General features: G+C 43.0%; 2 protein-coding genes and 2 long non-coding RNA genes across 9 annotated transcripts; 2 read left to right on the top strand and 2 right to left on the bottom strand.

Annotated features, from left to right (window-relative positions):
- Positions 1–650: 650 nt before the first annotated feature.
- On the bottom strand, positions 651–48,311 carry TMC2 (transmembrane channel like 2). 6 transcript variants are annotated; one of them, XM_083406951.1, is made up of 18 exons: positions 48,068–48,110; positions 46,116–46,208; positions 45,937–46,027; positions 44,188–44,269; positions 42,046–42,152; positions 38,947–39,045; positions 35,156–35,301; positions 29,778–29,925; positions 28,262–28,450; positions 21,557–21,736; positions 20,149–20,301; positions 15,734–15,862; positions 12,657–12,724; positions 8,871–9,110; positions 6,652–6,777; positions 5,857–5,935; positions 3,988–4,108; positions 651–2,818 (listed from the first exon to the last, which is right to left on the bottom strand). In XM_083406951.1, exons 3-18 carry the CDS (start codon positions 45,949–45,951, stop codon positions 2,583–2,585), a joined length of 2,118 nt encoding a protein of 705 aa, XP_083263077.1. In that variant the 5' UTR covers positions 45,952–46,027; positions 46,116–46,208; positions 48,068–48,110; the 3' UTR covers positions 651–2,582. The 6 variants fall into 6 exon arrangements, with proteins under 6 accessions (XP_083263077.1, XP_083263074.1, XP_083263076.1 ...); XM_083406948.1 differs by lacking the exons at positions 46,116–46,208; positions 48,068–48,110 and adding an exon at positions 48,116–48,311; XM_083406953.1 differs by lacking the exons at positions 651–2,818; positions 46,116–46,208; positions 48,068–48,110 and adding exons at positions 8,288–8,321; positions 48,116–48,311.
- Positions 2,964–12,384, top strand: LOC310661216. Its single transcript, XR_014503837.1, has 6 exons — positions 2,964–3,073; positions 5,878–5,919; positions 6,626–6,793; positions 11,243–11,291; positions 11,831–11,951; positions 12,268–12,384. It is a non-coding gene; the product is annotated as an uncharacterized lncRNA (long non-coding RNA).
- LOC310661214 lies at positions 22,288–30,616 on the top strand. Its single transcript, XR_014503835.1, has 3 exons — positions 22,288–22,688; positions 27,830–27,894; positions 30,521–30,616. It is a non-coding gene; the product is annotated as an uncharacterized lncRNA (long non-coding RNA).
- A 4,511-nt stretch (positions 48,312–52,822) lies between the features above and the next one.
- Positions 52,823–57,208, bottom strand: LOC310661212 (uncharacterized protein). The gene is made up of 3 exons (XM_083406972.1): positions 56,713–57,208; positions 56,207–56,254; positions 52,823–53,622 (listed from the first exon to the last, which is right to left on the bottom strand). Exons 1-3 carry the CDS (start codon positions 56,765–56,767, stop codon positions 53,303–53,305), a joined length of 423 nt encoding a protein of 140 aa, XP_083263098.1. The 5' UTR covers positions 56,768–57,208; the 3' UTR covers positions 52,823–53,302.
- Positions 57,209–59,026: the final 1,818 nt, after the last annotated feature.

The following is a 59,026-nucleotide window of genomic DNA, read 5'->3' as shown; positions in this document are numbered from 1 at the left end:
GGGAGCGAAAAAAAATCTCAAGACTAGCAAGACATTTTCGTCTTGCAAAGCAAGCCCATAGGGAAATTCGTCCTGCAAAGCGCATCGAAAAACGGAAACCCTTTCGTCTAGCGCGTTTTCCGTCTTGCGAGGCATTCGTCTTGCGGGGCACCACTGCATATATAAAATAGGCATTGTGCACATACACAATCAAGTCACCCACAATGTTACAGAATCTTACGATCTGACATTTGATAAATTTTAGAGGTTTATGCATCAAGGATGTTTTATAGTGATTGTGTATTTTACAGGGCATGTTTGAATAATTTTGGTCACATCCATGCTATGATGCCTTACAGTGTTTTGTACAGGGCAGGGCCCACTGTGGCAGCTGATAAACTTTATCAGCTAGTGGTCATGTTTTTGAATTAAGTAGACTATTGGGCCAGCACATTAACTTTGAGCAGTATGTAATTTCCGAAGAGACACAGCAAAGTGCTTTTTAACCCTTTTCTCCTCTGTGTGAATAGCATTGGGGGCTTTTTTAGAGCTGAAGCTGATTTGTAGCACAAAACGAAATTTAAAAATTCCTTTTGTTACGAGTACGGCAAACCAACACGGCTACCTACCTGTAACATGTTTCACAAAAGTTTAACGTCATAGCCACTCAGGAAAAAAGGGCAATACCTTTATTAGGTCAACCAAAATGTTACAAACAGTGTGTAAGCTTTCCTCTACTTGAGAAATCTTCACCCGCCTGTATGTTAAAGATGGGGAGAAAGAGGCAGCTGGTGTGCCTTTGATGAAAGTCTTTAAGAATTTGTGTAGGAGCAGTTAGCAGATAAGCAAAGGAAACCTTTTCAGATTCTGTAGGTTTCAAATAGCACCCTGGTCTTATGGGAAGGAGCACTCTAGAGACCAATAAAGACAATGCTGCTCAGAGATCAGTTGGACCTTAAGCAGGGTCAGTCTGGAAAGTGAGATGGCTCCTGCCGTTGGAGAGGAGGCAAGAAGCTGGGACCCTGCCTGATCCATACTAGATAAGACCTTTATTAGGCTTTCTGTTGACTTTTTGACAAGTAATGGTATCTAGAGGTTCAGGCAGGGTTGGTCTGGCTCGACGAATGATTCTTCCCCATGGTATGGAGGCAAAAGACCCAACCCAAGCTCTCCAGTAAGAAGCATCCCTTTACTAGGAATGTCTTTCATCAATATTTGGCAAAACTTCAGGGTTTTTTCTAAAGTTAATTACAGCTCTATGCCAGTTCTTTCACACAAACATGCATATAATTCACACATACTTTCACTAATGGGATAATCTGAGTCCAAGCAATAGCTAAATGTCAGCCGTGGTTTGGAAAATGAAACGCAAGGACATACTATAATACACAAATTCCAAGGACCTGTTACTACAACATATTTGTTTAATTGTATGCCACCTTTTCATAGTTAAGCCATGCTGAAGGCTGCTTACGACGTGAAAAGATTTACAAAATATAACAAAAGTCATAAGCAATAAAAGTCACAATAAAAGGCCACAAAACACATCTGTTCTTAATCAAACCTGCCACAGTGAGGTTTGGGGGAAAAAATCCCATGGTAGCTAGAAGGATGCTTTTTTCAAGCCAAAATATGGGGGGGCATTTTTGCTGGAGAGGGCTTCAAGGGCACAGGGAGGGGAGAGTTGCATCAATTCACATATTTTGCCAGCATTTGAACCCACCATGAAAGGTAGGTTAGAAGTAATGTTCTCATATTGCAGATAGATCATGGTGAGAATGCAGGGAGTGGGATCCTTGGAGCAAGAAGTTTTGAAGCAGTGGCTTTTACGTCACTTCTTTTGCTCTTAACGGTTCTTAAAATGTAGCTGCTTTTGCATTGGAAAACTTTTATAACTTTTAAAGAGACATTCAGGGTTTCTCCTGTAAATGCATCTAAAGATAACCTCTTAAAAGCCAGGAAGTGAATGAAAACGTTATCATTTGCAACCTTATTTTTCATGCTGCTTGCCTTCATTCCTAGGTCTATATTTTCAAATAATAATAACAAAATTTTATTTATACCCCTCCCTTCCCAGCTCAGGGCGGCTAACAACAAATTTAAAACAATTGATGCAACAAAAAACAGCATAAAATACAATATAAAACGTGAATAACAATAAATTCAGAATTCAAAAATCAATTTAGGGGGGAAATCCATCCAATAAACATTAGATAATCACCAGGGCTAGCTGGCTAAATTAGTCCTATTTGGGCCAGCGAGGAGACCAGGGGAGAATTAGCTGTGGGATCCCAGAGCGGGTAATCTTCATAAAAAGGGGGAAGGAAGGGAGGGGAATAAAAGAATGGGGACCTGTTGTCTTAGCATTGCTCATTCTGAACCCACCTCAAAAAAGACATGCTCCTGATGGTTTAAGCACTGCATATGCTCAAAAGGAAAAGGGCATTTGGAGAAGTGACCACAGAAGGCTGTTTTTATATGATGGACTTTTGACAGTGATGTACTTTAGACCTCAAATGTGGATGTGTAAAATTTCTACTTGCAGGAATTGATGTGCAGCATACATTTCCAGTGCACGTAGATGAATTGTATTTTAATGGCAGTTAATGAGTCTTACCCCTTCCCATTCCAGGGGGTGGTCCCCTAGGCTGTGGCATCTTTGGATTTGGTCTTGGTTGGTTAGGCAGCCCGCCTCTTGGGCTTGGTGGCCGAGTCACTACAACAGCAGGCTGGAGTGTGGCTCCTCTTGCAGGGTTCTCAGGATTACTGTTTCTGGTGGTGCTTGCTTCTTCCTTCGTTGCAGGAGTGTTTTTAATGTTGGCAGACTCAGGCTTGTTATCTTGTAAAAGGAAAGGAACATTGAGTGCTTTTTCGCATATTAACTAACCCATCCATGCATCCTTCAGATCTCATTTAGCTGTTATTTTTGTGCACAGCAAAGCCACTGAGGCAAGCAGTTAAATTCCCCTTGATATCTCTGTTAGTTGTTGCATTAGCTAAACTTTTATAATAGTTCAACATCAACCTCCAGAGGGACTGCAGTCCACCTTACCAGATGCATGGAGGGACATCCTCATGAATACACAGGATTTGGGTACCGTATTTTTCGCTCTATAAGACGCACCAGACCACAAGACGCACCTAGTTTTTGGAGGAGGAAAACAAGGGAAAAAAAATATTCTGAATCTCAGAAACCAGAACAGCAAGAGGGATCGCTGCGCAGTGAAAGCAGCAATCCCTCTTGCTGTTCTGGCTTCTGGGATAGCTACGCAGCCTGCATTCACTCCATAAGACGCACCGACATTTCCTCTTACTTTTTAGGAGGGAAAAAGTGTGTCTTATAGAGCAAAAAATACGGTAAGTATCAGTGAGGTCAGAGGGCAATGAAATGCTAACAAGTGAAACCTGAGAATTACACAATTAACAGTGGTATTTTACATAATCAGTAGGTGAAACAGACAACCTGGCACTGGTCAGCTAATTAATACAATGCTAAAAATCCTTTGTCTCTGTTTAGGCCAGAAATGATAGCACTGAAGTTGTCACCTGATGGCATAGTAATGTTTGAGATAGTCTATCTAAAGTGAGCCAGACTATAATCCAGTCGTTGGGCAAAAAAAGGTTTTCACTTTTGAGAGAGAGAGAAATAGTGTCACCAAAAATGCTGATTATATTTCAAAGGCTGGGTTAACCTAGTTTTCACCTAGTGCCTAAATGAGGCCAACATGGGACAACCTGATGCCATTTAGGGAGGGGGTTCCATAATGTGGGGGGCACTGAGAACACCCTGTCTCATGCAGTCACCTGTCCAACAGAAACTAAAACTGGAATAACAACCAGGGCATCCTCAGTAAATCTTAGTCATTTTTTCAGGTTTTTGATTCCCAAGTTGTTTAAACTTTTGTATACCAATACCAAAACATTGAACTGAGCCCGGGGATTTACCAAAAGAATTACTGGTACATTGACTAGCATTGATGGAAGGCAAGTGTGTTGGGCTGTTTTTACCTTCTGTTGGTTTGGGTTCATCCATGGCCTTTGCACGTGGAACAAGCAAGTCTTCCAAATCTTGCATTGCGGGATTGGTGGAAGCTTTGTTATTCTTCTTGTTTTTCTCATCTTCACGTTGCTACAGAGCATGGCACATAAAAACGTTAGGGTCATATCCTTTGCAATTAATGGACCTCAGCTCGTCCTGATGATTAATTTCAGTTGGCCTACGCCGAGTAGGACTAGCGTTGGACACAGCTCTCAGGCATCATCATCATCATTTTAAAAAAATAATTATGGTAAAAGCTACAAATTAAGGGAGAACTAAAACAGAGGCTGAGACTTGAGTGTACTCAATATAAACCTGATGTTTTGAAACTGGAAAATTACCTGAAATGCAGCAATATTATTTATTTATAAATACACATACATATGAGAATGGAGAAACAGGGCAGAAAAAATGGTTTAAAACAACAGCCCAGGTTTGAGTAAAGCAGGGATGGAGAAACACTGAGGGGAGGGAAGTGACAATTTAAAACAATACCAGGATAAATACAATGAGCAGGGTGGGACATTGGCAGTTTAAAACAAGGTTTGGGAATAGAGAGAAGGGTGTTTGAAAAAGCTCTGTTGTGTTAGCTTTTTGGTGTCAGCTTCTGTGTTGTGCTCCTCTCTGATATTTCTCCTTTTAAAAACCGATTTGTTCTTTTTAAAAAACGACCTCTCAGTGTCCTGCCGGTGTTTTAAAACTGTCATTTTCCTCTCAGAGTTTCTTTCTCCCTGCTTTACTTAAACTTCTGCTGTGGTAAAAGAGCTACTGAGAGGGAAATTGTGGTTTAAACAGCAGCAGAGGTTTGAATTAAGCAGGAATAGAGGATCGTGGAGAGAGAGAAAGGTGGCAATTTTAAACAGTGTCAGAGTTTTGAGGAGAGAGAGCAGGGATGACACCGGGGGAGGACTGGCAGTTTAAAACAAGATCTGAGAACCGAGCGAAGGGAATTTGAAAAGGCTTTGTGTTGTGTTAGTGTCTGTGTTGTACCCAACATTTTTCCTTGTTAAAACTGGTTTGTTTGTTTTCTGAAAAACCACAAAGCCTCTGTGTACTCTCAGAATGGAGTTCTTCAGGTGGGGTGAGACATTCATTTGGAGAGTGTATTTATGCCAGTGGAGTGGGGCTGCGGGGCTGGATACATCATATATTTTCAAATGCTTGCCCCTAGATAGGGCTGCACACGGGTATATTTCATATTATAAAAATGTTGTAGCATTTTTTATATCAGTGTTAAGTGCATCTTAAAAAGTTGGGAATATGAGAATTTATTATGTGGTTTTAATATATAAAGAAGGGATGCGGGTGGCGCTGTGGGTAAAACCTCAGCGCCTAGGACTTGCCGATCGCATGGTCGGCGGTTTGAATCCCCGGGGCGGGGTGCGCTCCCGTCGTTCGGTCCCAGCGCCTGCCAACCTAGCAGTTCAAAAGCACCCCCGGGTGCAAGTAGATAAATAGGGACCGCTTACTAGCGGGAAGGTAAACGGCGTTCCGTGTGCTGTGCTGGCTCGCCAGATGCAGCTTGTCACTCTGGCCACGTGACCCGGAAGTGTCTGCAGACAGCGCTGGCTCCCGGCCTTTAAAGTGAGATGAGCGCACAACCCTAGAGTATGTCAAGACTGGCCCGTACGGGCAGGGGTACCTTTACCTTTTACCTTTAATATATAAAGAAGGAGCAGGTAATTCAGGATGAGCTAATATGTACTTAAGGAATGCTAGGAATGTAGCAATCAGCACATGAACTGGCACATGGATTTTTGAACCATGTAGTTCAACAATGGACCAAAACACCTGTGGTGTTTTCATTTGTAAGTTAATTTGATAAAATACAAACATACCATTTGCATTTTCTTCTTCAGCTCCGCATTGGCATGTTGATAAGCTTCAGCCACAGCATTCAGGTAATATATAGCAAGGCTACAAAATCAAATATCAGTTAAACTTCTGTGACACCTTACAATGGCTTAAAAGTAGACAAAAGAGGCAGGTTTAATTATTTGGGAGACCAAAACACATTGCCTAATTCATGCATTCTCTCAATACTGATCTAAGAAATACAATATCAGTTAAACACTTTCATGAGTGTTTTTGTTAATATCCACATTTCCTATCAGTTGTTAACAAAAAACAAACAAAAAAACCTCTTTCTTTTACAACTCTAGCAAAAAATATCAAAGCAGTTTACGAGAATCTATATATAATAAAAACCACAGAAAAATTTAAAATCAGAGGCCATCAACTGTTAAAGAAAGACATTGTCTTAATTGCTTGGATAGGTTTGGCAGCATAGAAACGTTTACAGCAGGCGTTTAAAGGTTAAAACAGAATATTTATAAACTATATATAAGCATATCATTAAAAATATCAAAGTGGCTTACAAAAAAGTATTGTTGCTTTTGCTGCGGTGGAAAAATAATCTGTATTATGGATATAAGGAGTGGAGATGAATTAGGGTAAGAAGACATTTTTGACAGATTCTGCATAATCCATTAATGGTTGGTTTGATTTCAGGCTACACGCACAGCACGACATTTTAAATCCTAGCAAATTTTAAACCAATAACCTAAGGATACCTCTTGCTAAAATAAAACTCTTCTTCGCTCTCAGGTCCCCAGGCTATTGGAACAACTTACATCATAAGTAGAATGGCGGGTATAATTAGTCCTGGATTTGCCACATAACCAAAGATCTTGGCCACAAAGGGTGGGAAATCCTGTTGGATGGTCTCTTGAATTACATCGTACATTTTCTTTTTCCCACTGGAATGGTAAACAGGTACATATAAATGACAGTTTGCAGTACTCATTAGAGGCCATTCTCAACTTCTTTCAGAAATGCACCATTCAGAGGAATTCCAAGATTGTGTAGTTCTTTTTGAGTATGTCAAGACGCAGGTGCATGCATCCATTTTGTCTTTTTCCCAAACATAATATTTAATTGAAATTTGTTTTCAGTTACATAAAAGGCAGTGAAAAGTCCACTTACATAGACTTAGGGAGGGCAGCATTCAATTTTCTTTTCTAAAGGGAACATGGCAAGCAATCCTCATCTTTGGAAACTTTTGTACACTGTGTTATGTTCCGCAGGAGCTGGATCAAGAGTGTCTTTTTATCAACCTAAACCATTTCACAACTATCAAGAGTGTGGTAGGTTATTTACCAGCTGGGATTTAACGAGGGCATCTAGTTATTTCAGGATAGCAGACATTATACAGTACCATATTCTTCATATGTGCAAGGTCAGGTGGCCCACAGACCAGTGTGCTGTGATGCAGTCTTAAAGGGTAGAACAGCTACATGCAAAGAGACTTGTCTAAAATAATCTAAAGAAACTGTGTACGTTCCTTCTTCCCTCAAAAGTCTGAGAAGAGATTGCTACTGACACCGCTTATTAACAAAAGAATGGTCCGGACAGTGGAGCAAAAGGAACAATTTGTTCTGAACTGGCTCCACGCTGAGTCAGAGCCAGCAGTGCAGCGAGAAACAGTTACTAAATCAAATTAGGGCTCATTGACATGTTAATCCAGTCTGAGGAGCAATTTGTGTAAAGCTGATGCAGAATGGCAGTAAGAAATGCTTATTAATACAGTGATAGTGGAGCATATTCTGAAGAAGTCAGTTTCTGTTTTACTTTTACCATCTACGGTCATATTACATTGCAGATTTTGGATGGGGAGGCGATGGAAAAAGTTGTTTTGGAAAGCAGGGCTTTATTTCTGAAGCTTGTCTGACGTCTCTGGTACTTTGAGTTTTAGTCTATGTATTGATCCATTACATTTCCACCTTCCAGGTTAAGTGCACAGTCTTATATACAGACCCTCCAAGTGTCCCTATTTTCCAGGGACATCCCTGATTTAGAGAAGCTGGTCCCAGTTTCTGATTTCATCCCGGAATATTCCACTTTCCCATAGGATGTCCCTATTTTCACTGGAGAAAAGTTGGAGGGTTTGGAGATACCTGACTGCTGAGCCATCTGAAGGCAATCCTGTATAGGGAAGTTTTCCTAATGTTTAATGTTTTATTATGTTTTCATATATGTTGGAAGCTGCCCAGAGTGGCTGGGCCAGCCCAGTCAGATCTGTGGGGTATAAATAGTAAAATTATCATTATGGAATGGGATGTCCCTATTTTCATTGGAGAAATGCTGGAGCGTATGTTATATAGTTCCCCATAGGGCTGTTCCCTCTGCGACAAGGGAATATCAAGACTCCTAGGGCACACCAGACTGCTCACTGTCCATGGCTTCGTCTTTAATATGTCAATTGCTCACCCTGGATGCTGTCCTACTCTTCAACAGCTCATCTCTTTTCATAGAGGTAAAGCAGGGAAAGGAAAGAAAGAAAACACTGGTCAGGAAAGTCAAGAGAGACAGCAAGTGTCCAATGACCTAGCAGTAGTTGGAGTAACAGAGTGCACTTTCTTTAAGACTCTTTAAAGTTACACAACAATTGATGTTCCTCTACCTATTACATATGCAGTTATGGGGCTGATAAGAAAATCTAGGGCAATAGCTAACATTGCACCAGCACATTTGATAGGACTCCCCTCTGTAGTCCACTGCACACACGCAAGGTCTGCTCCAGAGGGTCTGCAAAGGTCTGGAGAAGATTTAGGAAGCAGGCATGCCGCAGGGGAGAGGAGGACAAGGAAAGCCCCATTGTGGAAGCAGCACGGCATTGTTGGCCGTCACCCTGAAGATTAAGAGAAATTCTTTATTATGTATGTTCTTCCATGGAAATAAGGCCCGTTAAACACAGCAGTAAATGTGCATAGGATCGGGTCTAGTGTGCATGGTAGGACAAATGAGCAGGTCTCATGCTAAGGAGGTGTTCTCCACCGGGATCCCCCAATACCTGAATGGTCCACAGTCGAAGGAGGGAGGCAGGGACATTATGGTGTAGGCAACCGGCAATAGGCTTAGGAACAGGATCAACAGCAAGAGCCCCATATAAAAATTATTGGATTTGGAGGCCTTGAACACGCGCTCATGGGGAACATTGCTACTCATAACAGCCCAGCTCTGGTAATACATGGAGGTTAATAGACGTAGCACATTTATGCCAACTAGTCCTGGTGCATAAAAGGATCCCATCCTGCAAGGAAGGAAGAAAAGAGAGAAATATAGAAAGCTTTTCAGGAAGGCCTTAGCTGCATCCACTTCAGAAACAGCAAACTATAGAAGAGAATAGGGGCCTGGTATTAAGGATGGACTCAGAGCAAGTTCTGCCAGGAAGGAAGTAGTTAGCGACAACAATGTGATCGTACTATAAAGCAAACTCTTTAAAAATAGAGCTTTCCCCTGCCTGGCTTGCAAAATGGAACCATAGCTACTTATTATGACAGTCCCTTCGGTTTCAGCATTAGGGATACATCCAGATGAGCTGTCTCCACCCATTACCCAGATCAGACAGGATAATAATGTGAGATAGCTTGGGTGACTTGAGCAGGCAGAAGAGGCTCCAGCTCAGTTCCTTTGTAGTGCATAAGACAGTAGAAAGGTTGGATGCTGAAGCGAAAATAAGGTCAGCATACAGATAGCCTCCTCTGAGATAGCATGGCAGAACCAGACATCTTGAGCTCTATCACATCAGCAGCCACCTACTGCAGTGGGACTGGGTGTCTCCTTCATGCTGGACCAGAACTGACTTTCACAGTAAGTAGCCAATGTCCCATTCAATGTCCCAGGATGAGAGAAACATCTAGGTGGAATGTGCACCAATAAAATTGCCTTGGTGGGTGAGATGAAGGAAGGTAGCCTTGTGTTTTGGATGGATGGAGGACATGCTGGAACACCAACAGGAGCTTATAGAAGGTGTGGGCATGGAACCAAGCCTGATAAGGTTTCCACACCCCTGTCTGTTTCTAAATGAACTCCCTGGTGTTGGAATGACAAAGTGGGCTGAAAGTGGCCTTTGGATCGTACCTATGGGACCGCCTCTCCTGGTATGTCCCACGGAGGACCTTACTGTCTTCAAATAAAAACATCTTGGAGATCCTGGGCCACACGGAGGTTAGGCTGGCCTCAACCAGAGCCAGGGCTTTTTTGGCCGTGGCCCCGATCTGGTGGAGCTCTCTGTCACAAGAGACTAGGGCCCTGCAGGACTTCTTCTGCAGCGCCTGCAGGACAGAGCTGCTCCACCAGGCCTTTGGCCAAGGCACAGTCTGACCCCCTTCTTCTGTACTCCTCATAGAACTCTAGCCCAATGTTGCCATTAATTTGACTCTGAATTGATTTTAGAATGTATTTCAATTAATTGATTGTGATTTTATGTAAACTGTGTTATTTTTACTGTTGTTAGCCACTCTGAGCCCGGCTTTGGCCGGGGAGGGCAGGATATAAATAAATTGCTATTATCATCATTATTATTATTGCATAACTGTGAGCTGGAAGGACCTCTGGCCTAATAATAACCATAATTTATTATTTGTACCCTCCCCATCTGACTGAGTTGCCCTGCACCTGCCCTTGCCTTGAGAATAAACAGAGACTGGTTCAGGAGGTCCTCCAGCTGTGGAATTTGTCTGGGCTATAAGGAGAACTCAGTGGCGTAGCGTGGGTTGTCAGCACCCGGGGCAAGGCAAGTAATTTGCGCCCCCTAACCCGTGGATTTGCGCCCCCTAACCCTAACCCCCAGATGTTGCGCCTGGTGCGGCCCCCCCCTGCACCCCCCACGCTACGCCACTGGGGGAACTTGATGGAGTAGCTGCCCCAGATAGTCTCTTATAAGAAGAAGAAGAGGAGTTTGGATTTGATATCCCGCTTTATCACTACCCGAAGGAGTTGCAAAGTGGCTAACATTCTCCTTTCCCTTCCTCCCTCACAACAAACACTCTGTGAGGTGAGCGGGGCTGAGAGACTTCAAGGAAGTGTGACTGGCCCAAGGTCACCCAGCAGCTGCATGTGGAGGAGCGAGGAAGCGAACCTGGTTCACCAGATTACAAGACTACCGCTCTCAACCACTGCACCACACTACACCACAATGTGGTTGTTTAGTGGGCTTACTGGACTTGTAGGATTCCACTTTCACTGGTATATCTGGGGCAGGCACATGGGGGTTTGTGAAACTAAAGTCCTGGGGTCTTTAAAAAAGGGCCTATATGAAGAAAAATAAGGGGCTCTTTATGAGGCTGGCTCCTCTCTTCCTTATTTGAGAAGAAAACATTGCCTTCTTGTCCTTTGCGCCAAGCCTGACTTTTGACTTCTTTTTTCTTTTGTAATTCCCAGTCCCATGACTGAGCAGGGGAGAGAGGGAGATTGAACAGCTAAATTCAAGGTATGAGAACTCCTTTTTCATTTTTGAAATAACAGAAAGTAGGACAGAGAGTGGAGCTATCACTTGGGTGAGGCACGAGGAAAAACAGCCCAGAGCCTGCTCAAGTCACCCAAGCCGTGTCGCATGATCCATCTCTCCCTCCCACTGGACTGAGAAAGAAGAATCTATATCACTTGCTCAATTTCAGGTGCACAGGCTAAAAAATTTAAGGAGCATACGTGAATGGGGAAAAGAGGGAAGGAGTATTCAGTGAGTATCAAGGAACATAGGATGATGGAAAGCTGCCTTGTAGACCAGTGATCAGTTTAGCTCTCTAGTCACTGGCAGCAGCTCTCGTGGGCTTTAGATGGGGGGTCTCTTCCAGCCCTGCCTGTAGATAATGGAGATTGAATCTGGGGTGTTCTGCATGCAAAGCAGATGCTCCATCAATGAGCTATGGACCTTCCCTGGACTGCAGAATATGGAAAAATGTAGGATCTTGCTCATCGTTCATATATAAAATGAACCCCATGATAATGGGCTCCACATTTCTGTTTTAGTGACAAACTGAACAGGCTGTCCTTCCTCGCCCCTGTTCTTTGACGGATTCTCAGCTTGCGTAAGTTGACACGGCATCCTATGGACCTGTGGGATTATCCTAGAACCTTTTAAAATAGGTAGGTGTTCTAAAACCACCGTTCTGAGTAAAAGTTACCAAAATGTGATGTGTCTAGCATGCACTTCTGAGTGATTAGAAGAGCCATAATAATAATAATAATAATAAACCTTTATTGTCACTACACCACCCGTGTGCAGTGAAATTAAACGAGCCCCCCCCCCCATATACTCAGTCTTGTTCACGCTCTGTGTGCTTGTCGGAAGTCAATTACACCACTATTTTTTCCCCATTCAGCAGCCCAACAGCCCACAGATAAAAACTGTTCTTTAACCTGCTGGTATGGTTGACTATACTTCTGTATCTCCTGCCCAAAGGTAGAAGTTTAAAGAAGTTTTAGCCAGGATGTGAGTCGTCCCTAAGAATATTCCTCGCTCTCCTGAGGTAGCGGTCTCCCGCGATGTCATCTAGCGAACTCCGAGGACAACCCATTATGTCTGTATTTGCCACCCTCTGTAGGGACTTCCTGTCCGTAGCTGTCAAACCAGCTTACCACACTGTTATACAGTATGAAAGGACACTTTCTATTGTGGCCCGGTAGAAGGAGATCATCAGTTTTTGTTTGACACTGCTCTTACGCAAGACCCTAAGGAAATGGAGTCTCTGCTGGGCCTTCAAAAACGCACAGCAGACCTCAGTCTGGTGCATTTCTTAGGTTTTAATTTAGCATTTTCTCTAGCAAAGGGCTACAGTAGACAAGAATATCTCACCAGATCATTCCTTGGTTGAAGATCAAACCGAGCACATTGCCACTAATATCGAACTCAGCATATGAAGGCTGTAATGAAAAAGAGGAAATATGACTGAATGCTAAATTTTGGTATTGGAGGACTACAGAAATATCAAGGGGAAAATAAAGGATTCTCACCTGAAATAAAACATTGGGTTTCCATTCACTTTTACCCTTTGGATTATTTGAATAAACATAAAAGGGGCCTAAAGATCGCTGATATCTCATTTCAAAAAGGAGTACCCTAATTCAACTATTGTTGCATTAGATATAAAATTATCACTGAATGGCTGTAAAAAGCTTCCTGTACATTTATCCTCTTTGAAACTAATACCTGTAGGGTGGCAACGAACACACAGTAGTCATTTTCTATCACCAACATTATGGTCTGTATAGATATGCACCAGACCATTCCCTTGTCTCCCAGATTCTGCATTTTCAATCATTTGTTTTTAAAGTGGATTAAAAATAATAATTCCTTCAAATAGTGACCCAGTGAAATGCTGGTTGGATGCAGCATATGCTACGTTTGTCGGATCCCTTATTTCTGCATCTCAGGTAAAGTGAATTCTACGTGTATTTCTGCAAATAAGTACATAAAGACACACAACCCTCCATTCCTATCTGTTGGTAGGGTTTTATGCATCCTCCTGCTGAACCAAGCCTCCACCTTGTTAGAGAAACTGATGGCAGCGCCAAAACTGGGGAGTGGGTGGAAAGCAGCAAATTGGGAGTACAATAATAGGATTGCTGAAACAATATGCGTGACTCAAGACTGCCTGTCTTCCGCTGGAATGACAAGCGGGAACAATGTGACCCCATAGATGGAGAATTACATAATGTTGGGGTTGTCAGGAAAGAAGAATTACAGATGCTGTGTAAAAATTGGGAGATATAATGAGCTGTCTAATAATGACTCAGTTTTCTCTCTCTAGCCTAATGTGACTAGCATCAGCGCTCATATATTCCATCTGTGTACTTATTTACAGGGGACAACTTTCATTCTTTGGAAGCTGTTGCTGGTAAATATGTGCTGCTTCTGGTAAATATGTGCTGCTTTGTTGTTGTCTCAGTTTTTGCCTTGGGGGTGGGAATGCCATGTCCAAACGTTGTTAGTGGGATGCGAAAGATGTAATTAGAAGCCACATCAGTGTTTTGTTTTTTAAACAGCAGACGTTGGAAGGCTGAATTTTATTATTTAATATTATTATTATTCTCACATTTACATCCCACTTTTTCATCAGGGAGCTTGGTGGCACCCACACTTATCTTCATAATAACCCAGGGAGGGTAGTGTTAAGTTGTGGGCGAACATATCAGACGACACAGCGATTCTTCCAAAGCAGCTCTTTATTTGTAAGCTGGAGCAGAACTGAACTGAGGAGCTCAGTTAGTGTGCTGGTCCAGGGGGGAGGTTACCGTGGGGCAGGTCCAGGACCTGAGTTGAGGGTCGGCAGACAGTCCTCCTCGGGCGAAGTGGGGTCCACAGCGAGAAGCCGGGCAAGGACAGGAACTCTGTCTGGATGCTGGCCGAAACAGCTCTTCAACGACATTGCTCCCGCAACCTGGGACCGGGCTGACTGGCCTTTATCTTCTCTGAGGCCAGGGGTGGCCCCGGCCCCCAGGAGACCTGCCTCTCCTGGCCTTAAGGCGAGCACTCCTCCTGGGAGAAACCAGTTCCCTTCGCCTCTCTGCCCTCAGCCTCAGGAGAGGCTGAAGGGTTCCTGGACCCAGGGGGAGACTCACCTGTAGGCACTGAGTCCTCAAACACCTCCGGAGCCAGAGTGGATTCACCTGGTGCCTGCTCCTGAGGATCTGGCACAGGTGCAGGCGCTTCAGAATCAAGGCCCTGCCCCAGTTCAGCCGGCCCTGGAGGCGGGGACTCCTGTGGAGGCTGGGATTCCTCCGGTTCAGCCTCTGAATCGGATTCCCAGGCCACCACAGTCAGCCTGCTTATATAGAGCTCCACTAGAATGCAACAGTAACTATTTTCTGTAACTAGCCAATCACTGAACATCACTTTCGATCCTTCATTTGCATACAAACTATCCAATCACTGAGCGTCACTTTCGATCCTTCATTTGCATAACTATCTACAGTATCCCCCTGCTGGCTCAGGGTGAGAACTTCAGTACATAACAGGTAGGTCAGCCTTCATGACTGGCCCAAGATCACTGTGATCCCAATGAAAATCCCCCGGCCCTGCTGTGGTTATGAGCCTTGGGGGGAAATGTTCCCATTGACAGCACTGGGAGTCGTCCCCCATAAGACTTATAGCAGGAAAAGGGTCCCCCCCCTCTTTAGATCATGATTGTGGGGGGAACGGTTAAACTTCTCCACGGGCTGGGCTCCCAGTTAAAATTGCCTCCCCACACTTCTGCCATTAAATTTTAAAAACTGTTGGCATGGTTTATCGTGATGCATTTGACATCAGATCAACTCGGGCAGTTGGTAGAGTTCAGCTTCCTCCGTATCCCTGCAAGTTCCATCTCTGAACGGGGTGGGGTAGGGCGCTGAGAATAATCTTGTCTTTCTTATATATGCGCATTAATGGTTCCACATGACGGTACCATGCACTGCACAGCCTGATGTTCTGGTGAGTCCTGGACTATTGATAATCTGAGATTTTGGGACTTTTAAGTTTTTCTAGCATATCTTTACCTTCCTGGATTTTAAATCCCTGCAGGATAGATTGCCGCAGACTAGACAAAGCCTTTTGCCAACTTCAACTGCTGCTGGACAGACAAGAGCCTGGCTATAGCGATCAATGCATTGGCAATCTCAAGGCTAGGTTACCGTCATTTGTTCTGCATGCCACAGCCCTTAAGGCTAGTTCAGATGCTGCAGTTGTTGCAAAATGAAGTGTCACGACACATTTATAAGTCATAACATGCCCCAGCCTGCCTGAGCAGTTACACTATAGCCTTATCTGCAGAGCGGGGATTCTAAATCTACATTTCAGTGGGGGGGAAACCAGAATTAAAATGTGTCTCAAAGCATTGGTTAAACTCTATTATAAGACAATAACTTTGCTTCGTCTACAGTTCATTTACTTACGAATCCAGCCTCCAAGTCCCAGCACCAGCAATAGTTGACAAATCTGACAAAGCAAGCACGGAGGAAATCTCCCACAAGTATGGTTACAAATGTCACAAGTATATCAGACACAGTGAGCCTCACAAATTCCTGGGGGGGAGGGGACAAAAAGTGATAAGCATTTAGCTAGCATGTTCTCCAGTTTGTATTCTAAGACTCCCCCAACTGCCATATATATTATTTTAAGAGGAAATAAACATTAAAACACAAAATTGTCTCTCAGAAGTCACTAATTCAGTAGCCACCAAATTTCCCCTATAATCTTCCTTAGAAAGACTGTGCTGGGACTTGTAGGCCAATCTAAGTGTCCGGTTATACCTGGTGCTGAACCAAGCTCACTTTTTACCTCAGAACTCCTTTGCCTCGATTGAATTTGTCGAAGTTGCAGCCCGGCCAACTGGTTATTCAAGTCCCCAAAGGCCTAGCAACACTCCTCGGGCAGAGTTGAAAAGATATTTTAGGACTATGGCACTGGAGGGTTTTACAGCAGAAGCAAAATTTGAAATTGCCTTGAGATCTTATGACGAAGGGCACTATATAAATCTAATAAATAAATATAAATACATAAAGAAATAGAGCTGGACCAAGACTGTGCTGGCTTTCCAATGTTCCTCCTGGTTTCCTGGCCAAGGGAGCTGGCCAGCTTTTGTGCTGTTCAAAACATCTGCCTAGTTCTAACTGAGGCAGTAACCCCGTGTGCATGCTGTAGCACAGGGGTCAGCAAACTTTTTCAGCAGGGGGCCGGTCCACTGCCCCTCAGACCTTGTGGGGGGCCGGACTATATTTTTGGGGAAAAATGAACGAATGCCTATGCCCCACAAATAACCCAGAGATGCATTTTAAATAAAAGGGCACATTCTACTCATGTAAAAACATGCTGATTCCTGGACCGTCCTCAGGCCTGATTTAGAAGGTGATTGGGCTGGATCCGGCCCCCGGGCCTTAGTTTGCCTACCCATGCTGTAGCACTTCAGTCTGTAGATGAGGATTCATTTGATTGACTGCTGCAAGTACAGAGTTTTTCTTGCGATGCCATGAGAGACTTCTCCATGACAAGCTCCCTCTTGCTGCCTGAACTGGTGCAGCCCAGATGCAGGCTTGTCGCCTCAGAAAGAGCCTTGAGTCTACTGCTTCCACCTTTTCCTCTTCTCTCGTAGACTTCCATGTCTTTCCTTTAGCTTAGGACACGTTTGGTTTTTCTCAAGCAAAGCATCTGTCTGCTGGTGACAGGACTATAAAGTAGCAGGACAGTGGTTTGTGTGTCTTTTTGGTGTCTTCCTGAAATACGAGCATCATGAAAGGGGGGGACCCACTTGAATAAAATATTGGGGGGTCGGCAAGCCCCACCCCTCATAATCAATCACATGATGCCACCATTTGAATGTCTGTCAATGGTTTTTGGGGGAAGGCCCTCAAATATTTTACTGGGCGGAGCCAAAGGGACCCTAGGAGTTGGCTCCTCTGACCACCATGAGGCAAACAGGAGACTAAAAACCCATGTTTGTTTCATAATCCCTTAGCCCTCTTCCTCCTGCTCCTTCTCCCTTCCCCAACTGTCTTTTCAAGTGTTCTTTTCTTTTTCAAATCCCCAAAGTTCTTAACTTCTTCTGCTTCAAACCTGCTCTCTTATTGGTCAGGCAAAGAAAGATTCCATTGCAGGAACCTACTTCTCATTTCTGTTGTGACCACTAGATGTCTCCTGTACTTTAGATTCAGAAAGCTGCATTGTATCTCCTGCCACTCCTTTCTTCTTATGGAGAAAAAATATATATAATTGAAGGGAAGTAATTTTATAAACATCTTCCTCCCTCCGACCCCCAAATGAGGAACGAAAACTGACCCAATCAGGGGCACTTTGGCACTAATCTTCCACCTGCATTGTTCCAAGGAAGCAATAAAATGGGTTGAAGCTGCAGGGGGGAAGCTTTTAATTTAAAGGAGGAATTCCTAATGGAGCCTGCAGACTTTGCCTATTGGTGGTTGAAATACAGTGGGAGATGGTGCAAGCTGAAAACAAAAGACACACACACAAAGGTAATAGCTGGGGTGCTATGTTATTTTCTTACACATACCCAAACCGCTACATCTCTGTGGTGTTAATTTCTGTGGAAAAGCACATCTGTATCCAATGTCTTTAGTTATGTGACCAGGAGAATGCAAAGGTATCAGCCTTATAAGTTTTTCTGTTTGTCCTCTTTGCTGGCTTCCCCTAGGTCATAGCTGTCAACTTTCCCCCCTTTTTAAGGGAAATTCCCTTATTCCGAATAGGATTCCTTACAAGAAAAGGGAAAAGTTGACAGCTATGCTCTAGGTATTTGGTTGGCCACTGAAAGAAGCGCTCCACCATTGGAGATGGGATTCCAGAACATTCCAGATCTGCTGTTGATATAAAGGTCCGAAGTGGTCAGTTGGTTCAAGAAGAGAATCTCCATTTTTTGTGCTTCCTAGTGTTCTTTGCATCGGATAAAAGCCATGGTTGGGATGAAAATGCTTTTTTCAAAAACGTTTTAAAAAATACATTGAATTTGGCATAGCTCACTGTTGCCGTCTAGTGCCACATTTGTATATTGCATTTAAAATGTTTTATTTGCAGCTGTATAGCTGAGTCCCAGGTCTACAAAGTGAGGCTGCTACTTTAGGCTGTCTTGAGGGGTTATTTCTTATTATTGTGTTTTATTCCTATGGAGAGGCCTTGTCTGTGGTATTTTCCAAAATAAATTGGCCAGCCTTAGTATATGCACTTTGAGAAGGGTGAGAAGGTTTTATTACTTCTCCTCAGGCACCAAAACAACTTGTGCCAGTCCTGTGGGAGGAGAGTTCTTACTTTAGAGTAGTCATAGGGTTGCTATCTAGAAAGCCATGGGCCCTAAATGCCCTATTAAAGAAGGGCTGGATGTTAGGTACCCTGAAGCATAAGAAGAAAGCGTACCCACAAGGAAGCTACTGTTTTGCTCCTGCAGAAGACCGTGATATAGATTTCATCTGTTGTGAAAGGTGAGTCATGAAGTTTGATTTTTGATTCTTGGACTATTTGAATTATTGATTGTGTTGGGCTTAGGTTAGGATAACCTTTGCGCACTGAACACTTGACCCGGTAAATAAAGAAGCTTCGTGCAACTGCTGAGACTACGAGGTCCTTGAAAGAGATAGCTCTGAACAGGAGAAGGAACAGTTTAGCTCGGACAGTATTCTAACTTAAGAAGCTGGTGACAGCCTGCAGCCTGTGGTTAGTGAGGAGAGAGCTGAACCATGAGCCTGGGTCCAAATGGTATGCTAACCTTGGTTTAGCTCTGTGTGGCATGGGATTAAATAAAATTGGGGAGGAGCAAAGTGAGATCTCCTCTAGGACCTCTACATTTGGGTGGTTCCAGTGAGTCACAGTTTGGCTTACCATGTTGTACAAACCTTATGTTTCCTTGTGCATTTCTGTTTTGGAATCGAATAAATAAAGCAGAAAAAAATACTACTGCTGACACTTTTTTTATGTACCGTCAAACCTGGGTTGTCGAACGTATTCAATTCCGAAATGTTTGACAACCAAGGCGAGGCTTCTGATTGGTTGTAGGAGTTTCCTGCACTCAAGCGAAAGCCGCATCAGACGTTTGGCTTCTGAGAAACATTTGAAAACTGGAGCATTTACTTCCGGGTTTTTGGTGTTCGGGAGACAAAACGCTCCAGAACGGAGGCATTCGGGAGCCAAGGTTTGACTGTATTTGGAAACCTCCGTCTTTTGAGGAAGTGCACCTGGCTCTATGGCAGAACATTTGGTCCTCCAGATGTTGCTGAAATACAATTCTCATCAGTCCCAACAAACATGGCCAGTGACCAGGGATGATGGGAACTGTTATGTACTAAGTTGAATAGGATCCAAAATGCAGCAGTCTGATTGGTCCTAGAACAATAGGATTCAGAATGCAGCAGTCTAATTGGTCCTAGAACAATGCAGCAGTATAATTGGTCCGCAGGAGCCACCCAATCCCGCTCCAGGTGGAAGTGAATCCACAACCTGATTGGCCTACAGGAGAATCCCGTAATTAGCCAATCACATGGGGCCCATTGTGTAAATAATGTATATAAAGCAGATATTGTGGGGGAACTTCCATTCCTCCTCACCACTATGAGCTGAACAAAGAGCATGAAATCCACTCTCGACTCTGAGTTTATTTCAGGAACCTTTGGCCCTGCAGATGCTGCTGAACTATAACTCCCAACACCTACACTATGAGTTCAGGCTACAAAATGGTACAGAAGTCCCATGGGTGCACAACACAATTCAGTTTGACGGATTGTGTAGCTCTGATCTTGGTTAAACAGGGCTCACGCTACCAGGCCCTGTCTGAGGCATGCTAAGATAAGAGTTTCATGGAAGGACTTACTATTCCCACAGTGGTTTCCCAGCAAGGTCCTCGAGGGATATCGGCTGGATCCATGGAAGGTAGAGAAACAGCACTTCCATTCGCCACAGACGAATTATGATAATTTAGGAGGGTCCAATGTGTTATGTTCCTGATGCTGACTTCTTCAACCAGCTACAACAGAAAACATATTTGTATTAAAATAATCATATTTAATTCTCATAAAATGTATGCTGGGTAAATGTGCATCCTCATAATGGCAACATAAATGATCTAAACTTTAAATGGAAGCAGTTAAACATTGTTAACAACAACAGAGAAGCACCTAGAAAGCATTTTCCAAGAACTATCTATTGAAGATATGCCAGAATGGACAAGGCAGTCCAAAGGCACTGGTTGAGAATGAAAATCAGCTGGCTACATTACAGTGCACACTTGGACTGTGAGTGTGGCTGAGAAAAGGGGTCAAATGTGGTTGTCAAGATGTGCAAACAAGTATTCATATTCCAAACATATTGCAGCTCTGTAGGGCTTCTTCCCTCCAAAGCCCTGGTCTGTTTTGTTTTGAATCCCTTGTTTCATCTCCTATAGCAAGACTGAAGTCATACATCATTTTGAATCTCGGTAAGGGTGTATGGAGAATTAACCAGTTTTGAATGGTGCTAAACCTGACTCACAGCCACGGGGGTCTGAATAATGATCCTTCTTTGGGGTAGATTGTGTAAGAAGCCTAAGAGCTAGGCCATGTAGAATAGCTGTCAAGAAGTCTCCTTCCTTCTCTCCAACCATTTCTTTGACATGTCATGTTGAACGGGGACAGACAGACCTTCTAGGGAATCTTTTAGTCAAATGCAGTACACTTCCATTTGGGCCTGATGGGCACACTGGCTAATATTTCCACAGAGGAGTTGTCTTGACAAGGCCTTGGTTTTGCTCGAGGGTTTATTTGCCTCTCATACACCCCCTGCCTTGCTTGATGGACTCTGACTCATGAATAGATCTGATTTTCCAATACACTCAGTCTTTTCTGTGGCTCAGCCCTGTCAGCCACTTCCAGATGTCCCTGACTCCTCTGCAGCTAGACCTCCACACCAGCCTACAATTTTTTGTAATTGCTGATTCAGCAAAGACTCTTTATTTCTAACTGACTGATTTCATCTCCTCCAGTGAGTCTGGCTGCACTTTCTGCTCCAGAGCAGATAGATCTGTCTGGATCTTTTCTCCTCAGGGAATGCAAACCACAGAGTAAGAGTCGATATAATATAGTGGGAAGAGACTGGTTTGAATCTCACCACAACCATAATAAACTCACTAGCAGGGGCAATATTGGCTTTACTTAGGTGCCACAAGACTTCTGTTTTTGCCACAGCAAACTAACACAGCTACCCCTCTGGGAATTAATGTATGGATATTATTTTTAGATTCCCACCTTTTCTTTGACATCATCCATTAAGGCCAGCAAGAAAGTATAAAGGTTCCCAAGGAAGAGTGCAAAAATGCGTCCAAGTTGCCATTTCAGTCCAATCCGAGGATGATACTCCTCTAAGTTTGCAATGGTTTCAAACAGCGGAGGGCAAAACATTCCTAGCAAGGACATAACAATTTCAACCTGTCACACCGAAAAGAGAGCTTTGTTATTTTGCAATGTTATTAATGAGCTGACGCCCACCCTTGGCACCAGTTCTGCCCCTCAACACCCGTCCCCAGCCTCCAGCATCTCCTGCCTGAGGTGGCTGCCTCCCTTTGCCAAATGGTAGGGCCGGCCCTGTGCATCTCCTTTGGCTGTTCCGATTTGCGGGGATGGAGGCAGGGCAAAGGCTGCCTTTGTCCTTCTGAGGGCAAAGCAGGATAGATCTCTCACACTACCAAGCTGTTATAGGAAAATCCTTGGGCTCACTTGGTTTGCCAAACAAAGACACCAGCCAGGAGTATAAGGAGCAAAACAGCAGCCAGTAGGCCTGATCTTTATTCAAAGACTGTTGCAACAGGACTTCCACCCACCACATAGAAAAAGCAGGAAGAGGCCCTGAATAAAGGGATGTTTCCTCTTTTATAAGTTCCCCCTTTTCCCATAAACAGCTTTGTTGAAGCATCATGCATACATCACAGATACATCATACATATGTCACAAAGAACCGGTTCATCAGGTTTGCCCCCATCTCTCCCTTGCCTTCCACCTCACACCCATCAAAGGAAATATTTACAAGCTCCTGGGTTTCACACTTCTTTGTCCTGACTGAGAACCCAATCCTTTCCTGGATGGTTTCCTATTGTCCATGTGATGACTACCTGTCTGGCACACATTTGCCAGGATGCCAGTGATTATCTCTTGTGCAAGAGGCTGCTGTGTAGTTATCACAGGCTTCAGGGATTATGGCTGCCCTCACTCATGTCCCAAGCTCCTCGCTTCGGTAGTCCTTTGTTCCCTGAGTAAAATGAAGTTGGAATGGTGTCGATCCGGACGTGGGGCTGATTTTATATGAATATTTGAAGGTTTTGCTGCACCTGGGACAGGTGAAGGCTGTGCGACCTTGAACAAGATACAACGCAGCAAAACTGTGGTGAGTTTTTATGGGGGTACAGTGGTACCTCAGTTTACGAACTTAATCCGTTCTGGAAGTGTGTTCTTAGGAAGACACAAGAGCTACCCACCCGGGAAGAATGGCAGATGAAGCTGATGGACTACAGTGGTGCCTCGCAAGACGAAAAGAATCCGTTTCGCAAGTCTCTTCGTCTAGCGTTTTTTTCGTCTTGCGAAGCAACCCCATTAGCGGATTAGCGGATTAGCGCTATTAGCGGTTTAGCAGCTATTAGCGGCTATTAAAGGCTTAAGGGCTTAGCGGATTAGCTGCTAAAAGGCTATTAGCAGCTTAGTGCCTTAGAAAAAGGGGGTGAGGAGCGGAAAAAAACCCCAGGAATCGCAAGACATTTTCGTCTTGCAAAGCAAGCCCATAGAGAAATTCGTCCTGCGAAGCACCTCTGAAAACGGAAAACCCTTTCGTCTAGCGGGTTTTCCGTCTTGCGAGGCATTCGTCTTGCGGGACACCACTGTATATGGAAATGGCGGAAATGACTGGCAGAATCCGAGACCAGGGAGAAGAGTTGATGGAGGAAGATTGGAAAAAATTTAAAGTATATTTACAGAAATATTGCAAAATTAATGAATGTTAGAAGAATATTGGAATGAAGTTATATGGTTTTAGCAGAAGTGTTATTAAGAATTATATGAAAATTAATTCTCAGTGTGCCAAGGTGGAAAATTTAAGGTTAAATTGTGTTAGGGTAAATTAGAGAACAAAAACTGAAGAAGAGGGAAAGGATTTGTTGAACCAGCTAATTTGAATTAGAATACAAAAAAGGGAGGTGCGAGGAAGTCGAGGAAATAAGTACCGTATTTTTTGCTCTATAAGACTCACTTTTTCCCTCTTAAAACGTAAGGGGAAATGTGTGTGCGTCTTATGGAGCGAATGCAGGCTGCGCAGCTATCCCAGAAGCCAGAACAGCAAGAGGGATTGCTGCTTTCACTGCGCAGCGATCCCTCTTGCTGTTCTGGCTTCTGAGATTCAGAATATTTTTTTTCTTGTTTTCCTCCTCCAAAAACTAGGTGCGTCTTGTGGTCTGGTGCATCTTATAGAGCGAAAAATACGGTAAATGAAAGATATAGATATGAAACTTGGATGTGTGTTTAAATGTTTTTGTTTTTCTTGTTGTATTGTATCTTTTTTATTGTTGATGTGTTGTCTGTTGAATTTATGTATTGTTTTTCTTTACTTTTCTTCTTTTTATAAGTATAAAACATTTAATAAATATTATTATAAAAAAAAATATGGAAGTGTGTTCTTAAACCGAAACCGTTCTTAAACCGAGGCGTGCTTTCCCTAATGAGGCCTCCCTCCGTCAGTGCCCTTCCACCGTTCGGCTTCCTTTCTCAGACTGAGGTAAAGTTCGCAAACCGGGACACTACTTCCAGTCTTGTGGAGTTCGTGAACCGAATAGTTCATAAACAGGGCTGTTCTTAAACTGAGGTACCAATGTATTTACAAAATTGAATGGTGTTGGTTTGGGGGATGGTCTGGGGGTGCAGTGTCCCATTTAACTGGAAACAAACCATTATAAAAATTCCGGTAACAAAGCTATAGAGAGATGGCCACTTTAGGCTGGTGTTTTTGAGTGTTATGGAAGGGTAGAAATTACTAGTTAGAGCAAATTTATTATTGTTACATTTTTGATGCCAGAGAGGAGGAGTAATCCTTGCTGGATTTTCTGCCTCAGGTACAGAAAATAACTTAGCCGGCCTTGAGGTGACCAGTATGCACCTTGCCTTGTGTGATGGTGAAGCGCTATAACCTGCTTCACCTCAGTCAGCAAAATGTCTTGGGCCTTGTCTCCAGGCCCAATATTTTCTCTCAAGAGAAAATATACTCCCATGCTGCCGGGCATTGACAGGATGGATTATTCTGCTTCAGCTTTCTCTCCCTCAGGTGAACATAGGGAAAAGGGAAACTGCACCAGAACTTTTTGAATATATTTAAAAATGGTATCTTAGGAATAGTATCCAATATCTATATTGTTTTGGACGCTTGCTGAAAACGTTTCTGCCCAGGCACCTGATTTACTTGTCTACATTTAAAGTTGTGTTGAGTTTTTAACCTGGAAAAAAACACCAGTGTTTGTGGATTTTGCTGGGTTACTTTATTTGTAACCTGCTTGGAGAGCTTTTTAATTTTTTTTATCAAGCAGTTTATACATTTTCTAAACAAACAAAATGCGCCTCAGCACTTGGGCTAAGCTTTTCGTGAATACAATGTGGGAGATATTAATAGTTGCAATGCTGCTCTGAAAGCAACTGTATCCCTTTGCAGAAAGGCAAGGTGTAAATTTAATAGGAACAACAGAAAAGTGAACCAACAAAGTAGAATATTATCAGGTTTGAGGGTCTGGTGCCTTCAAAGGAGACCAGTATAGTAGTATGACTTAAATAAAAATACAGAGTAGTATCCAATTGAGTCCTACTCCAAGCAGGACCACCGAAATTAATGGGCCTGACTAACCTTGTCCTATTAAATTCAGTGGGTCTACTCTGAGTAGGACTACGTTGGAGACAATCCACATGTTTGAATTGCGCAGGCGCATGTACGCTCCTTAAAATGAAAGTGTGAAGCCTGCTGTAGGAACAATGTGAAATCACTTCTTACGCCAAGTGGATACACAGCTTAATTTTGCTGAGATGGCAAGGGATGAAACCGACAGAAGGGATTTCTGTGTGAGAGCGTAAGAACACAAACGTCACAAATATCTGTATTTTCAAATGAAATTATTGACTCGGGGAATAAAGTTGTGTACCTTTTATGGTTGTCACCAATGGAAGCGAAAGCCCTAAAAAAGCTCAATATGGAGGCCAAATGGCCGAAATATTGGGAAATTTTGGAACAGGAGGGAGACAAATTAAAATTGCAGAGTTTTGAAAAACTAAAAAACAAAGTGCGAGACTGGGTTCATTATTATCAGATAATGGAGGCATATAAATTGGATAGAACTGGCAAAAATGACTGGCAGAATCAGAGACCAGGGAGAAGAGACGGTGGAAGAAGATTGGAAGAAATTTAAAGATTATTTACAGAAATATTACAAAATTAATGAATGTTAGAATGACATTGGATGGAAGTTAAAAGGTTATTAGTAATAATGCGGTGAAGGAGTATGAAAAATTTGAAGGTTAAAAGTTGCAAAATTAAAAGCTTAATACATTTAGATATTAATGATAACGATTAAGATAAGATAGAGGGAAGGGATTTGCTGATTAAACATTTGAATTGGAATACAGTGAGGGGAGGTGTGGGGAAGTCTGGGAAATAAGCAAATGCAAGGAATATTATGAATATGGAATTGTTTTTATCTGGTTTTTTTTCATTTTTGTATTTTTCTCTTCTTTTTTTCTCTTTTTTTCTATGTAAAATTCCTAATAAAAATATTATAAAAAAATAAATAAAGTTGTATACCTTTTATAAGGCAAGTGGGGCAATCCCTGGCTTAGCTCAGTTGGCAGAGCAAGAGACTCTTAATCTTAGGGTTGCAGGTTCGAGCCCCATGTTGAGCAAAAAGATTCCTGCTTTGTAGGGGGGTTGACTAGATGACCCTCGTGGTCTTTTCCAGCTCGACAGTTCTGTTATTCTACCTGTGTACTGAACTCCTATCGTGGCTTGGTCAGTTTGGCGGGTGGCGGCAGGAAAATGGAAAAAAAGTACTTTGGCTTTGCTTAAATACACACAGGACAATTCCCAGTAATTTTTGATTGTTTGACTAGGAGGGTGTGTGTGTGTGTGTGTGTGTGTGATGAGAGCTTTCCCAGGGTTGCCTAGCAACCCTAAACCACAACGTGCTTATTTCATTCTAGGTCAGATCAGGATATAGGCTGATCATTATCAACAGAACAGAGCTGGAGGAGAGACCAGAGAACCAGGATGAGCAGATGCCAAACTAGGTTTCTATTCAGAGAACTCTAAATCTTGGGTCTGGCTTGTGATGCACCGATCTTATTTTTAATAGGCCAATAAATTTTGCAGTATAAAAAGCCTAGCCATAAGCTGTGTTAAAGAAAATTAGTTTTTTCCTCTTGAAATGGGCAGCTTAAGTCATCATGTGCCTTGACGATGGTGTGGTGTCATGTCTGAATTGTGGCGATGGCTTCCCAGAAACTAGGGAATCATGAGAGGAATGTGTCTGTAGTGAGGGTCTGGGAGATTTCAGATTTCGGATAAAGGGTGTTACTGAATAATTACAGTACTGGTTGCCCCATACTGACTTGACCCGTTACATGAAGCGACAGAGGATATAAATGATAGTTAGCAGGGGAGTACTTTTCTGTTTGTCCAGTTACTACAGACCAGAGTTCTTCAACCTTGGGTCTTCAGGCATTGTGGGACTACAACTCCCACCATCCCTGGTGATTGGCTCAGTTGGCTGGGAATGATGGGAGTTGTAATCCAACAACATATGGGGCCCAGTGTTGGAAGAAGGCTGCTTATCATAGGCCGTGTGCCCACTATAAAGTACATTCAAAGCACATTCTTTCCCCTCAAATAATTCTTGGCACTGTAGTTTGTTAAGGTTTGCTGGGAATTGCAACTGTGTGAGGGGTAAACTACAATGCCCAGAATTCTTTGTGTTAAGTTGTGGGTGAACATATCAGACAACACAGCAATTCTTCAAACAGCTCTTGTTTATTCTCAGGCCAGAACAGGACTGAACTGAAGGGTTCAGCCAGCCTGCTTATATAGAGCTCCACTAGAATGTAACAGTAACCACTTTCTGTAACTATCCAATCACTGAACGTCACTTTCAATCCCTTATTTGCATATGCGGACCTGAGTGAAAACTATCTACAGTATCCCCCTGCTGGCTCAGGGTGAGAACTTCAGTACATAACACTTTGAAGGGGGAAAATGTGTTTCAAATGTGCTTTAAAAGCATAGTGAGCATACAGAGCAAATTGGTCAAAGCTCCCACTATTCTCTTTGTGGTGACCGTGCACTGCTGCTGAATATGTGTTTCTGAAGAATGGGATCGAGAAGGAAGCTTGATAACTTTGCTTTCAGAATGACGCCATGGGCTTTATAGCAGAAAGGTTTTAGGAGCAAAGAAAAATACGTGGTTCTACAACTTTTAAATCCCCACCCCTCATAATTATTTTGCATCATTGCAGGTTGTCCATTTGAGGGTTTCACTAACTGATTTGCTAGATCCAAGAACAATTCTGGGAGAAAGAAGGTGAGCCTATAGACTGCAATCAGCTGTGAGTTGGCCCATGTGCCCATTGTGGCAACAAAGGGCACACAAGAGGCATGTTTTTATCTTTGCGTGTATTGCTATAAATGTAAAAAAAAAAAAAAAAAAAAAAAAAGGCTGAGCAAATTCATATGTGGTTGGCCACTGGGAGAACAGCATGCTGGACTAGATAGGCCTTTAGCTTGATCCAGATTCTACCCATGTCTGTGAGCCATGATAGCTAAATAGAACCTGCACATTCAGAGTATATTGCTGAATACCAGAGGTGGGGATCAACAACAGGGAAATGCAGCAGAACATTGACTTTCACTCAGCTGAGGCAGTTTTAAAATGCTTGCACTCTTCTTACCTCATTTCTTTCATACCAGCCAATGTTTTCCATTTTTGAAAAGGCCTGGGAGCGCTTAACGACAAAGTAAATAAGATAGCCACTTCCACATAAGCAACATATAATAAGTACGTTGGCCAGAACCCTCAGGAATCTTCTCAGGTGGATGTTCTCATCTTTGTTGCTCTCTTGCTCATCTACAATTGACTCCTTAAGAAATGCAATAAACCACAAGGAGAGATGATTTGCAGCCCCATCATATATATGCGCTTGCTTGGACACAAATCCCCACCTGTTAGTGTGTTTTGGATTGTGGAGCCGCTTGTGGAAGAAATGCATTGGTGGTTTCTAAACAAAGCATTCCATATGCCCCAAAGATGTACTGAAGCGTTGGATTTAACCTCTAAAGTCTGGAATGGTTTGGGTCTTTCTTATTTGAAGGACTGTCCACATCCAAATCAACCAACCCACACTTTGAGATCAGTGATGGAGGCCCTCCTTGGTTGCCTGCTGCAATGACTGGTAAAATTGGTGGGCACAATGGAGAAAGGGACTGTTTCATGGGGGCCCAATGGCTTTGGAGGCTCCTCAAGACAACCTCTTTATTGAGCATTCATCTTGATTTTTGCACAAATCTGATGTGGACACTGGACAATAACTGGTCCTTAATGAGGATTTGTTCTGCTTTGTTTGTGAAGAGGCTATGTGAAGCTTGCGTTTTCATCCCGATTTGCTTGCACTGTGGTTATACGCTGTCCCATTAATACATTTTTTTTAATCCCACACTTTTTAGTGCATTTTCCATCACTTTTTTTAAAAAAGCTTCCTCACTCTGGTCTTTCAGGAAGGCTTTGACGATCTATTTGTTTTGGGTAACTAATGCATGCGTGAGCGATATTTTCAGCCTGTTATGGCATTCCTTTTAGCTAACAGCATATTATATATTCTGGGCAGGTTGTGTGGGTTTTTTTAGTATTGCCGGTTTATTATGTAAGCCACCTTGGGAGAGTTTTACTCTGAAAAGCAGCCCTATAAATATTTTAAAATAAAGTTAAACTTTAGAAAGACTGAAGCTTGTTAAGGAGAAGCTAAAGTTTAGTAGTGTTGGGCATTGTCCCTGAGAAAGCAGGAAATATCTGAATCAACTGCATTATTATATGGGTTGTGTTAAGTTCAAGAATCATAAACTGATTTTTTTTTTTAAACCCACAAAGAATTTAGGATGTTTCTAATGCGTCTTTTGGGTTTTCAGCCTCCACTGTACAATGCAACAATACTGTCAAGCTTTCCTTTGTGAAATGGGATAACTAGAAAGTGCAAAAGAAGAGAGTGATGGATGATGCCAGTAGCTGGGATGTGAAAAGAAAAAAACACCATTAAGCTTTCGATACAATCACAAAAGTGTGTCTAAACGTGACTCCCTAGCTATATAAAATGAGTATTCTTCCCTCATTGAAATTCTGCCAAAGGTGCAATGCAGCAGCATCTCAAGAGACAAGGATCTTGCTGCAGAGAGGAAAGTTAAGGTGGGGATTACCTTGAAACTAGTTGTAATGGATGCAAACTTGTTGTCGGCTGTCTCTGGGTTGCCTATGAGGTAGTCCCAACTAGTGAACATTTTCCAGCTAAAAATGAAGCTCTCATCATCCCCATCGCCCGTGTCTTCATGGGCATTCCGGGCCATTCTGCAGATCAACAAAGTCATATACGGTTGCTTACAATCTGCTATTCAGCCACTAGATGCCTCTCTTCTGTGTTATCCAGGGCAGCACAGCTCTTTGAGACTTCTATGTGGGCATTTCAGGCAGCAAATATATATAATAGTGAATACACATCAGGGCGAGCTGATTAAGGAGTCCTACATGTGTGCATTTATGATGCCACAAAACTGTCATTTGGTTTTGCCTCTGAATGTGAAGATTCCATTTTAGGCTGCTACCAGTAAAACAACTTTGGTTAAACTGTTTTTTTATCACAATTTCATGTTTCATATTCTTAAGAGGGTCTCTTCTCCATTCTTCAGAGAGTGGCTGGAAGTGGGGAGGCAGAAAAAGGCCCTCCTTTCCTTCCACTCTGCAGTTTTAATCTGAAATCTTATGCACAGAAACTGCTCGCGCTAATGAAATCCCCTGTCACAAAATGCGCCTAGAACAATGGGAGTTTCGAATGCTAGATTTGTGGGATTAAGGATTGAAATGAGAGTTGTAAGATAAAGAATCCATTCCTGGCTTTATATGGCTCATGAAGCTCACTTTAAATGTTTGGTGTTCCTTTTTTTAGCTTTCTGATAGCCTTCAATGAACTTGCAAGCCAGGAAAAATGTTCCCATAGTGTGCTGAGGGCATCTTCACATGTTATGTAGAAGCATTAAAAAAAGAAAAAGGATGTGTAAGTGACCCAGGCATGCTTTGTTCAGAATTCCAGTGTGATGCCCAAAGAGAAAATGTGTGCCCCTTTGCCACAGTGATAAGCATGAATGTGCATCTTGATTTTCCACTTTGTTGGGACTAAGTTCCCTCTTTGCACAGAAGGTAAAAGAACCCACAGGGGGTGGGCGTAAGTCACTCAAGGCTAAACTCCCACAGGACATTAAGCATGTGGTTTCATACTGCACACATCTTTTCAGAAGTTCAAAGAGGGTCAGTCCAAGATGTTTTGCTGCCTGAGGCAACGACAAGAGGGCACCTCCCTGTTTGAACCAGACTGGCCGATGAATTTTATGTCAACGCCAATACTAGGCTAGCACACCTGAAGGCAGCATGCTTGCTTAGGGAGTATAGGGCAGGGTGTGCGACACATCCAGGCCTGTCCTCCAACATTTTCCTGTTGCTCCCCATCCCCAAGCACCTGCTGTCTGAGGCTGCCATTTCATCCCGCCTAATAGCAGCCGCTGGAGCCCCTAACCAGGACTACAATGGTAAGGGAGCGGGGAATTTAAAGATCTCCTGCTGGGGCTTCCACAAAAACTTTCCCTCCGGAGCTGCTATTTTCACATAGAGGGGACTATCTATGCACCATGTTTTGGAGCACCACAGTGACACTTTCTGTTTCCTTGACAAACTTGGAGTTTTCAAACTTGTGTTTGCAGCTTAACTGTAAAGGATGAGGAGGCAGTTGTGGAGGGCTGTGGGGGGATGGGGCAGGAGATGCTTAACTCTTTCCTATAAAGGTAAAGGTAAAGGTAAAGGGACCCCTGACCATTAGGTCCAGTCGCGAACGACTCGGGTTGCGGCGCTCATCTCACTTTATTGGCCGAGGGAGCCAGCATACAGCTTCCGGGTCATGTGGCCAGCATGACTAAGCCGAACCAGAGCAGCGCATGGAAACGCCGTTTACCTTCCCGCAGGAGTGGCACCTATTTATCTACTTGCACTTTGATGTGCTTTTGAACTGCTAGGTTGGCAGGAGCTGGAACCGAGCAATGGGAGCTCACCCCGTCGCGGGGATTCGAACTGCCGACCTTCTGATCGGCAAGTCCTAGGCTCTGATGTTTAACCCACAGTGCCACCCGCATCCCTTAACCCTTTCCTATAATCCCTCCTAAAATGCATTTTCCCTCCCTGCTGGGCTTAATTCCAGTCCTGTACTTGGCTGAGGGGAAAACTGCAAGAAAAAACTGAACTGCTTTGCCAGAGAAGTACCCACATGTCTGAATCGTTCATTACATGCAAATGCCGCACTTCAATGCACCACAGGCTAACCCATATTGTGAAAATATGTGATAGTGCTGTCTCAGAGTGCAAAGGCACTCCACACTTCCCAAATCTCTCTCAGAGCTCAAAATCCAATTGAAGAGTTGGAAGGGAACTCAAAGAATGTGCTGGTCTCTTATGACTCTAATTCTAAACTTTGAGTCGTATTAATTCCAAGTGCCTAGCTAGACACAGGGGGATTCTAGAATCCTGATCTTGGCAGTTGCACACAGTTCAGCAGTCAAACTGTGAAGCTGTATTTGAAATGAAACGTCGGGGGGAAAGGTAGGAAGTCAGAACAGAATGCAAAATAAAGCAGAGCATTTTGGCTCTAACACTGGACTAGCCCTAACCCTAGCTGCTAGTAAAGGTAAAGGTAAAGGTACCCCTGCCCGTACGGGCCAGTCTTGACAGACTCTAGGGTTGTGCGCCCATCTCACTCAAGAGGCCGGGGGCCAGCGCTGTCCGAAGACACTTCCGGGTCACGTGGCCAGTGTGACGAAGCTGCTCTGGCGAGCCAGAGCCGCACACGGAAACACTGTTTACCTTCCCGCTAGTAAGCGGTCCCTATTTATCTACTTGCACCCGGGAGTGCTTTCGAACTGCTAGGTTGGCAGGCGCTGGGACCGAGCAACGGGAGCGCACCCCGTCGCGGGGATTCGAAACCGCCAACCTTTCGATCGGCAAGCCCTAGGCACTGAGGCTTTTACCCACAGCGCCACCCGTGTCCCTAACCCTAGCTGCTGCAATATGATAATTCTAGTTGTTAGGCAGCAAGGACAATCAGCTTCCTGGTGATACGGCAATCGCAGTCTGGACCCTGATGATAGGAGGGACCTAGAGGCAAGACAGCTCAGCATTTGAAAGGCTCTCTCCCCTGCCTTTGAGAGAATGACCTCTGACCAGTGGGGCACCAAAGCCAGTTGGCCAGGTCTTCTTTCAGGTAGGCATCCTAAGTACCCTTTTTTGCAGCATTTGTGCGGGACTGTCTTATCAAAATAGTAGGGGGGCTGATCAGAGCCTTCACAACCTTAATGTAGGATTTCTCAGCAGGTCCCAACCAAATGGAAAATGTGGAGGGGAGAGTTCAGGGTTGTGAGTCTGGGGGTCTACCTTGTGTTTTCCTCCCTACATCCACTTTTTAAAGCAGCTTGTTCTTAGGAGCGTTTCTTCACGCCGTGTACCTGGTGCGGTTAAAACAGAAGTACATCAGCTTTATAAACTGCTAGGGGTTTCAGTGCACTTTCCTGCTCGCTAAAATGATGCCGTTAAAAAAATTATTACATCGAGTGACAATGGAACTGCTTTGTTAGCACTCCAAGAAAAGAACTGAATGGATGAGAGCAGTGACTTGGCCTGTTTCAAGAAGCTTCTCGGGGACAGAATTGGAGAGAATTACGGATAACAATAAGCAATTTGTGCCAGGACAGAAAGCACTGCTTGGAAAGAATGATGCTTTTGTGGGAATTGTAATTAGGGGGCTTTAATGTGGGCCTGTCCTTGCATGCATTTGAAGATGTTGCTTTTCACTAAGGTGCAACTGCATATTTCAATAACATGGGTTACCCAGTGGTGCAATGAAGCGCAGCATTTGCGTGTAATGAACAATTCATGGGGTGGGGTGGGTGCCAAGCTGGGTCTTTGAACCGGGTGAAATAAAGCCTAGTTCTGCCCCTGCTCTGAGTAATTTATAAGGGACTGTCTGGGAAACAGTCTGGGTGTGTTGGCCTTAAGAGTTCCTGGGTTTTACGAAGTTTAGAGGAGGGGGTCTGCCATTAAACAAGCAAACTGATTGGGTCTCAGAGTAGCAGGGGCAGACTTTGTTGCTATGTCACCTGTTAGCTCTCAGATATGGATTATGAAGATCCATTATAGGTTAAAACTTATCTTTTTCCCTGTTGGGTTGGCACCCTTAACGCTACTGGATTCCTACCAATCCAAATGGAAAGCTACACTGCATGAAAAGCTAAGAGGCTTGGGGGTTTTCCCCACAGGCCCTGATAGCTGTAGGTTATGAGAAAGCGAGAGCAATAATCCGCCAACGAATCTGGGATGTGGAACTGCAATGCCACATGAGCGAGATGAACAAACACCCATCAATAAAAGATAACGGGAGACGATTTAGCCCAGCAAATTATTTGTCAAAATTACAAATACCTAAATACAGGCGGTCATTTACCCTTGCTAGATTCAATGTGCTGCCATCTGCCTTATTGCAGGGCAGATTTGAGGGTAAACCATACACGGAACGAGTCTGTCCCTGCGGCTTGATGGAGATAGAAACTGTCTCTCATGCCATGTTACGCTGCTGTTTCTACTGGGATATACGCTCGGTATTTATTACCCCTGCCATACAAAAATCTCCAAATGAATCTGAACTTCAGTGTCTAAAATCCCTGGTAGAGGACAAGGATCCTGAGATCACGTTAAGGGTAGCCAAATTCTGTGCGACTGCCATAAAACTTAGGGAACAAGCTGTGCTATCATAATGATTAAGATTTTAAAAGATAATTTTAGGCTATATATTAGTGACTAAGTTTTAATTTATATATTTTTTAACTGTTGCTATATCTGTATTGTCCCTGTTATACCTAATTGCAAATTCAAATGTATCCCTATTGTGTTTTATGACTTCCTTGATGTTGTATGTGGGCTGGAACTGGTCTGTGACCGAAATAATAAAATTCATTCAGCCTTGCGCGAGGCCAACATTTGACACCCTCTGCAGCCCTTGCCCTGCCTTCCCAAAGTCAGGTAAGAGGTGCCAGGCTTTGGGAAGGAAGAAGGAGGGCTCTAGGACCCTATCAGAGCCCTCATGCCTCCTTCCTGAATCTGGGCAAGCACTTAACGGGCTTTAAAAAAGTGCCCTCCCTGACTCCGTACCCAATGTGGGCGAACCGCTGGCACTGCCCTAAAACCGCCTCTAGGTGTACGATACGGCAGCTGGAAGTTCTACCTGTGTTCCCTAGTGAGTTGTGGGCCAAGGAGTGCAAAGAGCTCTGGTTCAGAGCCTTTGCTTGTAAAAAAAGTAATTGCTTTGGTGCATCCCAGGTCCCCTCCACCAGGGCTGCAAGATTAGGAGGGCGGTGGCAGCAAATACCAGAGAAAACTCAACTGGGAGTGTTAGGGCAAGGAAGGTTCACCACACAAGGCAAGAATGCTCCATAGGCTAACACTACCAGTTTGTCAGAAAAAGCCATGCTAAAGAAAGAGCTGGACTTACGATCTTATGACAACTATTATACTGTATCCGTATACACCGACAACGCCAACCATGAAATATGCCATTGGTAGCCTGTACTTTAGCCAGCCAATTGTCCTTTGGTTGTTGTAGTAGCCATAGAAAACAGCAGAATACTTAATGTAGCCCTAGAAGGGGAACCAAACAGCCTAAATCAGTTTGAGCATATTAGATGTTCATTTTTATGCATATCAGATCTAAACATAACTTCGTAATCAGTATTGGATGCAAGCCCAGTGAGGGCGACAACCTGAATTCAGTTTACTCCTCATTGCAGAATGAGATGCCCATTCTAGACTTTGCTGGTGTGCTGATTGACACCCACCATTGTGGCAGGCGCTTTTGATTGGGCACAAGAGATCATATAAGCAGAAGCTTTAGTTGCATTTCCTTTTGGGCTGTGCTAAGCAATTTTTCAGCCCATTGCTTATTCAAACTTCCCACTGAGTTCAATGCGTCTTACACCCCAGGAATTGTGCTTAGGGCGGCAACAGTCCTAGTCTGATGAGCAACTCCTCAGCATTAGGACATGAAATGTATTGCATTGCACAACCGTCTTGCAGGGATCAATTTTTCACTCCTGCGTACAGCCCCAGTGAAGCAGCATCCAGGAAAGGCTGCTGAAATTAATTTTCATTATCCCTTTGCAAGTTATCTGTGTGCTGCTACCTCTGCTGTGTGTGCGCGAGAAAAGAAGCAAAAATAGAAGTCGAGCAGAGAGGTCACAGATTGCTATTTCATAGACGGTACTATGTCAGACAGAATTCTCGTACAATCTTCAGATCAGCTCCATTGTCCCCGAGACAGACAGATAGATTTCCTTTCCCAAGTTATGCCTTCATATCTCTGAGTGTGACATGTCTGTCTTCTGAAACAATATTAGAAGAGACTCTAATCTCTCCCCTCCACATTTAGTCAAAGGGTGATACACAAAGTAGACTCACTAAAATCACTGGGCTTAAGTTCACTGATTTCAGTGGGTCTGCTCTGAGTCCAAGGGCGTATCCACATTTATTTTTCCTTTGTTCTTTCCAGGCATGGTCTATGCTTTAAAATTCTGGGTCCGGGTGTCCTTTTTTTTGGGGGGGGGGCACAGAGCTTTCCCCACAAAGCCCACTCTTTAAAGCTCAATTGGAGCAAACATCAATTCATGGAAAACCCAAATTCCCATGAACTGGCAGCATGATGGTGAGAAGGAGGAAGAGGATCCTGGCAAGGGATGTTGCCAGGACTGGGACACACAGGGGCAAGCAGGGGACAGGGAAGGAAGTACTCACAGGGTGACAGATGATGATGAGGGGGTGGGGGGGTCAGTGAACAGGAACCAGAGCAGCAGGACCCATCATGGGCCAGAGGGCCCCATGTCACCATGCTCTGAAGAATTGGGAGCAGCGGAAGTGGTGCCCCAGGAGGCTGAGCAGACAAGGGCCCACAGACCATCTCCCTAGCTGGCCAGGTAGGGCTTGCTAGCTCTGGGAAGATAGGTGTGATTGCTCAGCTGGAGTAGGCTCACAACAGGTGAGGGTCACAGGCCTCATCAAGCCCAGATGCTGCAATCAGCAAGCCAAGAACAAACTGGAAGTAGAGCTGAGGTCTTGTGTCTGCTCAACTGCCTATGTTGATGAACCTTGGCTTGGATGCTCCAAGACTATGTTTTGGGTTTGACTCTGGACTGTGTCCTGACTGCTGGACTTCAGAGTTGGCTACTTGGATTGACCCTGGATTGCATTTCCTGACTTTGCTTGTGTGACTTCACCCCTGGACTTGCTGCCAGGTAGGCCAGGGATTCAGGACACATATTGGCATTTGCTAAAGAGCAGTTTTTCACAGGGAAAGGTCAGGGGCAAACATACCCCCACCCAAATAAAAGACCCCCACTTGGACACAGAGCATTTAAGCACAGACCTGTGCCTGAAAAAAGTGGGGCAAAAGTGTGGATAAGCCCTAACTTGATATATTTATTTTATTTATGTATTGAATTTGTATACAACCCTATACCCGGAGGTCTGAGGGCGGTTCACAGAACAAAATCAAAATATAAAACCACAATATATATAGTCAAAATAAAAACATCAACCCAATACCCCCCCAAAAGAACCACATTTTAAAAGGGCATAGGATATATCAGCCAAAGCCTCTTTTATTTTTGCGTAAGTTGTTTGGAATATACAGCCATTTCAGTATGATATCTACCAGACAGTGGCTGCATCCAGACCTAACACTGATCTACAAGCATTGCTTATTGAACCATAAGCTGCTTGCTGGTTTATGCTTGAGCTCTCGCACTTTATGATGGAATGGCTGGCTTAGTGTTACATCTGAACCAGCACTTGTGGCTGGTTTCTCCCAATCAAGCAAACCATCATTGGGAAGTAAAAAATAAACCTTGTCTTCAGTTTGTGGTTTTTTTGGAGAGGAAACGAACCATGATAACTGCACATAATACAAAAGTCAGCTGGTCTATGGTTTGTGTCCCTCCCCCTGACTAAGGGAGGAGCAGAGCAGGAGCTGTATGGACCATAGTTTGTTGACCTAGCATGATGTCTGAATGTACTCTTGCTGTGTACAAAAGGCTTTTTTTGTTCTTCTCTGCCTCAGCAGAGTTGCTGTTGAGACTGAGGCTGTGGGAAGAAGGCAAATAAGGGGCACCATGCAGTCCTGTGGATACACGGTCAGAATCTATTGTGTACATTGTTGGGACAGCTAAAGGCAAAAAGCACAACGGAAAGTCAAACACAAACGAGTTCTGTTTCGTTGTTCATTAGGAAGTTTATTTTCAGCTTGGGGTCTCACTCTGTGCTTACATTTTATTTTGCTGGTTTTCCCCACTGCAAGAATAAAATGAAGATTATAGCCTCCAGAACACTCTGTCAGAAATGGTGTCTTGAGCTCAAATGAAGCCTATTCTTTTTCCTCCTCTGTCCTCTTTTATGTAACCCATTTGTTGAGAAAGTCTTACAGTCTCTCTCCGATACGCACTTTCAAAAGCAGGGTCTGCCGGGATCAGCGCTGCTGACTGTTCATCTACTTCCATGCTTAAATCTCATCTCAGCGTTTCCCAGACATTATGCTTATGGTGCAGTTCATGCTGAGCTTCAAGTGCCTTTGCAGACAGATTGGCTCTGTGGACCTTTGAGGCAGCAGTATGGTGTATGGATCCCTACTAAGGGGAAGGCTAATGTTTAGTCCACCCATACACATAGGGAGGATTCTTGGGACTGGTTCACACATACATCTACATTGCTTGATTTAATTTCAGGCCAGACACTGAGATGCAGCTCCAAAGGTCTTCTGGCGGTTGCCTCACTGAGAAGAGTGAAGTTTCAGGGAACCAGGCAGAGGGGCCTTCTTGGCAGTGATGCCTAAGCAGCTTGAGGCCCTGAGACTTGAAGGATTGCCTTCTCCCTTAAGTACTTGCCCCAACCTTAAGATCTTCAATTGATCCTCCAGACACTCCCTAGTATCTAGAGATATGCCCTCCTAGAGAGAGGTTTGGCTGATGCCCCACACTTTGGTCTTCTTGGAGCTTGGTGAAGACATTTTTGTCCTTGGACTTTCAATTATAGTAGGCACATTTATTTTAGTGCTTTCAGATCTTTGCACTATGTTATTCCCCTCTCTGGTTTTATATGCTGGTTTTAGATTGTTTTTGTATCATTTAAGTGTTGCATTGTATTTTGTATATTTAATGGCCTGTGAATCACCCAGAAAAACAGTTCTATGGGTGGTATACAAATGAAGTAAATAAATGAGACAAATCTGAAGACACCTACCTCAAAATCCCAAAGAACAGAGAAATCCATGGCAGTTTTTTGCTCAGCCCTGGGTACAATTTTTCTTGGTATGCTTCCATATGGTGCTCCCATTAATATCTGGAACAAGTTAATCGTATTTTTTTAAAAAGATAATTTGTGAAGCATTGAAAATGTCCTTTCATTTCCTGACCCATCAATAAAAACACAGCAACTTGTGTGTTGTTTTTAAAATGTGAGACAAATGGGCTGATTTATATGAAAAAAAATATCTGTCCCTCTATCCAGAAAATAGTCTGCACTCCAGCTGTAATGGATGAGGAAGGTGGGTTTGGGGCTAGTGATAAGAGGTGGGAGATTGAGAAGGTCTAAAGGTGGAGCTGGCAAGCAATGTGAGCTTGGGGTAGCAGCCCCTAGTCATTTTTTAAAAAGAAAGTCTCTAGCCCTCCTAGAAAGGAAGTTTTGAGGCAAAATGTAGAGTCATTCTACGCCAGTGTCATCCTCAATGTTATCACCAATTACTGTTTGGTGTGAATAGTCTCTTTACTGAATTGTGAGGGGCTGTGCTTTTTTGCATTTTGTTGTCATTAGACCCTACTTTTTACAGTTTTTCTCTAGACCCACCTATGCCAAAGTAATTGTGTTAGTCCAGTGGTCCTCAAACTTTTCCCCCTCTGGGCCACACTTTCAGAAAGAACATTTGCTTGCGCCACACCAACTTTTCTATTGGTAAGAAATACATTGGAAAACAAAGAGGAAACAACTAGCAGTGCTTGATTTATAACACAGAGTGCAACTACGGATCGTGGGACCTCCATAAAATATAAAACAATGCAAATACATAAGAACACGATCCGTTCCCAAAATATAATTATAATGAGCCTCTTGCATATGTATCTTAAGTACGTATATATAACTCAATGAGAGGTGTGAGCTTGCTTTCGTTGGCTAATCTCATTTATATCAAGTCTAATTTGAGACAAACTCTCATCTCCTCATCAACACAAAGAAGCCTTTCTCTTTTCTAATCTTTCATATTTGTCAGAGTTGAAAATCCCTGTTCACAACAATTTGTCATGGAGAACTGTCAAAGAATACACAAAGCTCTGGGAGTGAGGCATGGATACTGTTTCTGGTTGTATATCCATTCTACACAGAAATGCTCAAATGTTTCTTTGATAGTCCTTGAATGTTCCATGCCACATTTGCCAACCTCTCTTGCCACACCAGTGTGGCATGCCACATCCTCCTTTGAGAACCACTGCTTTGGTGTCACAAGACTGCAGTTTTTGCTACAACTGACTAACACAGCTGCCTCTTAAATTATGCTTCTTACCCTTCCCCTGTTTTAAGCAGGCTTAGTTGTGAAATATTCACAGTGGCAAAATTATATCTGGGCACTGTAATCCATATAAATATGGAATTTTACTTGAATACATTAAGGGAACTGGTAACCATTATTTTATGAACAGATTTCTTCTGATTTTTTAGCAGCAAAACATTTTACAACATCGTTTAAAACCAGTTACACACCAGAATGGTATTGTGATGTTGTATATGGATGCCATGTGCAAATTAACAAAATCTATTAGAATAAGGGTGGGTAAAAATCCAAAGGCTAATTTTTACATGGAGTTCTTTGCAGTATATTAGACTAGGAACCAGAGAATGAGAATGATGTTTCCTATTAGTTAAGAAATCTTGATGTTTCCTATTAGTTAAGAAATCTCTTGGTCTCCCATTTCATATAGTTAACACTGATCTGTTGCCTCGCATGACTTGTATTTGTACTGTCCTTCCGGCTTGGAAATAAAATAAAATATTGAAACTAAGAAAATTCAGAATAAAACCCCAGTCACCCATACACTTAAACATTCTCCTTTCACAACTAATGTGTGAAGATCATATTTTACATAGCAGTAATCTGAATTCTGCTCATTTTCGGCTGATGGCAGAATTCTTGGGGGATGTCATGGGTTATATTTCCCCTGAATGCCGTAAAAGGATTATGTTTATCTCTCTATGCAGCACACATTCCTCTACAAAAAGCTGGATCAAGTTGGAGGCATTGTTCATGCCTGGAGAGAGGCTTTGTAGTACAACATCCCAAAGATTGTGAAGTAATCTTTGTTTGTTTGTGCTGTGCTGTGCTGTGTGTGTGTGTGTGTGTGTGTGTGTGTGTGTTTGCATGCAAGAACTCAGGATGATGGGGCTGATAGATGATAGCAGCAAGAGGCTAGGGTGAATTTGATAGCTCCATGCAGAGAAATGTGCTGTTGCTGCCTGCACATATTAAAATTAGGAAGCAATGTAAGGTGGGGTCCAGGGTCCAGACTAAGGTTTGTAAGGGACCCCTGGACGGTTAAGTCCAGTCTGAGGCGACTATGGAGTTGCGGCACTCATTTCGCTTTCAGGACGAAGGAGCTGGCGTTTGTCCATAGACATTTTTTCCGGGTCATGTGGTCAGCATGACTAAACCACTTCTGGCACAATGGAAAACCGTGACGGAAACCAGAATGCATGGAAATGCCGTTTGCCTTCCCGTTGCAGCGGTACCTATTTATCTACTTGCACTGGCATGCTTTCGTACTGCTAGGTTGGCAGGAGCTGGGACAGAGCAACGGGAGCTCGCCCCGTCATGGGTATTCAAACCACCGACCTTCTGATTGGCAAGCCCAAGAGGCTCAGTGGTTTAGACCACAGTGCCACCCCTGTTTGTATCCAGTGCTGTGAGAGCAGAGTTCTTGCTTTCCTCTCCTCTTCCTGGGCACTCTAAAAGCCTGCTTTTGAGGGTCCCCATGCACATAAAAAGCTGGCTCTAGGCCACTGGCCAGTCTTTTTCAATATTGTCTACACAGTGTGGCAGCAGCTGTCCCAGCTTTCAGACTGGGGTCTCTCAACATACATGGAGAGTGAACCTAGAGCCTTCTGAATGTAAAGCAGATGCTTTCTGCCCCTGAGCAACAGCCTTTCCCTAGAGGTCTGCCCCGGCGTTCTATATGCCATGTATTAAATATCCCGTTTAGATGGTATGGCTTATTGCAACATGAACTGATGCAACTCCATGTCGTCTGGGTCCAAACCCAATTTTTTATTGAGGATTATTATTTCCATACTTACCTCTGGAATTATAACTAATCCAAATATCAAGCCAAACAGGACCAAGTTCACTCCATACATCCAACGTAGAAATATGAAATAGGAGGCCACTGAAGAACCAAAATGACCTTTAATAATGAGAAGGCGTCATTAGAAAAGTGCTGAATTCAGACAGAATTTTCTGTGGTACAGGTACATCATTTAGCCCGGACACTGAGATACAGCACCGAGGGCCTTCTGCTGGTTCCCTCATTGCGAGAAGTGAGGTTACAGGGAACCAGACAGAGGGCCTTCTCGGTGGTGGCGCCCGCCCTGTGGAATGCCCTCCCTTCAGATGTGAAGGAAATAAGCAGCTATCTTCTCTTTAAAAGACATCTGAAGGCAGCCCTGTTTAGGGAAGTTTTTAATATTTAATGCTGTATTGTTTTTAACACTTGATTGGAAGCCGCCAAGAGTGGCTGGGGAAACTCAGCAAGATGGGCGGGGAATAAATAATAAATTATTATTATTATTATGATCACACACAGGGCTGGCCCAGGATGCTTTGCCACTGGAGGCAAAACCTCGCCTCTGCTCCTCACCATAACTGTGTCCCTCTGCCATGTCCTGCTCCTGGCTGCCTTTTCTTCAGCCTGCCAGCAGCTTCCCAATTTATCTCACAAACCATGCCTGGCTCTGACACACTGAGCAGGTGGCCATCCTCTTATCGCTGGTGAACTATCGACACTCTCGTGTCAACCTTCATTCTGTCATTCTGCCTTTGGTGCCAGGTAGCTTTCTAAACTGTAAGTAAAGCCCTATAACAATGGAGGCACCTGCCACTTAACGTTCTCCTTGCCTGATGCTTCTCTGCCTAGAGCTGTGCCTATAAGAGAGGACGAAACTGTGCCCACATGGTTCTACCTGCTTCAGAGGGAAAGGTTGTGCCCACACACTTTCTGCTTCTGCTGCCTGTATCAATGAGAGAAAGTGGCTGATCCCTGCTGATGCCTCAAGGGACTGGCCATTGTGACTGCATACAGATGCAGCCCAGATCAGGAGTGCCAACGTGGCCCTGTGACCGAGGGTGCCAGGGGCCATGGGTGTCATGCCCTGGCACCATAATTTGTGGGTGCCCAGCCCCTTTGTGGGGAATTTTGTGGGTGCTCAGGCACCCAGGGCCCCAGGGAGTTGGCACCTATGGTTCAGATGGAGAAGAGACAATGGTGACAACGATGCAAGAAATGAATCATAGAACTGTAGAGTTGGAAGGGACCCCAAGGGTCATCTAGTCCAGGCTTCCTCAAGCTCAGCCCTCCAGATGTTTTTGGCCTACAACTCCCATGATCCCTAGCTAGCAGGACCAGTGGTCAGGGATGATGGGAATTGTAGTCCAAAACATCTGGAGGGCTGAGGTTGATCTAGTCCAGCTCCCTGAAATGCAGGAATTTGCAACTGACCCATACAGGAATCAAACCTGCAACCTTGGTGTTATCAGCACCACAAAATTTCTCAAAACACAAGTTTGGCGTCTCCTCAGGCAAGCACACACCATACTCATGTTTTTGAGCACATGGGACAACTGCCATTGCTGGCTTCAGTGAATAAATGCAAACCATTGATGAGGAATAAGCAGCCAGCATGTGAAAAACTGGAGAAATATCAGGGAATCAACCTGAAGAGGGTTGTAGTTATTCCCATAGAACAATAAAAAACTAAAATTGAAGTGATTTTTTTTAAAAAACAACACCTTAGGACTAATATTAAAATATTATTTCCTGCACATCTTCATTTACCCCTGTTTGTACTGGACAAGCAAAGAAATTAGCATATGCTGAAATCCTTGTTGCATAGTGATTGGATGTAGACAACAAGTTTTTAAGTGGTCAATAACTAGCATTCTCCTTCCACACTGAGAATGAAATTATTAAGTCTGTTATCTTGAAGTTCTCTTTAATGAAATCTTCTTTATCTGTACACTGGAAACAGAAGTTGAAAAGCAGTGCTTAAACTTAGTAAACGAAAGAAGTGTTTTGTGAAACAGCGAGCATGGGATGTTTCAAATGAGGGAAAAGTCATTATGTTTGGGTTGTGATGTTAAGGTTGGTCTATGAAGATTCTTTTTAGGGATTTCCAAACAGTATCGACAAGCATTCTATTAAATAAGTAGAAATGTTAACTTACTTTCCACTTCTTTTATCTTCATTTCCCATGGTATACATTGTGTCTTAAAATTGTCAAAATCTCTCTTGAACTTGACCCATTTCTGGAAATAAACACAGCAGAAGGTAACGTTGCTCCGGCGCTGCAGGCAGAATTATGGAATTGTTAAAATTATTTATTGCTGTCCTGAAAAACTAAAGATGAGCCCCTCATCTAAAACTGCTGGATTTCAACTAGACAGTGACATTGAGCTCTTTTGATCAATGACAGGGAGAACAAGTGGACTCTACTTTGACTCTTTTTTCCAGCAGTATACTTTACCATTAGGCAGAGTGAGGCAGCTGATTTCTGAGTGCCATGAAAGGGCAGCAAATTGATTAGTATTACTATTATTCCCAAGGAGAGGTGTATGTGGGTTGTTGTTGTTTTTTGTCAGAAGTGCCAGAATAACTTAACTGGCCTTGGATACTCTGCGCCTTGACCTGAAAGAGGCCATTTGCTTCTTTGCCTTTGGCAACAAAATATGCTGGGAAGCCCTGTTTAAAGTGAGGAGACACTTAAGTACTGTAAGGAATCCTTGTTCATACTGCCTTTCCTATTTAGGAGTGGTTTGGTTCTTCCATTTATTTCAACATTGACTGTGCTTGAAATATGTATTTCAAGTACAGTGGTACCTCTGGTTAAGAATTTAATTCGTTCCGGAGGTCCGTTCTTAAGCTGAAACTGTTCTTAACCTGAGGTACCACTTTAGCTAATGGGGCCTCCCGCTGCTGCCACTGCACGATTTCTGTTCTCATCCTGAAGCAAAGTTCTTAACTCGAGGTACTATTTCTGGGTTAGCGGAGTCTGTAACCTGAAGCGTATGTAACCCAAGGTACCACTGTATGGCTTTAAAAACTCAACTTCAACATTTTGAATTCCTGCGTCTGCATTTTCTTTCTTTCTTTCTTTCTTTCTTTCTTTCTTTCTTTCTTTCTTTCTTTCTTTCTTTTTTTAAAAACAATACAAACAATACAAGAATACACAAGAATACAAAGGGGGCATGAAGCAAAACCAAAACCAAAAAGATGATATAAATAAAATTACATGTATAATCCCACCACCCACCCTTGACTCCCCTTCACCACATCCCAATTTCTGTTATCTATTATATTGAATCTTTACATTACATTCCTTATCTGAATTATCTTTCATATCTCATTTCAAACATCATTCGTCTTGTAAACTCTACAGTCTTAATCTGTACATTTCAACATATTGTTTTGTGAACAGTGTTTATCTATATAATCTTCAAAGCATTTCCATTGTAATCTTAACTTTTGATTACAGTAACCTTATGGCTGCTGTAAATTTTGCCTGTTGTATAGAATGACTCATTTTACATACGCTTTGGAGGGAATTATTTCACTTTTCCATTTACTGGCTAATACTGTTCTGGCAGCTGCTGTAGCATACAGGAAAATTACTTTCTTTTCTTGTGGAATATCTTTCCCCAAAAGGCCCAGTAGGTAAGCCTCACGTTTCTTTTCTATGAGGCTCCTAAGCATCTTTTTTATTTCTTCATGTATAATATCCCAGAAACGTTTTACCTTTTTTCAGCCCCACCAGACATTGTACATTGTCTCTTCCAATTCTTGACACTTCGAACATAGGCTGGATTTTAATTTGTAAATTTTAGCTAATTTCAGTGGTGTCAAGTGCAGCAGCAAAAATGCACCATTCAAATTACGGGAAAAACTTACATTCATCAGAGTTCCTCATGTCGCTTACCTTTGCCATCATCATTTTGTAGGCATACAACTTTTTTCCTTTGCCTTTCCCCAAGGCACCTTCAAACTTTTCAACAAAAGCTTGAGCCTCCCTAATTTAAAGTTTGAAAAGGTGGTTATATTAACGACAACAGGAATAATAATGCATCTCTGGAAGTTGGCAGAAGCTTTAACACTTACCGTTGTGTTGATCACAAATGCAGTATAACCACTGAAGTCTCGGTGCTTGAGTTCTAAAGTAGTGCCAAGGCCTGAGTTTCATCATGAAGGAATCTGAAGTCATGTCTGCTATTATGTTATAAAAAGGGGGTTCTTATCTAGCATTTCTCCTCCGTGATGATATTTACACTATAAATGTAAACTGGTTTAATTGCCATGGTTTCTCCTCTCTCAACATTGTGACTCGGTCATTGTTGCATCATTGTCCATGAACAACTTTCTTAGTAAGATGGCAAGCCACATTATGTTGAGGTAGTCCTCTCTGTATCTCCCTAGTTACTTCAACTGACAAACTCCAAATGTCAGCTGACCAGTTTACTCAGAGTTGAAACTTTCAGTGCGTACTAAAGGATGTACAGTGGTGCCTCGCAAGACGAAAAGAATCCGTTCCGCAAGTCTTTTCGTCTTGCGGTTTTTTCGTCTTGCGAAGCAAGCCCATTAGCGGATTAGCGCTATTAGCGCTATTGGCAGTTTAAGGGCTATTAACGGCTTTTTAAGGCTTAAGGGATTAGCGGTTTAGCTGCTAAAAGGCTATTAGCAGCTTAGTGCTTCAGAAAAAGGGGTTGGGGAGCGGGAAAAAAACCTCAAAAATTTTCGTCATTTTCGTCTTGCAAAGCAAGCCCATAGGGAAATTCGTCTTGCGAAGCGCCTCCAAAATGGAAAACCCTTTCGTCTTGCGGGTTTTCCATCTTGCGAGGCATTCGTCTTGCAGGGCACCACTGTATCTTCTCACAAAAGCTACATTTTTTCCATGAGGGGCTACTGATCTACATGGTTCTCTGTGGTGCCTTGAATTGGTGGGGGCATTGAAGTTACTGGACATGACTCACTTGAGTTCACTAATTTCAGTTGGTTTACTCTGAGTAGGGCATAATTAACTACAACCCTAATTCCTTCTGTTGTGTTTCCTTGATACTTTAGCATCTAGTAACTTGCCCTGCTTTCTCTTCTAGCTCTACATGTGGGTCTTTGTATGAAATAATTTGGACATCATTTTGCACTATATTATTATTATTATTATTATTATTATTATTATTATTATTATTATTATCATTATCAAAAATATACTGCCCATTTTTCAGTTGAAATTGATGGTGAATATAAAATAACACACAGTTCAACTGACTCATAAATCAAAATATCAGCAGAAAAATCAAGACTATAATAAAACAAAATGACTAAACATAAATATGCCAAAAAGAGAAAATATTCAGCCAAGGGCCTTCTTAAACAGCCATAATGAACCATTAGGTTTTAAAACAGTTAATGTACACATGAAGCCTTATACTGAACCAGACAATTGGCTCAGTTGTCTGGTCTGAGTGGCAACAGCTGTCCCAGGCAGAATGCTCTCCTTTCACCTGCTGAGATGCCAAGGGCTGAACTCGAGACCTTCAGCAAGCAAGCAGTATGCTGTACCATTGAGCTTTAGCCACTCCCTGATGCTGGCCAGCAAACATTATTAGCTGAGGGCACATTGCGTCATTCGCTGGAAGAGCCTGGCAGCTGCACTCCACAAATCAGTAATTGGTGCATTATGTTTCTCCTAACTGTTTCCAAATGCCTAACACCTGAAAGCTCTTGGGAAAGGATCACTGTGATTCATATATATAGCAAAAAGCATAAATAATCAAAGAAGAGCAGAGAGCTTACTTCAACAAGGTTTCTGAAAGCCAGGCATTTAGGCCTGTGTGTTTTAAATGAAGCAATAAAATGAGCCAAAGCTGGGTATCAGTTGAAGAGATTTCTACTCATCACCTGGCCTTCAGTTACAAAGACCGATAACAGATTCCTGCTTTCAGTGTTCTTCTTGTTAAGGCAACCGATATGGCAAACATTGGTTGCTTTCCCAAAGTGATATAGTGGCAGCAGGGCAGTTTTTGCAGTTTTGAAAGAGAAGCCTAAACACATACATATCCCTTGTGAAAATGGACATCACTGGGGGGAGTGTTGCAGGTTACCTCAGCACGGCTAATTTCTTTGCCATCCGCCAGGGTTTGTTTCTCATGATCGAAATGAGTTTCTTCTTCTCCTCCACTTGCTCCTTTAGCTTGGCCAGTTCCTCTTCGCATAGAGACTCATCGTCTGAGGAGTTGGGAGATGAGGAAGAACTAGGAGCAAAAAGACAGGACCAGGGACAGTTCATTCCTTTGTTCATGTGGTGAGTGCTTTGAAACCTTGCATGTATCAGCTCATCAAATGCGTTCAGCTCACCATGTGCAGTCATGTGCACAGGGTCGTGTTTTGTGTTCCATTGCAAAAACAGGAGTAGCACGTGCAAAAACACTCTGCATTGTAAAACAATGTACAACAATAAATTTAGAAACAATGTACAACAACAAACTGTCTCAGGGAGTTGACTCAGAGTCACCCATGGAACCGAGTTTGGGGGTTTTCATGCCAGACTATTTTGAGTTGGGCGATGGTCTGCACCTACAGATTTGTACACAGAATCTGGCGACCATCCAGGTCATCTTCTGATCTTTGCCTAACAGCAAAAGGTCAAATTTTTGCTTTTGCGGGAGGTCGGTAAGTCTCACCAGTAGGGGATCAATGATCTTACCACGTGCCTCTTCATAAAAGGGACATCTAAAGAACAAGTGTTCTGGGCTTCCTATCTCTCCCAATAGACAGGTGCAAAGTCTCTGAGCATAGGGGACTTTTCTAAAAGCTCCATCCAGGACTGGCGAGGGAAGAGCCGAGCTTCAGGCGAGTGTAACGGCCCTCCTTGCATTTCTAGATACGAGAAAGAAAAGATATGCTGCCAGTGCTGCTATATCTCTCTCGATTTCTCCAATTTTATAGTCGGGGCACCTTGCACAGTCCTGTTGTTTCTCAGTGTCTAATATTCTTTGCCTGACCATAGCTTTTGCCTGGCCCAAGCCCAGACTTAGAAGGCCTTGAGGGGCAAAACCCAGTTTTTGGAGGGTGATCAGGACTGCAGTCTGCCAGCCTGACTGGAATTGGTCACAAAGGATCAATGGGGCTATCCCTCGGGGGAGCAGATTCAATGTCAGCCATTTGTAGACTGATGTTAGGCAGATGCTAGCCTCCACTCTCATCATCCCCGTTTCCAATCTAACCTATGCGTTTGAGACACATCTGGGGACTTGGAGGAGAGCTCTAAGAAGTCTAGATTGGACTCTCTCAAGGGGGGAGAAAGCAGAGGAAGGCGGACCCAAAAAGGAACCATACAGGAGTTGTGCCAAAGTTTTGGCCTTGTATAATTTTAGAGCTGCGGGGACAAAGAAGCCCCCTTGTGCTCTAAAGAATTTAAGGATACAATTTGCGTTTTTTTCCACTGAACTCCCGATGGAGTAGTTTGTTGGTTCCTGAGGCCTGTACCACCTTTCCTAGATACTTGTAGTTTGTGACTTGTTCTAATTTATGGCCTTGGAGTCCCCAGCTTCTAAGCTTTGGTTTTTCCCCAAAAGCGAGTATCTTGGTCTTTTGATAGTTGATTTTGAGACATTCAGATTCACAGTATGCTGCGAGCTTTCTTAGAGCTCTTTTGAGTCCAATGGGGGTTCTAGATAAAATTACCGCATCATCAGCATATAGCAGGACCGAAATATGCCGATTTGCAAGCTTCGGCGGGTGGAGTTCCGAGTCATTGAGTGCAGATACTAAGTTATTTAGATAGAAATTAAATAGTAGAGGGGCCAATAGGCACCCTTGCCTGACTCCTTTGAAGGTTTTAATAGGGTCCGTTAGGTGTCCTAGGCGGCAGCACCTGACTCTAAGAGCCGTGTTTGCGTGCAGTGCCTGAATTAGGAGCAGGAGCCTTCTATCTATATTGGTACCCTGTAGTCTGTCCCAGAGTCTGGTTCTGGAGACTGTATCAAAGGCTGCTTTTAGGTCAACGAAGGCAGTGTATAGTGAGGCCTGCCCTCCTGATTTGTATTTGTCGATGAGATGTTGTAACGTTAGGCAGTGATCTGTCGTGGACCTTCCGGGTCTGAAGCCCGCTTGTTCTATTGCCAGGATATCTTCATTCTCTAGCCATTCTGTAAACTTATTAAGGAGGTGCTTTGCGTAGAGTTTACTAATCACACTTAATAGGCTAATCGGCCTATAATTCGCTGGGTCCCCTCTGTTGCCCTTTTTATAGGGTCTTTTAGTTCTTATGCTCCTACAGTTCTTTTAACTGCGTGTTTTTATTTCTTTTTAGTTCTTATCTGTTTTAATTATCAGTTTTTACCCATCCATTATCCGTGTTTAATCTTGTATTTTATTCAGATGTTTTATCCTATGCTTGTTTCTTTGTCCTAATTTGCTCTAACAATTATCGGTTTTAAAAAAAACAACCCTGCTATTTTATTTATATCTTTTTTTGTTTTGTTTGTTTGTTTTTTATCCTGGTCTGTGACCGTAATAAAGTTCATTCATTCATTCCCACTCTGCATTTGATGACAGAGATAGATGGTGTTGACTATGGATAGATGGATAGCTTGTCATGTGTCACACACTTTGTGGCTATTGTGTGTTCAGTAAACATGTGATTTGGCTATAAACATGTGATGTGATGGTAGATGTAAGATACTGAGTGACTTGGTCAATATTATCCATTATTGATAAAGGATGGAAATAAGGATGAAATGTGGACACTGATGCCCGAATACACAACAGACTACAGTGGTACCTTGGTTCTCAAGCGCCCTAGTTCCAAAACACTGAAAACCCAGAAGTGTTCCGGTTTTTGAACATTTTTCGGAAGCCGAGCGTCCACTGCAGCTGTCAGCTATTGTTTCTGGGGTGCCTGCACCAATCAGAAGCTGCACCTTGGACTTCTGGAACGGATTAAGTTTGGCGCTTTTGTTTTTGCTATTTATTTTTTGTTTTTGTTTTTGAGGCTTTTTCGGTTAGTTAGTTGGTTAGTTAGTTAGTTTGTTTTTGTGCCTGTGTGGAACCCAGTTCAGCTACTGATTGATTGATTGATTGATTGTGTGACTGCAGAAATGGATAAAAGCCCCCCATCCAAACAATGACTATCATCAGTGCAGGTAAGTGTTTTTTTAAATTTTTTTTAATCATCTACAATACTGTCTTATTTATTTTATAGTACAGTACATTGATTATTGCTTTCATTTTATGGATCAATGGTCTCAACAGACTACAGTGGTACCTTGGTTCTCAAATGCCTTGGTTTCCAAACACCGAAAACCCAGAAATAAGTGTTCCGGTTTTGGAATGTTTTTCGGAAGCTGAACGTTCAGTGCAGTTACAGGTAGGTAGCCATGTTAGTCTGCTGTAGTCAAAACAAAATAAAAAAAATTCCTTCCAGTAGCACCTTAGAGACCAACTAAGTTGTCATTGGTATGAGCTTTTGTGTGCATGCACACTTCTTCAGATACACTGAAACAGAAGTCACCAGACCCTTATGTATAGTGAGAGGGTGGGGAGGGGTATTACTCAGAAGGGTGGTGGGAATGGGTGATTGGCTGATAGGTGTGGTAAACCTGTTGACGACTGTTAATGACTGCAGTTGGTCTTACAGGAAAAAGCAAGGGGTGAGATGGCTAAAAATAGCTTTTTAGTGGTTAAGAAAGCCCAACAGAGACTCCATCGCCTCAGAGTATTGTGAAAGAAAGATGTCAATCAATATTTGATGATCTCCTTCTACCGGTCCACAATAGAAAGTGTCCTTTCATACTGCATCACGGTGTGGTACACTGGTTTGATGTCAACTGATAGGAAGTGCCTACAGTGGGTGGTGAATACAGCAAAAATTATTATGGGCTGCCCCGTGAATCCACTGGATGAAATAGCAGAAGAACGTTGCCTCAGGAGAGTGAGGAAAATTCTCAGGGATGATTCACACCCTGGCCGGCACTTTCTTGATCTCCTGCCCTCGGGCAGAAGATATAGAAGCATGATTAGTCACACCAACAGGGTAAAGAACAGCTTCTATCCATGGGCTGTTAGGCTGCTGAATGAAAAGATAACAACAGGGCAACTGACTTTCGGGTTTGGTGGGTGTGCGTCAGTAAACGAGGGAAATTAAGACTAAGAGACTGAGTGGGAGGTGCTTGTGTAATCTCACTGTATACAAGTTGTACAAGTGACAATAAAGTATTTCAATTTCAATAATGAGGCAAGAATCCAATGTCTCTATTCAGACCAGGTCTCTCCATGGTTTTAAGTTTGGTAATAAGTTGCAATGCAGCAACTTCTCTTTCCAGTCTATTTATGAAATTCTTTTGTAATAAGACAGCTACTTTGAGATCTTGTATAGAATGTCCTGGGACACTGAAGTGTTCTCCTACTGGTTTCTCTGTCTTGTGATGATGTCAGATTTATGTCCATTTATCCTTTGATGTAGGGTTTAGCCTGTTTGTCCAATATAGAGAGCTGAAGGGCACCGTTCAATGCAGTTGTCGGCTATTGTTTCAGGGGCCCCAGCGCCTTGGTTTTCGAACATTTCAGAAGTCAAACAGACTTCCGGAATGGATTAAGTTTGGCACTTTTGTTTTTGCTATTTATTTTGTGTTTTAGTTTTTGAGGCTTTTCCGATTAATTTGTTTTTGTGATTGTGTGGAACCCAGTTCAGCTACTGATTGATTGATTGATTGATTGATTGGGTGACTGCGGAAATGGATAAAAGCCCCCACCCAAACAATGACTATCATCAGTGCAGGTAATAATTTTTTTTTAAAAAAAAATCATCTACAATACTGTCTTATTTATTGTATAGTACGGTACATTGATTATTGCTTTCATTTTATGGATCAATGGTCTCATTAGATAGTAAAATTCATGTTAAATTGCTGTTTTAGGGGTTGTTTTTAAAAGTCTGGAACGGATTAATCCGTTTTGCATTACTTTCTATGGAAAAGCACGCCTTCGGTTTGAAATGCTTTGGTTTTGGAATGGAATTCCAGAACAGATTAAGTTTGAGAACCAATGTACCACTGTATTTGCATTACTCCTGAAAGGCACACATCATTAAATCTCAATTTATCTTCGTGAAATACACAGAAGTGGTGCTGGGAAAGCAATGGACTCCACAGATGTTTATTTTGCTAAGAAAAGCAGTGATTTAAATGTTTGTGTGCCACTCAGAACTGATAGAAAAGCATAGACATTTGTAAATAGTTATCTGTACCCAATGCCCAAATATCAAAGTCCTTAAGCATATTTTGTGGTCTTTACCTCTCATCTGCATTTTTCTTTTTCTTCTTCTTCCCTTTTGTTTTCTTGTTTGCAGCATCTTTTTGCTCTTTGCTGGAAACAGTTTTTCCTCCCTTATTCTTGCCTTTTGCTGTTTCTTCCATTTCACTTTCTTCATCAACATCATCCCCCACTTTCTGATTTTTCTTTTTATTTGTTTTCTTCCTCCTGGAACTCTCTCCATCATCCTCATCACTTTCATCATCAGCATCCCTCTCATTTTCTTTTTTTGTTGCCTTAGCAGTTTCCTTTGTATTCCTCCTTCTGACTATCGTTTCATCCTCTTCCTCATCTGTATCTAAGGGAGAAATGCTTGTTTTCAATAAAACTCCCATCAGTTAATAAGGAATAGCCTACTAGTACAGACAAGTAACCAGATGCATGAATATACATCCTCAATGACTGTCGTGGTCTCTGGATCAGCCTGGTTTTTGTATCACACCACTGTAACAAACTTGTGTATCTATCGTAACAGTCAGTCAAGTGCCCTAAAGGTTAATAATACTATTATTTCAAGTATGTTAGGAGAGACTTTTAAGACATTCACATAGTAGGCAATACCATGGGTGAGTCCCTTATAGGAAATTTGTGGATTATTTTTTTAAATTGCTAATTACAATAACTGAAAACAAATAGAATAGACAACATCAACAAAACAAAACAAAACAAACAAACAAACAAAAAAACAGCCACAAATGAAAAATGAAAAATATCAATCCATAATATAAAAGTCCAAACAAAATTACAATTATCTTGACTTCCCTCCACCCGTATATGACTTCCTTCTCTCATTTAAAGTTTGATTGTTGTGTTATTAGTATTATTTTACCTTTATACCTCTTATAACCAATTCCTCCTTATCTTTACCCTGCAAACTTCATTCATTGCATATCAATATATTTATACCAGAACAATATTCATATCGTATACCCTTGACCGAAGAATGGTACACTCCTTCTATCTGGGATGGTTGTCCTCTTCCACCGAGCATGGAGCTTCGGGAGGGACGCACATGGAGCGGTGAGGGAGGAAGGGGATCTAGCCAGCCAGATCAGCTGAATCAACCCTGGCGATCAATGGGGTGACAGATGTCTCAGCCAGATCACCCTCACATCCATATTTTTTCATATACTCCTTTACACAATCCCACTCTATCACTTTTGGGTCTGTTTATACTCTTATCACTGCCGTAAGTCTTGCCAAAACTATAAATTTGTGAATTTAGTACTCCATTGCAGCTCCACTTCCATGCTTAGCCCTCCAGTATGGATTTAGTAGTTCACCAGAGCCACAGCACAAAAGTTTTGATGCAGCATTACGAAGAACTCCCTAACTGTAAGTGGAGTTCATTGGAATCAGCTGCCTTTGAGTGGCGATGGAATTTCCTTGCTCTCAGGTGAATGGGTGGGGATGCGTCTGATAGGTTGCTTCAGGTCCAGCACACTTTGATTCTTCTTTGGGGATGAAGTACAGGAGACCCTCTACTTACGGCCGCCTCTACTTGGGCCCGATCCAAGTTGTGACCGTGGCAAACCCGAAAGTAAATACCGGGTTTGCTGCGATTCGTGCACGTTGTCTGCACATGCGCAGAAGCATGCTGCTGCCGAATGTGCCTGCACACAACGGTGCTTCTACTAGCGATCCGGATTAACTTACGGACGGACCTCCAGAACTGATTACGTCCATAAGTAGAGGTTCCACTGTAGATGATCTGCTGTACCCCTTCCAAACCACTGACATTGTCATTTACGTTTGACTCAGCCAATAGAATAGAATCCCACTGATCTAATAGGCAAAAGTACTTCTCCATAAGAACCAGAGACTGTGTATTAAGGCAGAGGTAGCCCATGGGCTAAAGGAACGCGGGTGGTACTGTGGGTTAAACCACAGAGCCTAGGACTTGCCGATCAGAAGGTCGGTGGTTCAAATCCCCGTGACGGGGTGAGCTCCCGTTGCTTGGTCCCTGCTCCTGCCAACCTAGCAGTTCGAAAGCACGTCAAAGTGCAAGTAGATAAATAGGTACCGCTCCGGCGGGAAGGTAAACGGCGTTTCCGTGCGCTGCTCTGGTTCGCCAGAAGCGGCTTAGTCAAGCTGGCGACATGACCCAGAAACTGTATGCCGGCTCCCTTGGCCAATAAAGCGAGATGAGCACCGCAACCCCAGAGTCGGTCACGACTGGACCTAATGGTCAGGGGTCCCTTTACCTTTACCTTTTAGCCCATGGGCTGCATCTGGATCTGCAGTTTTATTTTTCTGCTCCTCCAGTTTGTCACTTTGATTACGCCTATGGTCCTGCATTGTTATGCCATAATGTCAAAAGGCTGTGTGGTTTTGTAGCCTTCCAAGAGCCTTCCACCCCATTTTTTAGTTTAAAAACCATTTCCATTTAGACAAAAAACAAAAAAAACTTTATGGGTCTTCCATTATCATGCCATGATGCCAAAAAATTGTTTTGTGGGCTCCTAAGGAACCCCCAGATTTGTCTGTATTTTACAATTCTTATTTCCCCCCTAATAATATATATATGTTTATACTGACCACCCCACGAGTTCCCAGCTGCAATTGTGTGACGCCAAAACATTTTCATGGAAGGCGAAAGATTTATACGATCTGAAGAGAAACCAGAGCATTTTTGGACGCACCCCACCGCCACCCCCAGTTCCTTTTGGTCTCTCTTTTGGCCCAAACCGTCAGCCTGAAAAGGATTAGCCACCCATTTTAAGGCAAGCACACACACACACATACACCCGACGGCTGGCAATCACTGAACAGTTGCTTATGTCACTGCCTGTATGCATCAGTTTATACACACTGCATGTAATTCTTGGGAAAATAAATTCTTTAACACCATTAAAGGCAGCTGCTATTAATCTATCATTTACCTTCACTTTCTGAGTCGCTCTCCAGTTGGCCATCTATCTCCATCCCGACTGCAAACAGCAAACGGAATGATCACGTTTATTGTTAGTACTTCAGCAAAACAGTAGATAAAAGGGGGTGGGGAAAACATCTCCTAACTTTGGGCTAGAGAAAATAATAATAATAATAATAATAATAATAATAATAATAATAATAATAATAATTTATTTATACCCCGCCCTCCCCAGCTGAAGCCGGGCTCAGAGCGGCTAACAACGGTAAAATAATATAACATTCTAAAATCATTTCATTATAAAATCAGTTCAAATCAAATCAAGTTTAAAACCATGTACAATTCTATTTTTTCCTGCTTTGCTGTTCTTAACAGTGTGCAAATTACTGATTTTCCTTTTTCTTGCAAAGGAATCTCAAATACATATTCATTGAGCATTGGGTATGAATTTAAAGCCAAGTTATTTCCCACAAGGTCCAAGAAATGGTGACCAAATACAGGTAATTCCATACAAACCATCTTCCATAATGACCTCTAATTCACATTTCTCCTTCTTCTTCTTCTTCGGCATCTTTTTCTCTCTTGCTCAAGGATATTATGGCCACAAGTTGTATATATGCAGTTGCGTGCTAGGCTGCCTTCTTCGACTACCTACTGCTGTTCACAAAGCACTGCCGTCAAGTCAACTTGCCACTACTAGTTCTCACAGACATTGTTCTTCTGTTACACAGCCGCTTCAGCTTACAGACTGCCGGCTGAGAGGAGATTCGCGGTACCAATCCTATCCAGCCACTTTCAGCTCTGATCTTTTTTCGACACGGAAAGCACCTGTTGGCATTACATTGCACAACATTACTTAAACATGAAGGAAAGCCCTTTGGAGAATGCTCTGCGATGTCTTTGGAGAGCAATGCAAATTCTAGTGTACACAGCACTGTGATGGCTTGAGGTTCTCATTCATGGCAGAAATGTTTGCCAAACCCTTTGCGAAACTTGAGGTGTTCCTGGAGGGGCCGGGCCCATGACTCACAGGCCCCAGATCTTTTTATCTAAGGGTCTCCAATATTTCTGGGTGAATTATGAAGAAATGGAGCATATGGAGGGTATTAAATGAGCGTAATGGAAATGTTCCGGAGCAGAAAATTGGGAGCAAATGAACAGATTTGGGGTGATCTGGTTGGCATTCAAATTAAAAGAAGAACTTAGTGGGCCACAAGAGTACTTCAACACAGAACCCTTGGCCCACACACTGAATTAAATTTCTGTATCACAAATTAATTTTTTTGTAATATAGTTAATCTTGAATATACACAATATATTTAATTGAATATATATAATTAATTACAAAATATGAAAGCAGGTGAAGACTCAAGTGATGTCGTACGTATATGTAGCCATCATAGGAGCCAACTCCTAGTTGCTGAGGTCCCTTTGGCTCCTTCAATAAAATATTTGAGGGGGCTGCCCCCCAAGTTGATGGGCATTGCCATTCAAATGGTGTGCGTGCACCACATCTTGGGATCAATTATGTGGGGTGGGGCTTACCTGCTCCCCCCCATATTTTATTGAAGTTGGCATCCCTGGTAGTCATGCCATGTTTCGGTGCCATCTGTTGGCACTGAAAGCTATTGCTTCTGATACCGTACTCAAGGTACCCAAAGATGATCATACTTACATTTTTTTCTAATAGTTTACGTTGTTGCTGAGGACTGCTAAAAAACAGGCCTCGTGTGGCCCAAAGGCTGTGGGTTGGACCACCCTCTGTTATACCATCCTTGTGCGGCCTCCTGGAAGCAACTGGCTGGCCTCTATTAGAAACATATTGCTGTGTGGCAGATGGATTTTTGAACTGATGGAGCAGGCAGGAATCTTCTTATATCCTGTAAATCAGGAGTCAGCAAACTTTTTCAGCAGGGGGCCGGTCCGCTATCCCTCAGACCTTGTGGGGAGCCGGACTGTATTTTGAAAAAAATAAATAAAATGAAAGAATTCCTATGTCCCACAAATAACCCAGAGATGCATTTTAAATAAAAGCACACATTCTACTCATGTAAAAACACGCTGATTCCTGGACCATCTGCAGGCCAGATTTAGAAGGCGATTGGGCCAGATCCGGCCCTCATGCTTTAAATGATGCACCCTTTGTATGGTAGTCCTTCCTTCACGGCACAGATAGATGGAGATGTAAATATTCTGTAGAATCTGTCCAGGCAGGATAGAAGACATGTTGGTGCGTGAGAGCTGGAGAAAGAAAGGGGTATGATTTAGCCAGGGGCCACTGAAGCAAAAAATAACCACAGACAAGACAGAGAATCTGCATTAGAAGATGGGACATACACGCCAGGGATTGCTTAATTAGAATTCAATGAACAATTCAAAATAAGATAATATCTTTCCTATTTTTTCTCCCTCTCACCTCATCAAGTACAGACCTTGGGGTCTATGCAGACCCACATGACAGAGAAGAGGCCATGTCTGCAGTAGTGAGGACTAGTGGTTGTTTATCAAAGGAGACCTAGAAGATCGATCTCCTAAACCACAGGTGTCCATGAGGTCTCTCACCTTCATTTTTATTGCCTCACACACCGTCCAAAGCTGGACGTGGCTTTGTGAAACGGTTCCCCGTTTATTCCCCTGCTCAGAAGGAGACCCTGCCCAAAACCTTCCACAGATAGTTGGTACAGATTTATGCCTTCAGTGTGGCTCATAATTTTACTCACCCGTTTGTTAAGCGGCGCGCATTTACATCTTCTGTTTTTTCCACTCAGCATATGGGATTAGTTTTCCTAGGAGGATAAAATGTCTTGCTGCCTTTCTTTCTTCCTCAGAG

The sequence above is a fragment of the Podarcis tiliguerta genome (genome assembly GCF_965153285.1).
Source record: "Podarcis tiliguerta genome assembly, chromosome: 12".
Lineage (NCBI taxonomy): Eukaryota > Metazoa > Chordata > Lepidosauria > Squamata > Lacertidae > Podarcis > Podarcis tiliguerta.
The sequence above is the reverse complement of the archived record's forward strand: the minus strand, read 5'-3'. Positions and strand labels throughout refer to the sequence as shown.

Excerpts from the sequence above, each read along its gene's own strand:
- TMC2 (XM_083406948.1), bottom strand. The coding sequence starts at position 48,300 with ATGAACTGTCCCTGGTCCTGTCTTTTTGCTCCTAGTTCTTCCTCATCT. Across the intron at positions 44,270-45,936 it reads ACAAAATGATGATGGCAAAG|AAATGGGTCAAGTTCAAGAG; the intron begins GTAAGCGACATG and ends GTTTATTTCCAG. Across the intron at positions 5,936-6,651 it reads CCCGCCATTCTACTTATGAT|CCTTGCTATATATTACCTGA; the intron begins GTAAGTTGTTCC and ends TTGATTTTGTAG.
- LOC310661212 (XM_083406972.1), bottom strand. The coding sequence starts at position 56,767 with ATGCCGAAGAAGAAGAAGAAGGAGAAATGTGAATTAGAGGTCATTATG. Across the intron at positions 56,255-56,712 it reads AGAGGTCATTATGGAAGATG|TCGGGATGGAGATAGATGGC; the intron begins GTTTGTATGGAA and ends TGCTGTTTGCAG. Across the intron at positions 53,623-56,206 it reads GAGCGACTCAGAAAGTGAAG|ATACAGATGAGGAAGAGGAT; the intron begins GTAAATGATAGA and ends TTTCTCCCTTAG.